The 53,313-nt window shown below is 33.4% G+C and overlaps 1 protein-coding gene across 2 annotated transcripts; it reads left to right on the top strand.

Moving 5' to 3' along the window:
* The first annotated feature begins 2,102 nt into the window (after window positions 1–2,102).
* LOC144845966 (telomerase protein component 1-like) lies at window positions 2,103–30,475 on the top strand. 2 transcript variants are annotated; one of them, XM_078703498.1, is made up of 24 exons: window positions 2,103–2,216; window positions 4,844–5,075; window positions 5,319–5,387; window positions 10,101–10,207; window positions 11,201–11,334; window positions 12,697–12,827; window positions 16,391–16,486; window positions 16,911–17,003; window positions 17,343–17,536; window positions 18,101–18,212; window positions 20,828–20,935; window positions 21,478–21,651; window positions 22,035–22,222; window positions 23,558–23,733; window positions 24,014–24,176; window positions 24,449–24,551; window positions 24,888–25,016; window positions 25,746–25,873; window positions 26,530–26,662; window positions 27,070–27,186; window positions 27,778–27,921; window positions 28,601–28,681; window positions 28,968–29,126; window positions 29,254–30,475. In XM_078703498.1, the coding sequence occupies exons 2-24, from the start codon at window positions 4,857–4,859 to the stop codon at window positions 29,422–29,424; spliced, it is 3,129 nt and encodes a 1,042-aa protein (XP_078559624.1). In that variant the 5' UTR covers window positions 2,103–2,216; window positions 4,844–4,856; the 3' UTR covers window positions 29,425–30,475. The 2 variants fall into 2 exon arrangements, with proteins under 2 accessions (XP_078559624.1, XP_078559623.1); XM_078703497.1 differs by having other exon boundaries at window positions 2,127–2,282.
* Window positions 30,476–53,313: the final 22,838 nt, after the last annotated feature.

The raw sequence follows: 53,313 nt of genomic DNA, 5'->3' as shown, positions 1-53,313 counted from the left end.
TTTACCTTTACATTTTTCATTTTAGTTTTGACAGCTCAAAAACATTTTATTAATATTTCTTACTTTAGGTAAGCATTTTTGCATGAGTTTAAGAATTGAAATATCCATCTACTAAACTGCTAAACTAAAACCATGGCAGCCAGTACCACTTATTACGCAAACAAGCCGACACAGTCATACTGATGATTCACTCTTTTGGGCCTTATTGAACGGTGAAGAATTCAGCTAGGTTGGGCAAAGTTCGGTTCCTTAGGATACATATTCCGCGACACATTGACATTACCTATCTCGTTGAAAAGACAGGTCTTCAACCAATGCATCATACCAACCCTTATCTACAGTTCGGAAACATGGACCATTACTAAGCGTCTCGAAAAAAGGCCGAGAGTAACAGAAAGGGCAATAGAAAGAGTACTAATAATTGTCACAAAGAAAGATAAAGTGTCAAATGCAAATCTCAGATTTAAATCAGGAGTTCAGGACATAATAAGCAGCATAAAATCAAAGAAATGGAGGTGGGCAGGACATCTGGCCAGGAGATATGACAGCAGATGGACAGTCAGACTGACAAATTGGACTCCAAGAACCTACAACAGAGGCAGAGGAAGACAAAAGATGAGATGGAGGAATGAACTAACAACACATGGTGGCATTGCATGGCAAAGAGTAGCTAGAGACAGAAGTGAATGGTCAATTGGTGAAGAGGCCTTCGTCCTGCAGTGGAAAGAAATAGATTAAGAAGAAGAAGAACGGTGACTAAAAAAACTAATTGTAAAGTATTCAGGGCCTCATGCATGTCAGCCTTGGCTGATATTTTGAGTCACCCTCTTTAATTTGATAAATTAATTCCAACAACAAAAATAGTTCCTTTAACTGATACATTTTAACTGTTATTTACCATTCGGCATATATATCGTAAATATCAATATTAATAATGAATTATAATAATAATTACATGATTAACTACAGTATCTTATCTACTAAGACCTTATCTATCAACCTTTTTTGACCGCGACCCCTTGATCCTATTTTGGGAATTTTCGCGACCCAACATTGCGTATATCTTACAGAAACCCCCCTCCTCCCAATCGGCATGTTCCTAATTTACTGACATGTATTTGTGTTCTTGAAATTGAGATCGAATCCACAGAAAAAAAACACTGGCTAAACCAAAATATAAGTGACCCAGTACTATTGTCATAGTGTCCTCTCCCTACATCTGGTAATGTCTTGAAAACGACCTCAATGCTGTGGCAGAGACATTGTGTCGTTTCCACGGCATCACCAGATGCATTGACTTGCTTGTGTGGTGGAAAGGGGGACGTATATGTGAACACAGTATAGCTTTAACCCTATTCCACCACAACCAGCATAGGGTTCGTGTTGTTAACACGGCGCTGATCAGTCGACTGAGCTAACCGGTCATCTTGGGTATAAACAGGTTAATACCAGCTTAGACGGTCATGAATATATTTATGACGTAACGATGAATTACGTAATATGAAGTACGTATAAATAGACTATGTCAGCTGCTCATGTGGCGTAAACGGGTAATGCTCTGTTCGAATACTCTAAGCGCTAGCTTGGGTTCGAAACTCTGCGGATTTTTTTTTTTAATGAACTAAATATTGTTTTTATTTTATTTTGAAAGATATTATAATTGAGACAGTTAAGTTAATTTAGGAAATAGGTAAGCTATCTTTGCGATTTCTACAGTCATATTAATACATAGTCATGATGCATACATAATCATTATCGTTATGGATCTCTATTAGTATTAATGGGGCCATAGGCATTTTGCCACCCGTAGCCTGTTGCCAGCACAGAAAGGTTGCGGAACGGCGTACTAAGTAACCAACTTCACGCCGGTCTAATGGTAGGTATAATTTAATGTTGTAATACTGTATGATACAAGGAAAGAGTAAAATTCAGTTTTTCTTCCCTTGATTATATATTTGTACACACTGTACAACAGAGATGTATTAAAGTTTTTCCATCACATTCTTTTTAGAGGGCGCACTTCAATTTCTAACAAGAAAACAAACACTGCCTGTATGTGTTTTATGGATGATATGTGGGTATGTCTGTGGTGGTCGTGTGCGGGAAATCCGTGTATAAATCATGATGATCCATCAATTAATTTTGGTAGCCTAGGCCTAGACTTCAGAGGCCTATTTATTTGGTGGTTTTGTTTACGATTTCTCCACTAAGATCAGGTTCGCTTCTAGCTTAATAGCCTAGTCGTACGTATCACAATCCAGTTAAGCCTAGGCTAGGCCTATGTAAGTATTAATCTATATATTTGTGTGCCTCTCTAGGCTAGGCCTAGCTAGCTAGGCCTACCTACTAGGCCTAGTCACTAGGCTTATCCTACTACTACTAGAGGCGCCTAGGCCTATTATAGACTAGGCTAGGTCTGGCCTATACTAGGCCGGATGCTAGTCAAGTCGCCCCATCGCAAAGTCGCCCCATACAAAGTCGCCCCTTACACAGTCGCCCCATCGCAAAGTCGCCCCAAAACAAAGTCGCCCCGACACAGTCGCCCCATCGCAAAGTCGCCCCATCGCAAAGTCGCCCCAACGCAAAGTCGCCCCATCGCAAAGTCGCCCCATCACAAAGTCGCCCTATCGCAAAGTCGCCCCAAAACGTTAAAAAATAGTTTACAAGTGCGTAAAATGTCGCAATGATACACAAAATAACACGGAACGTGTATGCATAAAAGGGGAAGTCCCGCCATGTAGTCTCAGGTTACACGATCGTCACGCACCCCCATCATCAGAGAGGAAACCCCGACTAATCACTCCGCGGTCGCACTAACGTGCTAGCTTACCAGAGGGAAACCCCCGTAATTACTCCGCCGTTGTCGCACTACAACGCATCATCTGAAGATGGGGAAACCCCGCCGGAGTTTTACGATATCAGTCGCGTTCGAAATCGGTCGCGTTTAATTTTGGTCGCGATAAAATGATGTTATACGATCTAGATTATTTTTACTTTGGTCGATGAATATTTATTATTATTAGGCCTATATTAATAATTGATTTTTGTTTTTATTTTACAGGTCAGTATGATGAGAAAGATGTGTGCCTTAAAAAATGACAATTTGTAAACATAGTTTAAGATTATAGTATTATCCAGCATAATGTAATGTCATTTAACAGTACACTACATAATTATTTAAATGTGAAATATTTTATAGGAAACGTAGGCTGCGTCTGTGTCTTTTATTTTATATGCAACAAATTACGTAAAACAATTTATTTATAAACATTCAGTTTACTATTATATACATAGTATTACAATGAACATTGATTGTAAGCCTGGAAAGGCAATCCCATTATCCCATTATATCCATTATAAAATTGCATCATATCACCACTATATGTCGTAAATGATGACGTGCGTGTGTGTATTCGTCGTACGTCCGTGTACGTATTACTCCGTGCCTCTGTCTTGTTTAATTTAAAATTAAATAAACACCCGATATGAGGATATTTATTAGGCATGATAATTAGAATGTTCTATAACCAAAAGGGTTGAAAAGAATTTCTTCAGTAAAATGATCATTGTGCTGTTGAATAAAAGGCGACTCGCCATCTGAAACATTCTCTGAAACCAATCGGAGCTGCGCCTTCTGGTATCTGTTTCCTCACAGCTGCTACGTCTTTCTGCTGACCGTCGGGGACTCCCCTTTTTAAAAAACACGCACACGATACTGTACGATGGTTTTTCCATTGTCAATATGTAGCGTTTTAAATTTTACTAAAATACCTGCATGTAAAACAATCATATCGGCGATGAAATTTTTTTTTTTTTCTTCATTTTGAAAAGTCATAAAATTAAGACACATAACTTGTCAATAAATGCAAAATGATTAAGTAGCCTATAACACTCATTGTCTTACAACACTGTTATTGTTTTAACTACTGTAAATCTATACGAAGGCCTACTACACATTTATACATTTATTATATTATCCTAAAAAATGAGCTGGTATCCACGCGTAGGTTGAAGAAAGATTCGTAATTGTGGCTCTGGTAACTAATTTTAAAATCATATTAAATTAACATTTTCGAAACTATAAATCAGGGATAATCTTTTTAGAACTTTCAAACAAGGGAGTATTTTTTTAATGATTTTTAAAAGCACATCACTCCATTAAAACCTGTAAAATAAAAATTAAAACACAAATTATGTATATAATAGGATAAACATTATAATGTATGCGACATTTAGCGCGACCAAAGTAACAACGCAATCGATATCAAACGCAACCGATATGATTAAAACAGCATACTACTAGCGGCGGCGCTTCATAATCATACAGAAATAAAACCGTGGGCGACTTTGCGATGGGGCGACTTTGCGTTGGGGCGACTTTGCGTTGGGGCGACTTTGTAATGGGGCAACTTTGCGATGGGGCGACTGTGCCGGGGCGACTTTGTTTTGGGGCGACTTTGCGATGGGGCGACTTTGTATTGGGCGACTTTGTATGAGGCGACTTTGCGATGGGGCGACTTGACTGGATCCCGTATAGGCCTACCTAGGGGCTAGGCCTAGACCTGCCTATAGGCCTAGTAGGTACAATACTAATTCGCTTTTGTGTCCCCTGCCAGCTCACTCAGTTGGTTCTTTTGTTGTTGTGTATTTCGTGTTCTTCATGTATTTTATATTTGGCAATAAAAGAATAAGAATAAGAATAAACTCCTGTGGTGTGGAGTGTGTGGGACAGGACGGATTTATTATTCTCACAATTGCCCATTTTCCCCTCCCGTCCTTTCAAACAGATCTGTGTCATTGGTGTCAATTGCCATTAACGTAACACACCGTATTGAATTTTCAGATAATAAACAATAATGGGTTGCGGTGCATCCAACTCGATGGCAGTGCCGTCCGGGCCGTCTGATTATCGTTATGCCGTTCAGCAAACATGGGATACGGTTACAAAGACATGTGATAGAAAGAGTAAATGTAAGAAACTTGTCATAAAACGATCAGGATGGAAAACTATACGAGTATTTGTCTCCTCTACTTTCAAAGATTTCCATGCAGAAAGAGAAATTTTGGTTAAAGAAGTAAGATTTGTATTTTTTTTCCATACATAGATAGATAATTTGATGATTGTATCAATGTTTATAAAGCTCTGTCTACACTATCAAACTGATTTGACAAAAAAAGTGTGATGTGCCCAAATATGATAGTGATATGACATCATCATGTCCATATATGGGCACATCACATTTTTTTGTCACATAAAGTGTGATAGTGTAGACAAGGCTTTAATCTGAATTTCTATTCTTGGTCCAATAATTTTATAGGTCTTCCCAGATCTACGTCAGTGGTGTGAGAAGCGTCGTTTACATTTGGTTGAATGTGACCTTAGATGGGTAAGAAATATTAAGTTTTTAAAATGTTTTTTGTATCATAGTATTTATTGCAACCTCTTTTCATATATTTGATAATTTCTTTAATAATAACATACTCTAGCATCCACTTTAAGATATATTGTCTCTCTGAAAAAACCATATTTTTTTGTTGAATAGTTATTCACTTTGACCAAAAATATAATAATAATAATAATAGTATTAAATTAGTAACCTGAAAAAAAAGACAATCAAACAATGGATTTTTGTTTAAATTTAACCGTTTATTTTTGTATTTTGATAAGTAAAATCCCTTTGTAAAGACATTCAGTTGATATGTCAACTCAAAATATCATTGACAATGTATATTGCGTGATATAGTGTTGCTTAGCAATGTAAGGCTTCAATTGAAGGCTTAAATATTTAACAGTAACTAGGAATTCTTTCACAATGTGTTTACCTGTTTAGTTCATGGTTGCTACGAAGGATTGTGGGTACAGAAATTTTGTAAAGATTTTGTGCGCTGAACCATAACATTCTTTAACACTGAACAAACCTTCAATCAATACTGTAGAGAAGCTGCCTTGGTTGAACTGAATATAAATTGAGTTTTATATCATTCAACCTTTATAAAGATTATCAATAAGGTCAATGCCACATTTGATACAAAATTTGTTTTTTTTTAACAATACTATTATAATGTATTAATATTTCTCTTTTTAATTTTGATTACTCTTTGTCTTTTATTATGTTTGTTGTGATTTTTCCAATTACTGTACCAATCAGTGCAAGTAAAAAAATAAAAAAAATAAATAAACTAGATTTAATTCGTCACTATGACGAATTATAGGTTATATGCATTTGATTAAAATAAAGATAATTGATTTGTAAAAGATATATTGATTGATTGATTTTCTCAGAATCTTTAATTATTTATAATATATGCTAAGATCTTGCTAAGGCAAATACAATAGCCGGTATCGCAATCCGATCAAAGATCCCTCTGCGTATAATGTCATAAACCATATTTGTTACATAATAATAAAGACATAAGTTTCTTTTTATCTAAATTTCATTATAAATCATGTGTATAATCTATACACTAAGAAATAAAATTGAACAAACAATACAAATAATAAAAAAAAATCTTATTTCGTTTCGTTACCCAAGGTGAGGCTCGATCTCGGTACCTTGAATGCTATAGACACGAGCACAGACCACCGAGCCATACACAACTTACTAAAACATGTAGAAAGATTCCTCCGTGTATTTACTATTCAGTAGCCACTTTGGTGCAGATAGATTATTACATACCGCAATGAATTATAATTTATTACTATGATGACATCTTTAAAAATTTAAAAAAATGGTGCACTGTCAAACTATATACTTTTAACTTTAATATATGAACTTCTTAAGAAAGAAAGTTAATGTTAAGTTTGTTATTTCGGCCTAAGAAAATGTCAAAATTTGTTTGATTGTCGAAATTAATTTTTTTTAATTCAATATGCAATTAATGATGACTTAATCAACTTTTGTTCTCTTAATTTGATAATAAATCATACATATGATACATACACTTCAAGAAAATGAAATAAAAAATAGGTGTTCCCCAGCATTCTGACGATATATATTAATTTAAAAATTTAGCATATTTTCACTATTTTGTTAACTTATACGTGCGTAGCCTGTCACTTTTGATGTGCTTGTATAACGCAATTTCGAGTTGAAAAGTGAATCAAATATGATGATATTATTAAAGAAAGGTTGTAAAACAGAAATCGGGAAAAAATAGTGCGCATTAACGTTTAACGCGCAGTGCGCGTGCAAAATTCTGCGCACTCGTGGCAATTTTTTAAACGCTTGAAATTGCCTGAAACGTACTCTAATTTCATCGAAAATAAATTTTGACAATTTTAAAACTTTTAAGCGCGCGTACGCATGTGTTATATGCGCTACGCACGTAATTATATTGCCATATGATGAAATATGACCTGAAATTTATGAGTACCAAATTTTGTTTAAAAGTGATTCATGCTTGTGAAGATATGATTACAAACGTGATTTCATTAAATCGCGCGTAGACCGCGTAATTTATGATTGCGCACCGTGAAAACATGACCACATCGATTCCTGGCCATAAGGAATATACTCTGAAAAATTGACTTAGCTAGATGAAACTGATGCCAAGATAATTCACGGACAAAATAGTGCTAAGGAAAGAATAAATAAATAAATAAATAAATAAATAAATAAATAAATAAATAAATAAAGATCCTGACAGAATCAAGAGGTTATATGCATATCATGCATATAACCTAATAAATAAATAGTATTTATATTTGAAATAAAATAATTCTCATTTACAAGCTGTTTACAGGTCAAGTATGTAAATGAGAAAATCTAGAATACAATATTATTAGCAACAAAAATTACATCCGCTGTAACAATAACATAACATTAAGCCAAGTTTGTGGATAGGCTTTCCCTGAGGACTATGTTTGGTTTGCTTGTATTGAGTCTTCAATCTTACATTTTCTCTCTAGTCTAAGGCTCTGTTTACATTGTCATAACTAGTTTGACAAAAAAAGTGTAATGTGCCCAAATATGGTAGTGATATGCTTAAATATGGTATTGATATGACATCATGTCTATATAATGGGCACATCACATTTTTTTGTCACATCAAATTTGATGTAGACAGAGCTTAAGTTCAGTGCAAGTTAACTTAAGCTCTGTCAAACTTGATGTGACAAAAAAAATGTTTTCAGGTAATTGAACTGACATTTTCTCTCTATCAATTTACATTATTTCCGGACATTTATCTTAAACTTAATATTATTTTTGAATTCTTCAATGTTTTTAGAAATACTATTAAGAAATTCATATTCATTTATTTTCCAGAAAAACATTACACATAAAAAACAAGTATACACGGTGGGTAACGATAAAAAAAAAAACCCAGGACAACATTCTGGCGGATTGTCAAAAAGCAATAAAAATATCGCTGTAAATGGACTAATAATGTATTACAGCAAATCGCCAGTAAAAATATCCATATTAGAGAAAATCTAAATCACAGCAAATCATGTTAAAAACTATAAAATCATTACAGCAAATCACAAAAATTTAAAAATTTAAATCATTAAAGAAAATAATAAAATATTCAAAATCAGAATTTATTATGACATTATTAATATCAGTATAAAAATGTTGCTTCGGCAGAAAAATGAACATTTTTTTCTTTCTATTCTTATTTTAATAATTACACCATAATTCATAAGATAAAAAAAACAAAAAGTACCACAAGGCAAATTTATTTCCATTGAGACCATGTAAGATTGTGATTAAAACATAATGTTGTAACTGTTAATGTAATAAATCATTTTCAGAATAAGTAATGAATGTCACTAAGGAATTATATCAGAAATGTTGCATTTTACAGTTTTATTTTTACATTCTGTGACCTCCTGCAACATGCAATAATAATGCAACGCTGGTTACAAACAGGCAATACAGCTACATATTTCAATACAGTAGAACATATTAAGGGGACACTGGTTGGAATATTCTTTCGCAAAATTCTGAAAATACATTTTGAAAACATATATTTCTAGTCTATTGATTTATTTTTTATTACGTTATTTGATTTTAATATTATATCATTTTGATTCTGATATTTCTAATTTAATGTTATTGTTAATTGTTTGTTTATTTATAAAGATAGTCCCTGAATATCAGTTAACCCACTGATCTAAATTAATTTGGTTTGTCCTGGTTCAACTGATCTAGATTTTGAAACGACTATTAAAACAATCAAAATAATTATTATTAATAAATATTATTATGTTAAATGTTATAGCATATTTAACCAAATTAGGACTTGCATAACTATTTAATTCATCTTTTTATTGGTCTAATTTATATATATAAAAAAAAATTAAAACATACCACAAATTAAATAATTGAAAACTAGCCACAATGAAGCATAACACAATTAGGGGATATCTATATTATTGGCACACCAATATACAGAGACAGCTTTGATACCCAACAAAATGTTACATAACTGAGGCGTTAATTTCTCTTTACCTTAGTTCCCACTAGAGACGCAACACAAGGACGTAACGCAACATAAGTTAGTTGACCAATGACAAGCGACGGATTATTCAAACTGACGCTTGTCATTGGTCAACACGCTTGCGTTGCGTTTACGTCCTTGTGTTACGTCCTAGTGGGAACCAAGCATTAGAATCTTTAACCAGGATTGAAACGAAATTAATGTTGTTTCATTTTAAGCGCTATTTTTAGAAATATTCAACAATATATATTTTATTTATGTTAAGTAAATTTACTTCCTAGTATAATCACAATACCAATTACTGATTTAATGTTTGTTAATTTAAACATCCAAAAATAGTAACTTTAAATTAAATTGTTTACCTTTTTAGCTGAAGCTATACTGTACTTTAGTCCCATTAGCAACACACCTGTGTTTAACATTAGTTATTTTAAAGTTTTTCTGTTCTATTATGTTAGTGATTTCACCCCAAGGGTAATCATAGAGCATAAAGGAATTCAAATAGTAAGGATAAAACAGAATGTTACATATGCCACATTAATTTCTGTCCTTTCAATTTATTGTGCGATGTCAAAGCCCTTAAGTTAATAACTAAGCATTATAGTATAATTATTGTATCGTTATACTAACTATCCAATGAAATTTAAATTTCTTAGGGCGTACCAAAGGACACGACATCAGAAGAAACCTTAAGGACATGCTTAGGAGAAATTGATCGATGCTACCAAGATAATGTCTATCCTTATTTCCTAAACCTTACAAGGTATGATAGAAATAATCCATGTACTTGACAGATGTCATGAACTTGCACGATTGTGTTGAATACATTAAGAACTCTTTATCTCAATGTATAGTTATTTATTTATTTTATTTTAATAATTTAGCCAAATTAAAAAACAGCACATTGATTTTGAGTGTGCTATTCTAAGGAGTGGTAAAAGAGGCCTTAAGACATACCACATCAACACTCAAAGCATACAAAGGCATAAACATTAAAACATGAAGTTTACATCAATGTTAAGTACATTATATTAGGGATATTATATCAATAAAAGGTCATAGATTGACACTTATAATGATAATGTAACCCAACCTTGCCATGTGATTGATTTGGTTGATGTCATGTCCATTGATTGTTTTTTTAAATGTCAGTTTTTTTGTTTTATTGTAGCATTGCCAACTCTCTCCTCATTTTTTTGCACAGCCTAGCCTTGACATATATAAGATATAAAGCTCTGTCTACACTATCAAACTAGTTTGACAAAAAAAGTGTGATGTGCACATATATGGTAGTGTATGCCCAAATATGGTCAGTGATATGACATCATGTCCATAATGGGCACATCACATTTTTTTGTCACATAAAGTTTAATAGTGTAGACAGAGCTTAAGGGGAAACCAAGTTGATTAGAACAATTAATCTTTCAATGAATGAAAATATTCTGCCCATTAGAATGCAAACCATTTAATCCATTGTTTTACAATATAGTGTAAACAGCTACTGCAGCTACACTATTATCCAGCCTATTATCTAGCCAGACGGAGAAAGGACATCTAATAAAATCCATAGCATGATGATGTTGACCTATTCAAACAAGTTTCTCTAAGCCGTAAAGATTAGATTATATTTACACAAACCGTGGACAACCAGTCATTCAACCCCAACAGCAATATACAGACATAGTTTCTACTCTTTTTATACATATGAATTTGTGTGCTATTGTGTTACTAACGTTCATCGTGACCTTTCTTGTAGTGAACGGTGTGGTTGGATTCCTACACACAATGATGTATCAGACTCACTAGTGAAAGAGTACAAATGGATTGAAGGCCTCTCGGTTACTGAAATGGAAATTCTACATGGAGCATACAGAATTGACAATCCAAATTGTAAGACATTTTCCAGTAAAACAAACTCACCCCCCAAACAAATTTCCCCTCTAACGCCCTTTTTTTTTTGCATTCAAAGGAACAAAACAGAGAGCATACAAAATTCGCAGAATGCATAAAAGCTTCGTTTTTATAGTCTTCTATTCTTTATTCTTGCAAGGCACCAATTACAGGTTGATACATAACACAAAGATAACATTTATATAATAATGTCTTTCAAAAATTGTGAATGGCTACTGTTGAAAATATCTAAAAATTTAATTAATACGAGACTTGAATTATACAAAGAAAACATTTTTACAAAAATTAACACGGGAAAATTTAAGGGGTTTACAATGAGGATTACGAACAGAAACATTTGATCTTTAGCTAGTTGAAAACTGTGTATGGATAAACCCAATTAAGTCTGGTTATGTCCAATGTGGTCCTATTTAATCTAATTTAATCCGTCATTCTACAAAGAAATACATGAATATTGTAGCAGTACTATTTGTCATTCTTAATCTATATCATACATTCATCAAAGGAAACACATGTACCAAAATAAAGAATGAACTTCCTGAGCTGTTAAAAGTTTCAAATAAACATTCACATGCTTTCTTCTTCTAAGAAAACATAAATATATCAGCACTATTTGTCAGTCTCAATCCAAATAATGCTTACTGTACGATTTATTAAGGAAAAACATTCAATAAGAACATGATTAAATACGATGATATTGTTTAAATGTGCCCCATAAATTTGGCTTAACATGTAATCCAATAGACAAATTAGTAGATTACTTAAAACATTTTAAGTACATGTTGACATTCAATGTTAATCTATTTCAAACCACAATGTATACTGTGCAGTCTGACATCAATTAAGGCGAATCTGTTCAAATCTTTAGTTTTAAGCATGGAAGAGTGAAATTACGCTCTTCCCTGGTTTTAAGCCCTTGTAATGTATGTAGTCTTGCCATCATGATTGTAGTTAAGTATCTTTATACAGTAGTACCCAGTAGCAATATTTCACTTAAGTCAATAAATATTAAAGTATTTCACTTAAGTGGTAATGGTATTTACTTAAGTGGTAATGGTATTCACTTAACGGTATTCACTTAAGTGGTAATGGTATTCACTTAAGTGGTAATTGTATTTACTTAAGGGGTAATTGTATTCACTTAAGGGATAATGGTATTCACTTAAGTGGTAATTGTATTCACTTAAGTGGTAATTGTATTCACTTAAGGGTGGTTTACAATTTCTGTTAACATTTTGTGAATGAATGAATATACCTCTTCTAAAGGTTTAAATCACTTAGTCACCTTGGATATCTGGTCAATTAAATAAATGTTTAATAAAAATATTTTGCTTTATTCAGCTTTATTTTTGGTTCGCAATTCGTCATTTCTGAAGACAATACCAGAAGAGTATGTCGGTGACTTTATGGATCCAAACCCAATAGCGCCTCATAAGTTGGATGTACTTAAACAAATGCTTAAAACAAGATTGGTAAGTTTTGATTGATTTAAAAACGAGTTAAAACACCCATTCAATTCGGTGTTAGAAGAACATTTAACCAGTTTTTAGCTGCAACACGAAATAATGGTTATTTGATTGACAGCTGCTGACCCAGAGTCAACTACACTTCAGTAACGTTTGAATTAACCGCCAGGATAAATTGCATTTTGCGTAATTCTAATAATTTTTATCAACGACCACCCACTGATTTAAATGGTTAGTTTTGAGCAAAAATTGAGCAGAAATGCAGTCAATATAAAAATTACATATTTGAAATAATCGGTTTTTTCGGCACTATGCGGAAACAGAAACAGAAACATTGATTCATTTTCAGACATTAATTACTTAACTTTCAGACTAATTGATCGATTTTCAACAGAATATTTTCAGACTCATTGATTGATTTATTTATTTTCAAACTGATTTCCAGACTGAATTATTTCAGAATGACTGATTGAATTCAGACTGCTTGATTGATTTTCAAACAGATTGATTGATCGATTGATTTAAATATAGAATGATTGATTGAGTGGGTTTATAGTACCTATCATTAGTCAGATTTCACAGAATTATTTTCAGAATACTTTTAATATTTAATCTCAAAACAAGATCAATCCTTAGTCATCAGTAAATACTACAATTTCAAAGGATAGACAAAAATATCTCAGTATCTTTATTTTAAATTTAAACAAATAAATCAAGGCAAATCAAAATCCATAATAGCCAAAAAGCTGATTTGGATGCTTTTACATCAATTTAACATTTGATATTGCAATATATTTTAATTTATTTTGATATATATATTTATATACATTTTTAATGATACCCACAGCATTGTCATTTTTTTCAGTAATTTGCCTTATGCATTTTTAATGTTTATACAAATTATATTCTAAATTTTTTTTATCCAATCAGTGCAATAAGAGACCTACTAGATAGTGATTATCTGGGCTCGCACTGGCCGATCGCCAAGTCGCCATGGGCGAAAACGTTTCCAGATTGGCGAAAAATAAAACGGCTACTTTAGCCATTTTGGCTATGACAGGAACTAAAAGGTCCATTTGTCGATCTTCAAACATTTATTTTGTTCGTTATCATGTTGTTTACTTCAAGCTCCATTTTCGTCAACTTGTTTCGTTGTACCAGGCGTCTCTTTGTTTTTTCAATATGATGGAGATAGCAGCGGTAGACTGCTGCACAGAGAAACAGACGTTACACGACACATGGATGATGGAGTCTACCCAAACTATCACGTGTTGCGCTGCACAAACGATCGACGACTCGACAGCCGACGGTCGGCTATTTACCGGGATTGTCTATTTTTCGATAAGGGTGTTCTTTTCAGATTAAAAAAAACATAGTATCTTCAATGAATGATCTTATCGAAATCAATATTCATGCGTTATGCATTTTAGGCTCCAATAATGTAGTTTCATATTTTACCCTTAATAAAGTTTCCTCGTGCGTGCAGTGCGTCAGTAGAGTAAACAAAACAACATTCGGGAAATGGTAGAGTCTAACGGGGATTTAGCTAAACACACACGTGCATTTATTGCGGACTATATAAACAGCAAGGCCGGCCGCCGGCGCGGCTTCTGTGTTGTTGGGTAATAAATAATCGAGCCGGGATGGTATAAATTTCTCCCCCGACAGAAACGCCTTTTCCCTGTGCTTTGGCCTATATTATCTGCACGTTCAACAACGATACGAGTGTTCGTTTGCTAGAAATATATTTAGCATATAGGCCTACGACGTACCGTGCGCTACTGCACTTTCGCACCTCTTGAGCATACCCAATTTAAAAACATTCACCCGCTGCGCAGCGGTGGGTGACCGTGAAAGTCTTAGGATTTTCGCGTGTTACGGAAGCCACCAGCCAAGCGTAAAAAACAAAAATAACATAGCGTTCAGGGGATTTCAGAAAACTGTAAAATGTTTCTTCTTAAATTGATAACTGTATGAATGCTGTATGATTAAAAACAATTTGAACAATTGTTTTGATCATATAAAATACAACAATTATTTTTTTAAATCAAATCACAGTGATGGCTCTCTTTCCCCAAATGCCTTACAAAATGTTCAGGGAACAGTGTATAGACCTATTGACATAGATAAATTAACTAAAACGTTTTTACCATTATATTTCAACAATTTTTAATTTTGGCTAATGACCGATTCATTTGGCTAAATAAAAAAATTGGACTTTAGCCATTTTGGCTATAGATAAACTGATTTGACTAAAAAAAATATTTTGACTTTCGCCAAATGGCTAAACAAAATGAAATGTTAGTGCTACCCCAGATTATTATTATTATTTATTCAGGCAAAAGATACATTTTACAAAATATAATACAAATCAACAAATTAAACAAACACGACGCAAGAAGAAAATACAAAATCATAGTCAGTAGCTGCCAGGAAAGCACAAAAGCAGCCTTGATTGAGATTGAGTTTGCTTTTTAGGAATCCTGCCTCTGCCTGGTTTTGTGTGATGTTTTTCTTGTTATTTGTCCACCTTTTTCATATTGTATTTTTATGGAGACAAAAATGAATGAAAAATAAAATGAAACATACTTTTGATAAACATTTTTGACAAAATTGCCAACCAGGTGTTATTTAAAAAAAAATATTGATTACTACAGTAGTACTACAGTGTACATTTTGTTGTTGAAAATTGTTAGGTTACATGCTAGATTTCTGGCTTTGTCTGACACACTTATAATCACTTTGTTTTGCTGAAAAAATTAATTGGTCACGAAAATACAATGTTTAGTTAGTCTGCTTGATTGATTAGGTAGTCTTAGCGTATAAATTGATATGCTAATTCAATTTTAAACTTGTTAATTCTTTCAAATTGTAAATTAATCAATTTTACAGTTATTAATGAGAAGCTGTTATAGTTGATTAAATCATTGATTTTTTGGCTTGTATAAAATAATAGTTGTTATTGTGAATAATCCCTGTTCAACTGTAAGTTACATGAAGATTAATAATAAAAGAAGAAAAGAACGTCTGTAAGTTACATGAAGATTAATAAAAGTACAAGGCAAGGGGTTTTAATGGAATTAGGAACAAACAGTGACCAACTTGCCAGGAAAAACTATTTTATAATTGATCATGCTTATAAACTAAGTCTCATTTTTGGCTTAGGACACTAGGCACACCTAGACACTAAGTCAGGATTGAACCCTGGACCTCGAGATTGCATGGAAGGCAATCATGTTAACCGCCAAGCTACAGCTCCACTAAGATGTTTGTTCATTCATGCAATAAACACAATTGAGCACTCAGAAATTGGGAAAAATACTAATACCATAGAGGGTGTGCTATTTATTCATTCATTAAAATCATCAATATATAAATCAGAAATCATAAAGGCATGACCTGTGACCTATATGCATATTTGAATGTGGATTGGCTGCAGTGTTAAATCATACATGAAAAATGTCCCATTAATAGGGGTTTCCCCTGTAAGCCTCTTAATGAGACTATTTTTAGTTTCAAGTTGGTGCTATCAACTTAAATCAAATAAATTTTGTATTTTAACATTTTAGAAAGATCGTGTTAAGTGGTATGATTGTGAATATGCAGGTATTGATGAAGATGGCAAAGTTGAACTTACTGGTCTGCAGGAAGGCTTCTGTAAAAATGTAAGTAAGCAGGGTGTATTTCTTTTAATATCATTCAGGTGTATTGCTAGCTGCCTTTATTAACTTTAGGCCTCTGTGGCCTCATTTACCAATCACACTTAAGTGAGATATTTCCCTTAATTATTAAGTATTTCACTTAACTCAATGAATATTTAAGTATTTCCCTTAAATTGTATTCACTTCGATAGGAGATTTTTTTTAATTTTAAGTAATTGATTGGTTGATGTTACTTTATTAACAATAATAATATTTTAAACTATATTACTACTTTAACATATCTAATTTATGCTTCCAATTTGATTGGTTGATTTTGTATCATGTGCCATGCATTAGTTTCAACAATTGTAGGTACTTTTGTACAGTTTTTGTGAAATTGTTGTGCCTGAGTATTACGATACAAACTTGTTATCTTTTTTTTCTCAAGGTGTTTGAATTTTTTAAGAATCGTATCGAAGAGCAGTATCCATTGTCAGAGGGAACACTTGATCCATATCAACAAGCTAAAGAAGCGCATGAGGTGATACTGCTTTTAATGTGTTTATTATTTTGTTAAATTTAAATTAAATCATGCATTTCTATAAAAAAACCCATTTTTTGTGATAAAAACAGTTGTGATAAGGTTGTTAATAAATACAGTAGTGCCAAGTTGTCTCCTTAACCTCTAGGATCATAGGGCGTAGCAGATGAGATACAGTTCACACTCATCATGATACAATACACAGGTTCTACTGTATACATATTTATAGCTTAGCATATTTTTTGCCATTTTTTTTTTACAAAAAGATTAGAAGAAACTTGGCAACATCTCATGAATAAATTTGAAAAAAAATTTTAAAAAATATTTTCTCATTTGTAGTCTTTCCTCAAAAGCAGAGGAGCCCTAGTTCTTGGCAGAACAACAATTCTTGAAAAAGTTGAGAAATATGTAACAGACATTGGTGTCAACAACTCTTTAGTTATACTTGGGGGTGCTGGAACTGGAAAGTCATCGCTCCTTGCCAAAACGGCAGACGTCAGTCAACAGATGGCCATGAGCAAACAAATTCCAGGGTATGTTTAAATATCTTTTAGTGTATTGTACTGTGGCATGGTTAACATTTTTATTATCACGCTCAGGTTCCTTGGTTCTAGTCATGGCTATGTTTCAAAACTATGTATCTGTATTCATCAAACTAAAGCTCTGTCTACATTATCAAACTTGATGTGACAAACAAATATGATGTGCCCGTATATGGGCATATCACTACCATATTTGGGTATATCACTACCATATTTGGGCACATCAAGATATTTTGTCATACTAGTTTGATAGCGTAGACAGAGATTAAGAGAAACACTTACCCTAAACATTTAGTGAATACAACTTAAAGATGTATTGACATGCAAAGATAAAAATAAAGATGGATAAAATCAAACTTTAAAAAAGCTGTTTATTGACTTTTAAAGTCAAATAACTAGTATTAAGCAAACAAAATAAGTTACTTATTGAATACCCCACAGGGGTAGTTATTGAAATATGAAAGCCTGTTAAAGAGAGTTTAGAAATCATAATAAATCAAAACTCCTATACAACATTCTCATTTTAGTTGTGTTTTCTTTTTTTCTTGTGCACAGGGGTGGCAGCACTGGTTGGCATATATTCTTTCATTTTGTTGGTGCCGTTCCTGGTTCCACTGATCTAGAGAAGGCTTTGAAACGACTATTGAAGGAGTTAGGATCAGTTAATGTAGGTCTACAAAATAAATCATAGCTATAAAACATACTATTCAATTACAGTACTTAATTGAATACCATGCTACAACTTGCCTTGGTGATCGAAGCACATCAATGCTGACAATATATATATATCACCCACAGCATTGTCATTTTTTCAGTAATTTGCCTTTGGATTTATATATACAAATATATTCAACATATCTTGTTATTATGTAGTAACTAAACTCTATTTAAACAAAGTGCCAATTTCATTTATATGCATATACATTTCCCTTGATATTTCTTCTTATGCTTAAATAATTAAATTAAATAATTAGTTTAATTTCAACACCTAAATATATTTTTGTACATTTAAAGTTTGCTTTGATAACAATAAAGTCGCAGAACACTTCAATAGATTCTTCACTAGCGTGTCAAATGATCTGGCTAGTAAACTTCCTAACGGCAGTGCACGTTATAATACAGAATTAGTTAAATTCAAACAATTTTATGAAAGAAAGGGAGTGTCCAAAATTAATATGAACCTAATCCCCGTTACAGAGGAATTCGTTCTAAAGGAGCTACAAAGCCTAAATATAGCTAAAAGTACTGGTTTAGACAACATTCCTGCACGATTCTTGTGCGATGGTGCAATTGCCATTAAAGGTCCTATCGCACACATTATAAATTTATCAATTCAAAACGAAACCGTGCCTGATGACCTCAAAATTGCACGGGTACATCCGGTTTTTAAAAAAAACAACAAGTCTGTGGTAAGCAACTATAGACCAATTAGTATTTTAAGTGTAATGTCCAAGGTACTCGAACGAGCTATATATGTTCAAATTGATGAATACCTCAGAGAAAATGAAATTTTATATGACTTCCAATCAGGGTTTAGGAGTAGATATTCAACGGATTCGTGCTTAGTTCATATAACGGACTATATTCGCACAGAAATGTCAAATGGCAACTATACTGGTATGGTAGCGCTAGACCTCCAAAAAGCGTTTGACACAGTTGACCATGGCATTTTGATCCGTAAACTGGAAGCAATGGGTATAGGATCGACTCAATGGTTCAAATCGTATCTGTATAACAGACAACAGTTAGTATGTGTAAACAATGTTAACTCTAGCTTACTCCCTATAACATGTGGTGTCCCACAAGTATATTAGGCCCACTTTTGTTCCTATGTTACATCAATGATATGCCGACTAGTGTTAACTGTAAACTTATTTTATATGCCGATGATAGTATCCTGATGGTTTCTGGAAAGGACCCGACCTTATTGGCCAAAAAACTAAGCACTGAATTGAAATCTTGTAACGAGTGGCTAATTGATAATAAGCTATCAATTCACTTAGGAAAAACAGAAGCGATACTATTTGGTTCCAAATTTAAATTAAAGGAGGCCACTGATTTCTCAATTCACTGCAATGGTGTGCCAATAAAAGAATCCTCTTCCATAAACTACCTTGGTATACCATTAGATAAATCCTTGTCGGGCGAAAAAATCGTTAATGCAGTCGTTAAAAAGATTACGGCAAGACAACGATTTCTTTACCGACAAGCTTCTTTTTTAAATGAAAATGCAAGAAAAATGTTAAGCTATGCACTTATTCAATGTAATTTCGATTATGCATGTTCATCATGGTATTCTGCCACTACAAAGAAATGTAAAAATAAGTTACAAGTCATGCAAAACAATATGGTTAGATATATTTTAAGTGAAGGACCAAGAACCCATATTGGACAGAAAGAGTTGAATAAACTAGGATTATTAAATGTCGAAGACAGAGTAACTCAAATGAAGTTAAATACAGTACATAAGATTTTAAATAATTCCGCTCCCTCGTATTTAAATGAATATTTTGATAAGGTGTGTGACCAACATAGCCATGGTACACGACAAAGTGAATTCAACTTCATTCCGCCAAAAGCATCTAAAGCTATCGATGGAACTTTTTATGCTACAGCCATTAATGACTGGAATAAATTACCAAACGACATAAAAAACACCATGAGTGTTGGGATATTTAGAAAACTTGTTAAAGAATACTTAACGAACAAAAGAGAAAACCGGTAAATAAGGATAAAATAATTTAAAATCACAATACAATACTACAGGACCCCAACGGAAATAAACCTAGGTAATTGTTTTTTTGGGCTATCCTGGTCGAAATCAACTTAACTGTTTTATTCTCATGTTCATAACTTTATTCTGCTGCTCTCTTTTTAACTGAACGCTTTTTAATATTCTTTTGTCTTTTTATAACTTTTTTTTATGACTTTTTTAAACTATGGTACTGAACGATATTCTGTTTTAATGCTGTATTTTATGCCATTTTTAAACCATTTTTAAGCCATTTTTTAACCATCATTTTAGACTTTTGCATTGTTTTTAGATTGTTTATAACATTTTTTCCTTCTTTTTAATTGTCTCAAGTTTTAACTTTTTGTATTGTAACATTGTTATGTAATCATGTATTGTATGTTGATTTTGACCGAATAAATGAATGAATGAATGAATATGCTCTCTCCCACACACTGTGTTGTCATTTATAAAAAACATGTTGACTGCACAGTTACTAAAGTCGTTATCATGAACCATTTAAATGACCATTTATTTTATTCATTTTCCAGGAAGCTACAATGCCTAAGAATCTAGAGACAACTTGTCAGATGACTTGTAGTGTTCTCTCCAATACCAAGACACCTCCAGTACTTGTCATTATTGATGCACTTAATCAAGTAAGCCTAGTATTCAATCATTCCAAGCTACTGTACATTAATCTGGACATTTTGTCAGTGTCTATAGCAATTTAAATCATGTCAGTCAAATGTAAAGGTCTTATAGCTTAGTGTGACAGTGACAAAGAGAACTTAATAAATGCTTACAATTATTATTTATGAAATATGACATGGATAAATTTGTGAGATAGCTGTAAAGAACACTTATTTATGAAATACCACATGGTTAAATTCATGCCATCTGATTGGCTAAGTGAGAGAGCTGTAGAGACGCTTATTATTCTTTATTAAATACCACATGGTAAAAGTAAAAATTAACGCCATCTGATTGGCTAAATGAGACAGCTGTAGAGAACGCTTATTATTCTTTATTAAATACCACATGGTTAAAGTAACGCCATCTGATTGGCTAAGTGAGACAGCTGTAGAGATGACATCACAATTTTATTGTCGCATAAAGTTTAATAGTGTAGACAGAGCTTTATAATATTTTAAAAGTAGAATACATACAAATTTATTAATTTACTTTTATTTTTATCTAGTTTGACGATGACAAATCAGGAACGATTTTGAGCTGGTTACCACGCAAATTAGCCCCTCAAGTGCGAGTCATCATCTCAATGATCAATGATACACCACCACACAAGATGCTGCTTGAAAGGTCAAGTAAACCAGAAGAAATTATTGTCACACCGCTTGATATGGATGCTAGAAAGGTATGTCTCATTGATGTATATATTATTGTACTGTCTCATGGTCATTGGTTAAAATCGTGGTGTTGTCTGAGTATAAAATTTCTAGTAGCTAAAGCACTGCCTACACTATCAAACTTTATGCGACAAAAAATGTGATGTGCCCATATAATGGACATGATGATATTATTACTACCATATTTGAGCATATCACTACCATATTTGGGCACATCACACTTTTTTTGTCAAACTAGTTTGATAATGTAGACAGAGCTTTAAGACTAAGGTAATAATCTTGAATTTAAAATGTACTGGGTAATACAGTAGTTAAAGTTAGTTTTGTCGCAAAGATTGATTGTGTAGACAGAGCTTAAGTCAACTAACCACTATTTCTTCTTATATTGTAGGAAATTGTAACAGAAATGCTAGGCAAGTACAACAAACGTTTGGATGAAAAACAGATCAGCAGTTTGCTGTCCAAAGAGTCTTCCCAGAATCCTCTTTGGCTCGCTGTGGCGTGTGAGGAATTGAGAGTGTTTGGATTCTTTGAGCGTGTCACAGATAAAATCAACAAGATGAAAGATGGCTTGTTGGAGTAAGCATTGTTTTTATTTTAGTATACTTGAATATAAAGACCTGTGATATCTGATTGTAATACATAAATTGTAGTAAAAGTCATATACCTTTTTACAAACAAAATGACCCAATTATATCAATTTTGCATTTGCTCTGTTACATCTGGTCTAATGCGTGTGCTCTGTTGCATGTGTTATATTGTGCTCTATTGCATGTGCTCTGTTGCATGTGCTCTGTTGCAAGTGCTCTATTGTGCTCTATTGCGTTTGCACTGTTGCATGTGTTCTATATATATTTGCTCTATTGCAAGTGCTCTATTACATTTGCTCTATTGCAGGTGCTCCTTTGTGTGAGCTCTGTTGCATGTGTTCTATTTCATGTGTTTTATTATATGCTCTGTTGCATGTGCTCTATTAATTTTTTTCAATTGTTTGTGCGCTGTTGTATGTGCTCTGTTGCATCTGTTCTGTTGCATCTGCTCTATTGTGCCCTATTGCTTGTGCTCTATTGCATGTGTTCTATTGTTTGTGTTCTATTGCATGTGTTCTATTGCTTGTGCTCTATTGCATGTGTTCTATTGCATTTGTTCTCTTGCATGTGTTCCATTGCTTGTGCTCTATTGCATGTGTTCCGTTGCTTGTGCTCTATTGCATGTGTTCTATTGTTTGTGCTCTATTGCATGTGTTCTATTTGTGTTCTATTGCATGTGTTCTATTGCATTTGTTCTCTTGCATGTGTTCCATTGCTTGTGCTCTATTGCATGTGTTCCATTGCTTGTGCTCTATTGCATGTGTTCTATTGTTTGTGCTCTATTGCATCTGTTCTATTGTTTGTGTTCTATTGCATGTGTTCTATTGCTTGTGCTCTATTGCATGTGTTCTATTGCATTTGTTCTCTTGCATGTGTTCCATTGCTGGTGCTCTATTGCATGTGTTTTATTGCTTGTGCTCTATTGCATGTGTTCTATTGCATGTGTTCTCTTGCATGTGTTCCATTGCTTGTGCTCTATTGCATGTGTTCGATTGCTTGTGTTCTATTGCATGTGTTCTATTGCTTGTGCTCTATTGCATGTGTTCTATTGCTTGTGCCCTATTGCATGTGTTCTATTGCATGTGTTCTCTTGCATTTGTTCTCTTCTTGTTCTCTTTTACTTGTGCTCTGTTATATATGTATTATGTGCGCTAACCCTGTTATACTGTATGTGTATTACATGTGTTCTATTACATGTGCCCTATATTGTATCTATGTGTACTATTGTGTTGAATTTCTCTATTGCATTTGCTATATATCTGTACTGATAACTTATAATTAAAAATATAATTTAAGACAATTTTTATTCATTTATGTTTACTAGTTTGTTAGAGCAAGTATTTGAACGTTTTGAGGAAGAGAATGGTGGCCAACTGTTGGTGGCAACACTGTGCTTACTAGAGACATCAGCAACTGGATTGCTAGAAACAGAATTATTACAAATTTTGGGAGATGAGGATAACTTAAAACCTGAAGTTGAGGAAGAAAGTGAAAGTAAAGGTTCGTTAACTATTTTGTATTGTTTCATTAATTAAGATAAGATTAAGTTTAAATTTACGTTCTATTGAAATAAATAAATTAAGTCTTGTTCTATTGCATGTGCTCTATTGCATGTGCTCTATTGCATGTGCTCTATTGCATGTGCTCTATTGCATGTGCTCTATTGCATGTGCTCTATTGCATGTACTCTATTTCTTGTGTTCTATTGTATGTGTATTGCTTGTGCTCTATTGACTGTTCTCCCCTCCCCATATGTAAATTTCTTTGATTGATTTTGTAGATGGTGGACGTGAAAAAAAGACTAAAGACATCGGTCCCCTTCCTGCTGCCAAGTGGGCTGTTGTGTTCAGAGCGTTGAAACCATTTCTACGTCCATTTGGAGATAGTGGCGAAGGTCGTCTTGATTTCTACCACAGGGCGCTAAGCAAAGCAGTCCGCAAGAAGTAAGTTAAACATTTTTAAATCACTGTAGTTGTGTTTACTCTTGTGTGTAATTTATTATTTACACAGAGATATAAAACATTAAGTGATTTGCATGTTTTCTAATATCATCACAATCTATATTGTCTAGTGATATATATATATATATATATAGACTGTGCTTACTTCTTATCAACTTGTAGCATAAAAACTACAACTTTGAGAAGACATTCTTTCTTTATTTTGTTTTGTAAACAAATGGTGTACCATAAACCATACCATCATTCTTTACTAGATACTTTGAAGGTCACACATCAGGAGCTGTTGACCAGTTATGGTGGCATAGCAAGCTAGCCGATTTCTTTGAACAATCCGATAATATTGATCGCAAAGTAGAGGTAAGTGAAAATGTGTATCTTACCAATATTACCTCCTACTTTCATAACAAAAAAAGGAGTAAAACAAATTTAAATAAGATGTAAGGGACCTCCAGGAAGCCCCGAGGGGCTTGTGATAGGAGGCCCACAAAAAAATGTAAGATAATAAATAAATTAATAGCCTGTATAGACGATTAGACCATGACAGGATCAACAGGGGACCCGCATTGTTAAGGAATACCATTGCCAAAATTAGAAATGGCTAAATCATATACTAAATATATTATATTTATTATTAATTATTATATTATTTTTATTAAAGTAAAATAAATGATTTGACTAAAACTACTTTTAAAGGAATTGCCTATTCATTTGCTAAAAATTAACCAAGCTGAAAATCTGAAGGACTTTTTGATGGACTGGAAAATATTTGACAAGTTGTACAATGAGGAATACAGTACCTTGCTTCTAAGATACTGGCGAGAGGTAAGCTCAGTCAATTTAATTTCTGTTTAAAACTCACTTGCAGTGCTTTTATGTTCAGTACAGTCAACTCTCCCAATACCGGACTCTCTGAAAACTGGAAACTCTCCCAAAACCAGACTTTTTTCAAAAGGTCCCAAATTTATGTTTACCATTAAAAATACATTTTGAATACCAGGTTTTCTGGAAAACCAGACATATTAGGCCAGCCCAAGAAATGTGTGGTATTGGGAGAGTGGACTGTATGTGTACAGTATTTATTTCAAAATCCACTGACATATGTACTGTATATTGTATTGTGGGTCATTGCTTGAATCTACAGTATCAACTAAAATTGTGTTGTAGATGCTTGTTGCAATGTCCCTGCATGCACACAATGATTTACCTAGTTCTTAAGCTCGGTCGATGTGCCCAAATATGGATATGATGATGTCATATTACTACCATATTTGGGTATATCACTACCATATTTGGGCACTTTTTTTGTCAAACTAGTTTGATAGTGTAGACAGAGCGTTAGGTTCTGGGTCGTCGCAAATCAAAAACTCTCTATTATGGGATGTTTTTTTGTTTTGTGGTAAACACACATAGATAAGAAATTTTGTAGCGCTTAATGAGATGACTCTAATATATGACACACTGTATGTTTAAGCGCCTTGAGTACTTGTAGATTTGTGCGCTTTATAAATCTTATTATCTTATGTTAACTCTACTTTCTGTCACTGTGTAAAGGGTTGTGGTAAAACATGGCAAACACAGATGGAGACCCGTTACCAAAGTCAACTAAATCAGATTGAGAACAGTGATGATCCTGATTTACAGCTGCTAGCCAGACGATATGAGCAGGTCGCCAGAGTAGTGTAAGTCTTCTTTGTTTTCTCACATAAAGACATTATACTGAACTGTTTAGTTATTTACTTTCCAATATGGACAATTAGGAAGCCCAGCTGCATAAATGTGACCAATCCATGTATGTGTGACTATACTCAAATGAGGTTTTGCACAGTATAGGAAGATGATGATGATGGTTACTATACAACTAAAAAATAACGGCAACAAAAAATCCTTCTAATTTTATAAGTTGGTAGGAACAACCTGCTAAATCGTAGTAGTAACTAACAGTATAGTAAAAGAATTGGTAACCTACCACGTAAATCAGTAGGGTTGGCTTGTTGGCTCAATTTAGTCTTCTTTAGTAGCCAAATTAGTATAGGATTTTTGGATAAAACTTCGTCATAATTGCTTACAGTACTTACTTACTCATACATACCGGAACTTATATGAGATTCCTCCATAACTTCCTATCTGCCATTGTAACAGCCAGTTCATCTCTCTGCATACCAGTATCCGTCTCTAGTACATCAGTGTATGTGAGTGCTGGTCTTGTTTTGCAAGCCCATGTTTTGGCTGCCACATCAGTACAAACCTAAAAGCATGTCTCTACAACTATTAACAATGTTTATTTTATTTTGCTTATGATTGTAGGTTAAATATTATTTTTTCAATGTCTTTTCAGTAACCAGTCTGGTGAAAATATGAAATCGCTTGCTTTACTGGAGAAGGCGATGAAGATTGAGCAAGAGGACTTAAGCAGTCGTCCAGAGCGGATGGTAGAACTCTACCATCTTGCAGCAACTATATATGATGATGTAAGTACCTCATCAGAGAAATTCATTTATTCTTTTGAATCATGCGTACTGTATTTTATGTTTGTATTTTTTTTTTGGATAAACCATGAAAATAGATTTTTAAAATTTTTTTGCTACATTCTGGCTACTAGCGTCGGTAGTTTTTTTCACACAAGTGATGTGTTGATTGTTTCAGTCTTCCTGTCTCGGTGCTGTCTAGCGCCAATACTTGTTCTTATGTCGTTTGCTGATGTCCCACCTTGGATGTGTCCTGGATGCAACTGAGTTTGTGTCCTCCCTGGTCTCTGTTCATGTTGTTTTCTGTTGTTCTATTCCAGATAGATACTTTTATTTTTCTTGGTAGGTGATGTACTCCTCTTTTAGTGTCTTTAAAGTTACTCTATTTTATTAATTACCTTTTTATATAGAAACTCAAGTTGTATGAATACATTGATCCCAGTCAAATGCGAGAATTAAAACCTCTTATAGATTTTGGAAGGAAATCTATCGCAATAAGAGAAACACTAGAGGGTGAGGCGCATAAGGTAAGCAATGTTTTTTGTTTATTTTTTGTTAACATTTAACAGAAAGCATATGACAGTCCCACGATTTGAACTTGGGGACCCAATTGCCATATTCACCAATATAGATATTTCACACAAGTATTTCTCTTATGAAGTTAAGAAATATTTAAGAATTTCCCTAATGTTAAGAGTATTTCCCTTTTAGCCTAAGTATGAATGTTGAACCCAGTGAATGCACCTATTTGAGATATCTCCTTAATACTTCTGTTAGTATAATAAATATTTAAGGATTTCCCGTAAGTGTTATTCAATAAAATAAAAGAATTTTAAAATGTTATTTACAAAATATTTCTCTTAAATAATAAGTATAATAACTTTTTAAGAATTTTCCTGAAGTGCTTCATTTAAATAAGAGGATTTTTAATTTTCCTTTATACTAAGTGGAAAAGATAAGTTATGTATTTCTCGTAATACTAAGCATTTCACTTAAGTCAATAAATAAGAATTTCCCTTATATACTGTTGTATTCATTTAGATAAAAGCATTTTAAAACTATGGTGAATACTGGAAAGTTTCAAGCTATTATTTTCACTTTGTTATTTTTGTCTTTAGTATAAACTTGGAAAGACCCTTGTACAGATGGCGTTTAACCTAGAGAGTTGGCTTGAGTGTGGTGGAGATAACAGCATGTCTGGTGAAGAAGCTGTAGAGGAAGGCCAGGCTTGTATTGACAGGGCTATACAGATATTCAAGGATGTATGTATTGTATTCAATATCTAGTTCCATCTCAATTACTGTAAATGGCCAACTCAGACAGCGTCGAAAATTAAACATGTAAACATAACGACCTAAAAACTACGCCTGACGCTATTTCAAGATGACTCGTCTTGTCTGGATTCAACAGCACCGACGAGTCAAGACGTTTTATGTCGGGCCTCGTACGATGCTGTCTGAGTTGGCCTTAGTATAAAGCCTCGATCGCACTGGACTTAATTTGGTCAACTTAACCTGGTCCAATCCGAACACACGCTACAAATTAACCAATAGTTATTTTACCGTCCACTGCCTGCTGCCCAGTAAAACTTACCATGGTCTCGGTAAAACTAACCATGCGGCTAAAAAGTCCAATCCGAACGTGCGACTTGTGTTTGCACATGTGAGGCAATCAATTTTGGTAAAATTACAGTAAAACTAATGCATGAAAATATCCAAGTGCAAACAATGGTCAAGTCTTCCGATGACATTGGGTAAAGCTACCATGGTTAAATCTATAATTTTTCCAGTGTGAACAAGGCTTAAGCTAGAGACTCGCTCTGTTCATATAATATATCTTGTTGAATGAAAGATGGGCAGTTTCGGTACTGTATGTATGTTTACAGATGATGTAATTGTATAAAAAATGTTATAATAGAAAATGTTGATTTATCTTGAATAGCTTGGAGATGATGGACATTTGGCTGATGCCATCATGACAGCAGGAATTTTATTAGAAAGAGCTAGTGACGAACAGTTACAGGTATGTCAAATTGACAAATAATAACGTTTGAGGTAGGGTGATGTTTATCTCCTTGAGCTCGAATTGACAGTAATTCTAGTCATCAGAACAAGAGAAGGCCATGTACACATTTAGCTTGTGTGTACTTAACAACCTAGAGTTGGTGGTTACTCAGGCGTTCAGGTTTTTTCAACCTGTCAGTGGACAGGGAGATGATTGTCGTTTTGTGGCAGCTGAAAGATATGGAGGGACCATTAGAGCAGATTAAAGTTATCTATGTTATAACATTATTATATTTTTTATATAGAAATACATGGAAGCTCTAGAACTTTGCCTACAAGCTTATGGCGAGAACAGTGTGCTGACATCTAGGCTTTACCTCAACATAGGCATTCTACATGAGGATAATAGGAGATACTATGATGCATATGATTGGTTTATAAAGTGGCAGAAAGTCAGTGAAGAAGTATGTACAATTGAGTCACTTCCTATACTTTTCTTTATTCAGAATTGTTTAGCTTAACAGCATTAAACATGATGATGCGTTGGTATAAGAGCAATATATTAATTATAAATAAAACAATTTTTCGCAGGTTTTTGGTTATCATCATCCACGCACTCAACGTTGCCGTAATTGCTTGGCTGAAAGTCGTTATAGGTCTGTGAAACAAAATCTTGAGCGTCGCAACCAGGTCAATGCACAAAACCAACAAATTAATGAGGCAAATGAGGATGATGAAAACAGTGATAGTGAAGATGAATAATTACACTCTAAAAATCAGGAAAGTCTAGTTTTAAATCAAAGTCAAATTACAACAGTAGAGCCCTTATTAAGGAGACACCTTCAAATATTATTTATTTATTTATTTCGGTATAAAAAAACATATATATACAAAAAGTAGCAGAAGCTGAAAGTATTGCATTTACATAAAAGCTGTATAAAAAGTACACAAAAACATCAAAACATTAACATAGAAAAATATCAATACAATAAGTAATAACAATTTATACAAAAAACATTCAAACATGAAATAGACATACAAAAACAAAGGGAAAATCAACCACAGCAACAATATTTCCACTGATTTGTTTCATAGGAAAGTGTTCCCTTAATAGTGATTTCCCCTGGCTGTAGTTCTAAAACATATATTGCCGCTAATTTGTTTTACGGGACATTGTTCCCTCCTTAATAGGGGTTCTCTCAGTGTTCCAAAGGAGTGGTCCTACTGTAAAATAATACTAGCATGCATAAATAAACTGCCAGCCATCCTCTAGTTTCCCTGTGTTTTTAACAAGCTCAACGTCAGACCTAGAACCACCAATGTACATACAGTAGTAGAAACAGAGAAGTGTAATCTCTCTTGTGTGGTAAACTTTATTTTGTGTTTAATAGTGAAAAGGTATTTTGATAATCATATAAAGATTCAAATTTAGTAGTACTGATTATAAAAACTAGATTGTCATAAGTTTATGAACTTAATGCTTTGCGAAGCCATACTAAACTACTTTTTGCAGACGAAACAAAAATAAACCTCTATTTTCGTAAAAAGTATTTGCAACAAAAAATTAAGTTTAATTAATATTTAGAGAATATTTACATTTATCAGTAAGTTGATATGTATATTAAATATTATGACTATATTAATATTAGGAATATTAAATAGAAATTATTTAATTTTTGTTAATCAATACATGGTATGGTTTTGCTTTTAGGATTTATTCTATTATGCATCCAATAGTATTATAAATTTATTTCTTTAACCTTTACTTATGATACTTAATATACTGTGCAATTTAAAACTTGATAGATGTATAGTAATGTAATATAATAGATTTTATTTTGTTGTACTGCCGTACCTACCATACTTGGTTTGGTGAAACATTTTCTATTGTCTTTCATATGTTTATGTGAAAAGAGCGCCACGTATCGACATTAGCACGAGAGCTCCGTTTGATCTGAGGTTTATCCACAATTGGTTGAATATAAAAACAAGTGCTATAGTTACTACAAAACAAACAACATCTATGCACAACTGTTGTATTAAATCATTGCAACTATACTTTATACTCAATTCCATCCATTAAGTCTTGATTCACACTACACAAATCAGTCTTACAAAATGTAACATATGGTTACCTTGTTACAAACCTGCGTTTTTGTATGAAAAATCCTGGAACAAGGAATCAATGTACATGCACATCTTTTTAACTTCTGTTTACACTGTGTTTACATTACTTAGTGACAATTACTAGTGTGTGAAAGCATAGTAATTCAGTAAGATTATCCTATGAGATATCCATGTAATAATTTGTGTTGTACTAATAACAGTTCTACAGTATATTTCCAAAACTGTCTTTACCACTTTGTATCAAATATGCTGCAGCAATAATGGTTATAGTCAGGGAGTTTACAACACCCTGGTTATAGTCAACATATGGTCACTCTGCTGTAAGAGATAGGGTGTTAAGCTCTGTCTACACTATCAAAATAGGTATTCCCAAATGGTAGTGATAAATAAATCTAACCATATACGGACACAAGTTTGATAGTGTAGACAGAGCTTTAGACTACTAAACGGTTGGCCAACTAATGATCTGTAACACCCAGTCTACACTATCAAGACTAGTTTGGCAAAAAAGGTCTGATGTGCCCAAATATAGTAGTAATATAATGTCATCTAACCGGGCACATTAAGTTTGATACTGCCTAGAAATAGGATGTTTAATAATAAAAATTCAGGCTTATACTGTATAGCATATTATGCAAAGCCTCAGTGTATGTTCCTTTTTAGATTATGCTATCTATCTACAATATACTCAGGGTATTTTGTAAATACAGTACTACAGTACATGATTTACATTGACCTGAATGATCAGTCTGTTTTAGAATTCCATAAAGCTGATTTCTTGGTTTTTTCTATTTATTCAATTTAATTCTTTTATAATATCTGTAAATATATTTCTGTAAATGTTGTTCTTTTTCATATAATTTAAATGTTAATTAAATATTTCCGTTTTGTAACTGTATTCCACTTGTAATTTGTACAAGGAGTAAATAACTTTTCATAACTGTTCTTGTAACCTATCTTGTGGAATTAATAAAGTAACTGTATACAAACCTAATCCGTGTCCTTTTTAAATATGTATATGCTATAGCCTGACAATTTAAATAAACTAGGTACCGCAATAGGGCACTTACCATTATTAACAGTCTTGGGCATGGTGTGCCCTTAATGTGAATTATTTATATGTTGTCTATTTGCTACCATATTATATATTTTATTCTTCATATCAACCAGTAAACAACATGGCAGACTAAGTTGCCAATAAGGGGCACTGCTCTACAACCAGCAAAGCTACTCCTTGCAACCACCAGGGAAGAGTGAAATTTCACTCTTCCATGATTTTTACATTACTTTTTACAAATTAATATTAAACTGATGATAATGAGTTTGATAGTATTTGTTTGCCTGTATTTAGAGGCAACAGGCAAACACACAACAATCATTAATAATAATCAGACCCCTAGTTCTTCTCAATGTAAGCTTGTTGATAATCTCATAACATTTTTGTCAAGTACAAAAACAATCCTGGCTAAAAAGATTCTGAGATAAAACAATTTCTGATCAACTCCTAATGAACAATTCCTTTCTTTCATAAAAAAAAATTCTGACAAAAAATTGTTTTACTTATAAAATTGTCAAACATTGAGTATGTTATCTACATCAAAATGATTAAACACATAATTTACTCACTTTTAATTCCCTTGCTTCACATTTCTATTTTTTACTCAAAATGGGTTTTGTTCTTACAATGAAGAAATTAAATTTCTTTAAACAAAAGTCATGAGGATGTTTCTTGACGTAGCCGTAGTGGCAAGGCCTTGCACTCTATTTACTTCTCAGTGTGCATTGGCTTACCTTCTAATTCCCCAAAAATATTTAGGCTATAACGATTTCCCATAAAAAAATTGTTTTTAGTGTTCAAACCAGGCAAAGTTTCCATGATTTTCTAATATTTTACTTTGCTGTTGACTAGCTAGATTTCTAGTTTATAAAAAATCACTCAGTAACTTTTATTTTTCCAAATTAATTTGTCGTAAAAAAGGTTTCCTTTTCTTCTTTCTTCTTTTTGGTCACTATATTAGTCAAAATTGATTTTATTGGTTATCCGCACTTGGCGGATAACCCCTTGTTATTGTCAGGATCTTTTTTTTCTTTTTTTTTTTTTTTTTTTTTTTTTTTTCTATATTCTTCTTTCTTTCCACGAATTTTGTTCGCAGCGTATCTCAAATTCTGGCTAACATAAGATTGTATAACTTTGTCATAAGATTGACCTGCAGCTGTAGATGTGCAAGAAACTTTTTTTTATGAATTTTGAGTCGCGCAGCGTAAGTTACGCGCGATTTTATGAATTTCAATGATTGATCATAGATTAAAAACCAAAAGTCATTTTGTATTGAAACTTGGTGAAAATTTAAGTCATATCAAGCGCAAACTTTCTATGGATTAAAAATGGCAGGTTGCGCAAAAAGTTACGCGCGCACGCGCGTTTAAAATTTCAAATTGCGAAAAATCCATTTCTAATCAACTTTCTACGCGTTTCATGTCATTTTGAGCATTTCAAAATTTCCCACGCGTGCGCAATATTTTTACGCGCGCGTGCGCACGTAGGGCAAAAACATGTTTTTTTTGCTTGATTTTTGTTTTTTCAGCCTTTTCTAGTAATTTTACCAACTTTCAAACAATTTCGACTTAAAATCACGTCATACGAGCACGTAGAATTGAACAATTTGCGCGCGTTTTTGATAAACAATTTCAAAAATTTGTCAAAATTATACCTTTTTTTAAACAGTCATAGATTCTAAACTACATGGTCAATTTTATTTTTTTTTACATATTCTGAAATTAGATGAGTTGTAGATAAAGAATCGTGCATCCATTTGGCTAACCGGACATTGTGACGTCATCGTATGGCCACTCGAATATAAAATATTGGATTTTTGTCTCTTTCTTCATAGCTCGTCACATTTAATAGAGCGCATCTCCACTTATCCGTATTCCAGTTTCCTCCATTTTTTTTATATGTCTAGGTCAATCAATTATCTTTCGCATGATTTACCATTGTTAAAATTGTTTTGACGTCATCGTGTGCAAAAGCGTCAATAACTTTGGTCACTTATTTTCACCTATTCTGCACTGTATGTAGTACGTATACAGTATATAGTGTATACTGTATATGCTTAGACGTGACAAAAAATAGAGAGCACAGTAACATTTTTTCAAGGGCATAATCGTTTTTCTGTGCGCAATATTCTAACGTATGACGTGCACGTGGCTTTTGCGCTGCGGATAACCTAACTCGTCCGTAGTGACGAGTTCAAATCTAGTTTGAAATTATATTTGGTTATCCGCACTTGGCGGATAACCCCTTGTTATTGTCAGGATCTTTTTGGTTATCCGCACTTGGCGGATAACCCCTTGTTATTGTCAGGATCTTTTTTGGTTATCCGCACTTGGCGGATAACCCCTTGTTATTGTCAGGATCTTTTTTTTTTTTTTTTTTTTTTTTTTTTTTTCTATATTCTTCTTTCTTTCCACGAATTTTGTTCGCAGCGTATCTCAAATTCTGGCTAACATAAGATTGTATAACTTTGTCATAAGATTGACCTGCAGCTGTAGATGTGCAAGAAACTTTTTTTTAAGAATTTTGAGTCGCGCAGCGTAAGTTACGCGCGATTTTATGAATTTCAATGATTGATCATAGATTAAAAACCAAAAGTCATTTTGTATTGAAACTTGGTGAAAATTTAAGTCATATCAAGCGCAAACTTTCTATGGATTAAAAATGGCAGGTTGCGCAGAAAGTTACGCGCGCATGCACGTTTAAAATTTCAAATTGCGAAAAATCCATTTCTAATCAACTTTCTACGCGTTTCATGACATTTTGAGCATTTCAAAAATTCCCACTCATGCGCAATGTTTTTACGCGCGCGTGCGCACGTAGGGCAAAAACATGTTTTTTTTGCTTGATTTTTGTTTTTTCAGCCTTTTCTAGTAATTTTACCAACTTTCAAACAATTTCGACTTAAAATCACGTCATACGAGCACGTAGAATTGAACAATTTGCGCGCGTTTTTGATAAACAATTTCAAAAATTTGTCAAAATTTTACCTTTTTTTAAACAGTCATAGATTCTAAACTACATGGTCAATTTTATTTTTTTTTACATATTCTGAAAGTAGATGAGTTGTAGATATATAATCATGCATCCATTTGGCTAACCGGACATTGTGACGTCATCGTATGGCCACTCCAATATCACATATAGGATTTTTGTCTCTTTCGTCATAGCTCATCACATTTAATAGAGCGCATCTCTACTTATCCATATTCCATTTTCCTCAATTTTGTAATATTGTCTAGGTCAATCAATTATATTTTGCATGATTAACCATTTTTAAAATTGTGATGACGTCATCATGTTCAAAAGCGTCAATAACTTTGGTCACTTATTTTCACCTATTCTGCACTGTATGTAGTACGTATACAGTATATAGTGTATACCGTATAATTATACTTAGACGTGAAGCAAAATAGAGGGCGCACTAACACTTTTTCAATGGCATAATCGTTTTTCTGTGCGCAATATTCTAACTTATGTCGTGCGCGTGGCTTTTGCGCTGCGGATAACCTAACTCGTCCGTAGTGACGAGTTCAAATCTAGTTTTTTTTTTTTTTTTCTCTTTTTTTTGGTTATCCGCAACTTAGTTGCAGGATAACCCATGTGATTGTAAATATCTTTTTTTTTCATCATCTTTGTTCTTCTTTCTTTCCCGGAATTTTGTTGCACGCATATCTCTCACCCTTGTCAACATAAGATTGTATAACTTTGTCATAAGATTGATCTGTAGCTGTAGATGTGCAGGAAACTTCGTTATATGACGTTAGAGTCGCGTAGCGTAAGTTACGCGCGATTTTATGAATTTCAATGTTTGGTCATAGATTATAAACCAAAAGTCATTTTGTATTGACACTTGGTGAAAATTTAAGTCATATCAAGGGCAAACTTTCTATGGATTAAAAATGACATGTTTCACAAGAAGTTACGCGCGCACGCGCATTTAAAATTTAAAAATGCGCAAAATTAATTTCTAATCAACTTTCTACGCTGATCATGACATTTTAAACATGTCAAAAATTCCCACGCGCGCGAAAAAAATTACGCGTAAGGTGCGCACGGAGCATGAAAATCATGTGTTTTTTTCTTGAATTATGATTTTACAGCCTTTCTTAGTCATTTTAAAAAAGATTTACATCATTTCAAATTAAAATGACGTCATACGAACACGTTGATTTAGACCATTTGCGCGCGTTTTAGTTGCAAAAGTGACAACAAATTGTCAAAATTAAGCCTATTTTTAATCTATTATAGCTCCTCAGGATCATCCACGACCCCCAATTTTTTTAATTTAATATGTAAGCAGATATGTTGTAGATATGAATTCATGCAGAACCTTTACCACTCGGATGTTATGACGTCATCGTATGGCCACACGAATGTAAAATATAGGATTTTTTACTCTTTCGTTATTGCTCATCAAATTCAACAAAGCGCTTCTAGGTTATACGTATTCCATTTCCCCCGAAATTTTAATATTGTCTACGTTAATCAACTATCTTTCGCATGAATTAAAAATATTTTAATTTTTATGACGTCATCATGTCTAAAAACGTAAATAACGTGGGTCACTTATTTTCATCTTTACAGTAAATTTCAATCTGTTATAGCTCGTCAGAATAAAAAGTGATAATCATGATTAAAACGTTTTCTGGAAGCTATTGGATTGTAGATACGAATTGATGTGAATATTTTGCCAATCAGATGTTGTGACGTCATCATATGGCCAGTTGAATTCAAAAAGTCATATTTTCATCTCTTGCGTAAAAGTTCATTGCGTTTAAACGAGAGCGCATCTCACTTTTACGTGCCCAAAATTCTTCAAATTTGTTTTAATGTAAATTTTTAGATAATTATCTTCTAAAATTGTTATCTTTATATGTCAATTTGATGACGTCATCGTGTTAAAAATTGGATTTAAAAGATGGGTCTCGTAATTTTGTCTATGCTACACTGTATATGACATATACAGTTTATTCTGTAAAATACTGTAATATGGTGTATGCTACATAATAGGTACAATTCAGCACTGTAAACATATTTATTTCATGTCATAGGATGGCATAATAATTGTCGAGGTTCATATAGTTAAGTATGTGCATATTGCGTTTGTGCAGATAACCCGAACTCGTCAAAGTGACGAGTTCAAATCTAGTTTCTATTTTCTTCTTTCTTTCCACGATTTTTGTTCGCAGCGTATCGCTAATTCTAGCCAACATAAGATTCTATAACTTTGTCATAAGATTGCCCTGTAGCTGTAGATGTGCAAGAAACTTTTTTTTTCGAATTTCGTGTCGCGCAGCGTAAGTTACGCGCGATTTTTTGAATTTCAATGATTGATCATAGAATAAAAACTAAAAGTCATTTTGTATTGAAACTTGGTGAAAATTTAAGTCATATTATGCGCAAACTTTCTATGGATTAAAAATGGCATGTTTCACAAAAAGTTACGCGCGCACGCGCGTTTAAAATTTCAAATTGCGAAAAATCCATTTCTAATCAATTTTCTACGCGTTTCATGTCATTTTGAGTATTTAAAAAATTCCCACGCGTGCGCAATATTTTTACGCGCGCGTGCGCATGTAGGGCAAAAACATGTTTTTTTTGCTTGATTTTTGTTTTTTCAGCCTTTTCTAATAATTTTACCAACTTTGAAAACAATTTCGACTTAAAATCACGTCATACGAGCACGTAGAATTGAACAATTTGCGCGCGTTTTTGATAAACAATTTCAAAAATTTGTCAAAATTATACCTTTTTTTAAACAGTCATAGATTCTAAACTACATGGTCAATTTTATTTTTTTTTACATATTCTGAAAGTAGATGAGTTATAGATATAGAATCATGCATACATTTGGCTAACCGGACATTGTGACGTCATCGTATGGCCACTCCAATATCAAATATAGGATTTTTTTCTCTTTCGTCATAGCTCATCACATTTAATAGAGCGCATCTCTACTTATCTATATTCCATTTTCCTCAATTTTGTAATATTGTCTAGGTCAATCAATTATCTTTTACATGATTTACCATTTTTAAAATTGTGATGACGTCATCACTTGCAAAAGCGTCAATAACTTTGGTCACTTATTTTCACCTATTCTGCACTGTATGTAGTACGTATACAGTATATAGTGTACTGTATATACTTAGACGTGACACAAAATAGAGGGCGCACTAACACTTTTTCAATGGCATAATCGTTTTTCTGTGCGCAATATTCTAACTTATGTCGTGCGCGTGGCTTTTGCGCTGCGGATAACCTAACTCGTCCGTAGTGACGAGTTCAAATCTAGTTGGTTATCCGCACTTGGCGGATAACCCCTTGTTATTGTCAGGATCTTTTTTTTCTTTTTTTTTTTTTTTTTTTTTTTCTATATTCTTCTTTCTTTCCACGAATTTTGTTCGCAGCGTATCTCAAATTCTGGCTAACATAAGATTGTATAACTTTGTCATAAGATTGACCTGCAGCTGTAGATGTGCAAGAAACTTTTTTTAAAGAATTTTGAGTCGCGCAGCGTATGTTACGCGCGATTTTATGAATTTCAATGATTGATCATAGATTAAAAACCAAAAGTCATTTTGTATTGAAACTTGGTGAAAATTTAAGTCATATCAAGCGCAAACTTTCTGTGGATTAAAAATGGCAGATTGCGGAGAAAGTTACGCGCGCACGCGCGTTTAAAATTTCAAATTGCGAAAAATCCATTTCTAATCAATTTTCTACGCGTTTCATGTCATTTTGAGCATTTCAAAAATTCCCACGCGTGCGCAATATTTTTACGCGCTCGTGCGCACGTAGGGCAAAAACATGTTTTTTTTGCTTGATTTTTGTTTTGTCAGCCTTTTCTAGTAATTTTACCAACTTTCAAACAATTTCGACTTAAAATCACGTCATACGAGCACGTAGAATTGAACAATTTGCGCGCGTTTTTGATAAACAATTTCAAAAATTTGTCAAAATTATACCTTTTTTTAAACAGTCATAGATTCTAAACTACATGGTCAATTTTATTTTTTTTTACATATTCTAAAAGTAGATGAGTTGTAGATATAGAATCATGCATCCATTTGGCTAACCGGACATTGTGACGTCATCGTATGGCCACTCCAATATCAAATATAGGATTTTTGTCTCTTTCGTCATAGCTCATCACATTTAATAGAGCGCATCTCTACTTATCCATATTCCATTTTCCTCAATTTTGTTATATTGTCTAGGTCAATCAATTATCTTTTACTTGATTTACCATTTTTAAAATTGTGATGACGTCATCATGTTCAAAAGCGTCAATAACTTTGGTCACTTATTTTCACCTATTCTGCACTGTATGTAGTACGTATACAGTATATAGTGTATACCGTATATACTTAGACGTGAAGCAAAATAGAGGGCACACTAACACTTTTTCAATGGCATAATCGTGTTTCTGCGCGCAATATTCTAACTTATGTCGTGCGCGTGGCTTTTGCGCTGCGGATAACCTAACTCGTCCGTAGTGACGAGTTCAAATCTAGTTTTTCTTTTTTTTTGGTTATCCGCACTTGGCGGATAACCCCTTGTTATTGTCAGGATCTTTTTTTTCTTTTTTTTTTTTGGTTATCCGCACTTGGCGGATAACCCCTTGTTATTGTCAGGATCTTTTTTTTTTTCTTTTTTTTTTCTTTCTATGTTCTTCTTTCTTTCCACGAATTTTTGTTCGCAGCGTATCTCTAATTCTGGCCAACACATGATTGTATAACTTTGTCATAAGATTGCCCTGTAGCTGTAGATGTGCAAGAAACTTTTTTTTATGATTTTCGAGTCGCGCAGCGAAAGTTACGCGCGATTTTATGAATTTCAATGATTGATCATAGATTAAAAACCAAAAGTCATTTTCTATTGAAAATTGGTGAAAATTTAAGTTATATCATGCGCAAACTTTCTATGGATTAAAAATGGCATGTTATACATAAAGTTACGGGCGCACGCGCGTTCAAAATTTTAAAATGCGCAAAATTCATTTCTAATCAAATTTCTACGCGTTTCATGTCATTTTGAGCATTTCAAAATTTCCCACGCGTGCGCAGTTTTTGTACGCGCGCGTGCGCACGTAGCGCAAAAACATCTATTTTTTGCTTGATTTTTGTTTTTTCAGCCTTTTCTAGTAAATTTATCAATTTTCAATCAATTTCGACTTAAAATCACGTCACACGAGCACGTAGAATTGGATAATTTGCGCGTGTTTTTGATGAAAAAAAAAAAAATTAAAAAATTAGACCTTTTTTTAAACAGTCATAAATTCTAAACTACGTGGTGAACTTTTTTAAAATTACATATTCTGGAAGTAGATGAGTTGTATTTCTCGAATCATGCATCGATATGGCTAACCGGACATTGTGACGTCATCGTTTGGCCACTCGAATATGAAATATAGGATTTTTGTCTCTTTCGTCATAGCTCATCACATTTAATAGAGCGCATCTCCACTTATCCGTATTCCATTTCTCCCCATTTTTTTATATTGTCTAATTCAATCAATTACCTTTCGCATGATTTACGATTTTAAAAATTTGGGATGACGTCATCATGTTCAAAAGCGTCAATAACTTTGGTCACTTATTTTCACCTATTCTGCACTGTATGTAGTACGTATACAGTATATAGTGTATACCGTATATACTTTGACGTGACGAAAAATAGAGAGCGGACTAACATTTTTTCAATGGCATAATCGTTTTTCTGCGCGCAATATTCTAACGTATGACGTGCACGTGGCTTTTGCGCTGCGGATAACCTAACTCGTCCGTAGTGACGAGTTCAAATCTAGTTTTTTGTTTTTTTTTTTTCTATATTCTTCTTTCTTTCCACGAATTTTGTTCGCAGCGTATCTCAAATTCTGGCTAACATAAGATTGTATAACTTTGTCATAAGATTGACCTGCAGCTGTAGATGTGCAAGAAACTTTTTTTTAAGAATTTTGAGTCGCGCAGCGTAAGTTACGCGCGATTTTATGAATTTCAATGATTGATCATAGATTAAAAACCAAAAGTCATTTTGTATTGAAACTTGGTGAAAATTTAAGTCATATCAAGCGCAAACTTTCTATGGATTAAAAATGGCAGGTTGCGCAGAAAGTTACGCGCGCACGCGCGTTTAAAATTTCAAATTGCGAAAAATCCATTTCTAATCAACTTTCTACGCGTTTCATGTCATTTTGAGCATTTCAAAAATTCCCACGCGTGCGCAATATTTTTACGCGCGCGTGCGCACGTAGGGCAAAAACATGTTTTTTTTTATTGATTTTTGTTTTTTCAGCCTTTTCTAGTAATTTTACCAACTTTCAAACAATTTCGACTTAAAATCACGTCATACGAGCACGTAGAATTGAACAATTTGCGCGCGTTTTTGATAAAAAATTTCAAAAATTTGTCAAAATTATAACTTTTTTTAAACAGTCATAGATTCTAAACTACATGGTCAATTTTATTTTTTTTTACATATTCTGAAAGTAGATGAGTTGTAGATATAGAATCATGCATCCATTTGGCTAACCGGACATTGTGACGTCATCGTATGGCCACTCCAATATCAAATATAGGATTTTTGTCTCTTTCGTCATAGCTCATCACATTTAATAGAGCGCATCTCTACTTATCCATATTCCATTTTCCTCAATTTTGTAATATTGTCTAGGTCAATCAATTATCTTTTACATGATTTACCATTTTTAAAATTGTGATGACGTCATCATGTTCAAAAGCGTCAATAACTTTGGTCACTTATTTTCACCTATTCTGCACTGTATGTAGTACGTATACATTATATAGTGTATACCGTATATACTTAGACGTGAAGCAAAATAGAGGGCACACTAACACTTTTTCAATGGCATAATCGTGTTTCTGTGCGCAATATTCTAACTTATGTCGTGCGCGTGGCTTTTGCGCTGCGGATAACCTAACTCGTCCGTAGTGACGAGTTCAAATCTATTTTTTTTTTTTGGTTATCCGCAACTTAGTTGCAGGATAACCCATGTGATTGTAAATATCTTTTTTTTCATCTTCATCATCTTTGTTGGTTATCCGCCTCAAGCGGATAAGCCCTTGGAATTGTAGTGTTACTTTTTTTAGTTATCCGCATTCAGCGGATAACTCCTTGGAACTGTCCTGTTTCATCTTTTTTTTTTTTTTTTTAGTTATCCGCATTCAGCGGATAACTCCTTGGAACTGTCCTGTTTCATCTTTTTTTTTTTTTAGTTATCCGCATTCAGCGGATAACTCCTTGGAACTGTCCTGTTTCATCTTTTTTTTTTTCTGTATTATTCTTTCTTTCTGTCATTTTTGTGCAGAGCGTATCTCTAAAACTTGTAAAGTTAACATTTCATAACTTTGTTAACATGTGGGCATTCACGTGAAGTTGTGCTTTTTTATTTTTGAATGACGTCAGAGTTGCGCAACATGACTTACGCGCGTTTTAACGAATTTCGCGTATTTAACATAAATCGAAAACCATATAACATTTGAATTTAAAACTTAGTAAAAGTTTAATTTATATCTTGCGCTAACTAACTGTGAAAAAAAATGGCATGTTTCACACAAAGTTACGCGCGCACGCGCGTTTAAATTTTCAAAATGCGAAAAATCAATTTCTAATCAACTTTCTACGCGTTTCATGTCATTTTAAGCATGTAAAAAATTCCCACGCGCGCGCATATTTTTACGCGCGCGGTGCGCACGTAGCGTTGAAAACAATTTTTTTCGCGTGATTTATGTTTTTTTAGCCTTTTCTAGTAATTTTACCAACTTTTAAACATTTTTTACTTAAAATTACGTCATACGGGCACGTTGAATTGGATAACTTACGTGCGTTTTTGATGAAAAAGTTCAAAAATTTGTCAAAATTTGTCAAAATTATACCTTTTTTTAAACAGTCGTAATTTCTAAACTAGACGGTCAACTTTTTGTGGATAACATATTCTTGAAGTTGATGAGTTGTAGATATCGGATCATGTATTAATATGGTTAATCGGACATTGTGACGTCATCGTATGGCCACGCGAATATAAAATTTAGGATTTTTGTATCTTTCGTCATAGCTCATCACATTTAATAGAGCGCATCTCTACTTATCCGTTTTCCATTTTCACCCCGATTTTGATAGTGTCTAGGTCAATCAACTATCTTTCGCATGAGTTAAAAATATTTTAATTTTTATTACGTCATTATGTCTAAAAACGTCAATAACGTGGGTCACTTATTTTCATCTTTACAGTAAATTTCAATCTGTTATAGCTCGTCAGAATAAAAAGTGATAATCATGATTAAAACGTTTCCTGGAAGCTATTGGATTGTAGATACGAATTCATGTGAACATTTTTCCAATCCGACGTTGTGACGTCATTACATGGCCAGTTTAATAAAAAAAGTCGTATTTTCATATTTTGCGTCATAGTTCATCACATTTAAAAGAGCGCGCATCTATATTTTACGTATCCAAATTTCTTCTTCACGTTAACATGTTGTTGCTGAGATAATATCCTTCCGAAATTGCTATCTTAGTTTTTCATTTTGATACCGTCGCCATGTTAAAAATTGGAATAAATAGCGGGTCCCGTAATTTCACCTATTCTACACTGTATGTAATATATGTATAAAGATTTTACTGGTTATACTGACTGTAACGGAATGGTATAGCCCAAATCATTTATTTCCTACCTATTTCTATAATGTAGCAGGCCAAATAAGACTAGGTTCTGATTGGCTATTTTACTATTCGTGTAAAAACTACTCACTAATTTTTGGTAAACAACTTATCCAGGGACCTAGTAGGTCTCTGGCACTCTTCGTTTTGATATAAGGTAATAAATGCCATGATCTTTTTCTGTGTGCAATATTCCAACGTATGACGTGCGCGTGGCGCTTGTCGTGCGGATAACTAACTCGTCAAAGTGACGAGTTACATGTCTAGTTCTGTATTATTCTTTCTTTCTGTCATTTTTGTGCAGAGCGTATCTCTAAAACTTGTAAAGGTAACATTTTATAACTTTGTCAACATGTGGGCATTCACGTGAAGTTGTGCTTTTTTATTTTTGAATGACGTCAGAGTTGCGCAACATGACTTACGCGCGTTTTAACGAATTTCGCGTATTTAACATAAATCGAAAACCATATAACATTTTAAATTGAAACTTACTAAAAGTTTAATTTATATCTTGCGCTAACTGACTGTGAAAAAAAAATGACATGTTTCACACAAAGTTACGCGTGCACGCGCGTTTAAAATTTCAAAATGCGAAAAATCAATTTCTAATCAACTTTCTACGCGTTTCATGTCATTTTAAGCATGTAAAAAATTCCCACGCGCGCGCATATTTTTACGCGTGCGGTGCGCACGTAGCGTTGAAAAGAATTTTTTTTCGCGTGATTTATGTTTTTTCAGCCTTTTCTAGTAATTTTACCAGCTTTTAAACATTTTTGACTTAAAATTACGTCATACGGGCACGTTGAATTGGATAACTTACGTGCGTTTTTTATAAAAAAGTTCAAAAATTTGTCAAAATTTGTCAAAATTATACCTTTTTTTAAACAGTCGTAGTTTCTAAACTAAACGGTAAAAGTTATTTTTATTACGTATTCTGGAAGTTGATGAGTTGTAGATATTGGATCATGCATTAATATGGCTAACCGGACATTGTGACGTCATCGTGTGGCCACGCGAATATAAAATATAGGATTTTTGTATCTTTCGTCTTAGCGTATCACATTTAATTGAGCGCATCTTCACTTATCCGTTTTCCATTTTCACCCCGATTTTGATATTTTGTAGGTAAATGAACTATCTTTCGTATGAGTTAAAAATACTTTAATTTTATGACGTCATCATGTTGAAAAAATTTAAATAACGTGGGTCACTTATTTTCTTCTTTAAAGTAACTTTCAATCTGTTATAGCTCGTCAGAATAAAAAGCTATAATCATGATTAAAACATTTTCTGGAAGCTATTGGATTGTAGATACGAATTCATGTGAACATTTTTCCAATCCGACGTTGTGACGTCATTATATGGCCAGTTGAATAAAAAAAGTCGTATTTTCATCTTTTGCGTCATAGTTCATCACATTTAAAAGAGCGCGCATCTACATTTTACGTATTCAAATTTCTTCTACACGTTAACATGTTGTTGCTGAGATAATGTACTTCCGAAATTGCTATATTAGTGTTTCATTTTGATACCGTCGCCATGTTAAAAATAAGAATAAACGGGGGGTCACGTAATTTCACCTATTCTACACTGTATGTAACATGTATACAGATTATACCGTTTGCACTGTATATACTATATGACACAAAATTGACAGAATTCAGCACTAACAGCATATGATATTCTTCAGTTCAGGTCATAATGCCATAATCTTTTTCCGTGTGCAAAATTCCAACGTATGACGTGCGCGTGGCGTTTGTCGTGCGGATAACTAACTCGTCAAAGTGACGAGTTCAAATCTAGTTTCTGTATTATTCTTTCTTTCTGTCATTTTTGTGCAGAGCGTATCTCTAAAACTTGTAAAGTTAACATTTCATAACTTTGTTAACATGTGGGCATTCACGTGAAGTTGTGCTTTTTTATTTTTGAATGACGTCAGAGTTGCGCAACATGACTTACGCGCGTTTTAACGAATTTCGCGTATTTAACATAAATCGAAAACCATATAACATTTGAATTTAAAACTTAGTAAAAGTTTAATTTATATCTTGCGCTAACTGACTGTGAAAAAAAAATGGCATGTTTCACACAAAGTTACGCGCGCACGCGCGTTTAAAATTTCAAAATGCGAAAAATCAATTTCTAATCAACTTTCTACGCGTTTCATGTCATTTTAAGCATGTAAAAAATTCCCACGCGCGCGCATATTTTTACGCGCGCGGTGCGCACGTAGCATTGAAAACAATTTTTTTCGCGTGATTTATGTTTTTTTAGCCTTTTCTAGTAATTTTACCAACTTTTAAACATTTTTTACTTAAAATTACGTCATACGGGCACGTTGAATTGGATAACTTACGTGCGTTTTTGATGAAAAAGTTCAAAAATTTGTCAAAATTTGTCAAAATTATACCTTTTTTTAAACAGTCGTAGTTTCTAAACTAAACGGTAAAAGTTATTTTTATTACGTATTCTGGAAGTTGATGAGTTGTAGATATTGGATCATGCATTAATATGGCTAACCGGACATTGTGACGTCATCGTGTGGCCACGCGAATATAAAATATAGGATTTTTGTATCTTTCGTCTTAGCGTATCACATTTAATTGAGCGAATCTTCACTTATCCGTTTTCCAATTTCACCCCGATTTTGATATTTTGTAGGTAAATGAACTATCTTTCGTATGAGTTAAAAATATTTTAATTCTATGACGTCATCATGTTGAAAAAATTTAAATAACGTGGGTCACTTATTTTCTTCTTTAAAGTAACTTTCAATCTGTTATAGCTCGTCAGAATAAAAAGCTATAATCATGATTAAAACGTTTTCTGGAAGCTATTGGATTGTAGATACGAATTCATGTGAACATTTTTCCAATCCGATGTTGTGACGTCATTATATGGCCAGTTGAATAAAAAAAGTCGTATTTTCATCTTTTGCGTCATAGTTCATCACATTTAAAAGAGCGCGCATCTACATTTTACGTATTCAAATTTCTTCTACACGTTAACATGTTGTTGCTGAGATAATGTACTTCCGAAATTGCTATCTTAGTGTTTCATTTTGATACCGTCGCCATGTTAAAAATAAGAATAAACGGGGGGTCCCGTAATTTCACCTATTCTACACTGTATGTAACATGTATACAGATTATACCGTTTGCACTGTATATACTATATGACGCAAAATTGACAGAATTCGGCACTAACAGCATATGATATTCTTCAGTTCAGCTCATAATGCCATAATCTTTTTCCGTGTGCAAAATTCCAACGTATGACGTGCGCGTGGCGTTTGTCGTGCGGATAACTAACTCGTCAAAGTGACGAGTTCAAGTCTAGTTGGTTATCCGCCTCAAGCGGATAACCTTTGTTATTGTAGTGTTACTTTTTTTTTTTTATTGGTTATCCGCCACAAGCGGATAACCTTTGTTATTGTACGTGTTTCTTTTTTTTTTTATTATTCTTCTTTCTTTCTCAGATTTTGTGCACGCGTTTTCTCTTCAACGTGTTAACATAACATGTTGTAACTTGGTCAACATTTAGACATTTAACTGAAGATGTTCAGCCAAGCTTTTGGACGCTGTCAGATCCGCGTAGCGTAAGTCACGCGCGATTTTCTGAAAATCTTAAATCGGTCATAACTTCGAAACCGATAAATATTTTTTAACGAAATTTTCAGCCACGTTTTCTTCACATCAATGGCTAACTTTTGGAATGTTTAACAAATTTTTGGAGACTAGAAAGTTTTCGCGTAAATTGCGTTTGAAATATTTTACTCTTCTTATTTTGTGCACGCTGTTTCTCTTCAACGTGTAAACATAATATGTTGTAACTTGTTCAGCATTTAGACATTTTACTGAAGTTGTCCAGCCAAGCTTTTTGACGATGTCAGAGCCGCGTAGCGTAAGTTACGCGTGATTTTCTGAAAATCTTAAATTGGTTATAACTTCGAAACAAACGAATATTTTTTAACGTCATTTTCAGCCACGTTTGCTTCACATCAATAGTTAACTTTTTTAACGCTACCGCAATTTGTAACGTTAGAAAGTGCGCGCGTAAATGGCGTTTGAAATTTTAAAATGCTCCAAATCAATTTCTGATTAAATTAGAGCACGATTCAGGTCATTTTAAGCGTTTAAAAAATTGCCACTGTTGCGCACATTTTTACGCGCGCACGGCGCAGGGAACACGTATGAGCATTTCTTTTACACGATTTGTGTTTTTAAATCTTCGGTTAACAATTTTACGTTATTTTATTCACTTTTCAACTTGAAATGGCGTTCTACGAGCACGTTAAACATGACAGGTTGCGCACGAAAACGTCAACAAATTGTGAAAATGTTCCAAAATATGTCTACTTTTAAAAATGAAACAGTTCATCAGAATGCAAGGTTACCCCATTTTTTTATTTTATTTTCTTGCAGAGTATGAATCATAGGTCTAATTTATAATAGTCTTGAATGTTAAAAAGTGTTTGATGGCTACATTATTTGCATATTAAATGTAATTTTTGAAATATTTATCATCAAACAAACATAAACATATTCAAAGAGTAAAACAATAAACATAACGTTTATCTTTTTTCTTTACATGTTAATATATTAAACTTGAAAGTATGCACTTTCATAATATGTCACTGTTTAAAATGTGTGAAGATTTCATCATAGTAAACATTATGATTTAAGTTCGATATGTAATAATCAACTTGCATCGAGGGGGTTCACGACATACCGAATGAACGAGGATTCTTTCTTCGGATTTTCTTCACCAGGTGCTGATATGGCTCGATGTGTAGTGCAACCGACTTTGGTATCACAGGTACCGGGTTCGAATCCCATCACGGGAAAACAATCAAAAAAGGATTTATTTGGTTATTACACTTAAAGGGCAGTTTTAATTTTGAATAGGCTACTTTTTTGGAAAAGTCATAACTGAGAAGTACTTCAATACGCAAGATACGTTTTGTTGCGGGCGGATAACCAAACTCGTCCTCAAGTGACGAGTTTAAGATCTAGTTATTCTTCTTTCTTTCTCAGATTTTGTGCACGCGTTTTCTCTTCAACGTGTTAACATAACATGTTGTAACTTGGTCAACATTTAGACATTTAACTGAAGATGTTCTGCCAAGCTTTTGGACGCTGTCAGATCCGCGTAGCGTAAGTCACGCGCGATTATCTGAAAATCTTAAATCGGTCATAACTTCGAAACCGATAAATATTTTTTAACGAAATTTTCTGCCACGTTTTCTTCACATCAATGGCTAACTTTTGGAATGTTTAACAAATTTTTGGAGATTAGAAAGTTTTCGCGTAAATTGCGTTTGAAATATTTTACTCTTCTTATTTTGTGCACGCTGTTTCTCTTCAACGTGTAAACATAATATGTTGTAACTTGTTCAGCATTTAGACATTTTACTGAAGTTGTCCAGCCAAGCTTTTTGACGATGTCAGAGCCGCGTAGCGTAAGTTACGCGTGATTTTCTGAAAATCTTAAATTGGTTATAACTTCGAAACAAATGAATATTTTTAAACTTCATTTTCAGTCACGTTTGCTTCACATCAATAGTTAACTTTTTTAACGCTACCGCAATTTGTAACATTAGAAAGTGCGCGCGTAAATGGCGTTTGAAATTTTAAAATGCTTCAAATCAATTTCTGATTAAATTAGAGCACGATTCAGGTCATTTTAAGCGTTTAAAAAATTGCCACTGGTGCGCACATTTTTACGCGCGCACGGCGCAGGGAACACATATGAACATTTCTTTTACACGATTTGTGTTTTTAAATCTTCGGTTAACAATTTTACGTTATTTTATTCACTTTTCAACTTGAAATGGCGTTCTACGAGCACGTTAAACATGACAGGTTGCGCACGAAAACGTCAACAAATTGTGAAAATGTTGCAAAATATGTCTACTTTTAAAAATGAAACAGTTCATCAGAATGCAAGGTTACCCCCATTTTTTATTTTATTTTCTTGCAGTGTATTAATCATAGGTCTAATTTATTATAGTCTTGAATGTTAAAAAGTGTTTGATAGCTACATTGTTTGCATATTAAATGTAATTTTTGAAATAATTATCAACAAACAAACATAAACATATTCAAAGAGTAAAACAATAAACATAACGTTTATCTTTTTTCTTTACATGTTAATACATAAAACTTGAAAGTATGCACTTTCATAATATGTCAGTGTTTAAAATTTGTGAAGATTTCATCATAGTAAAAATTATGATTTAAGTTCGATATGTAATAATCAACTTGCATCGAGGGGGTTCACGACATACCGAATGAACGAGGACTCTTTCTTCGGATTTTCTTCAGCAGGTGCTCATATGGCTCGATGTGTAGTGCAACCGACTTTGGTATTAGAGGTACCGGGATCGAATCCCATCACGGGAAAGCAATTAATTAAAAGTATTTATTAGGTTATTACACTGAAAGGGAAGTTTTAATTTTGAATAGGCTACTTTTTTGGAAAAGTCATAACTGAGAAGTACTTTAATACGCAAGATACGTTTTGTTGCGGGCGGATAACCAAACTCGTCCTCAAGTGACGAGTTTAGATCTAGTTTTATTATTCTTCTTTCTTTCTCAGATTTTGTGCACGCTGTTTCTCTGCAACGTGTTAACATAACATTTTGTAACTTTCTAAACATTTAGACATTTAACTGAAGTTGTACTGCGAAGCTTTTGGACGCTGTCAGAGCCACGTAGCGTAAGTTACGCGCGAATTTCTGAAATTCTTAAATTGATCATAACTTTGAAACAAATAAATATTTTTTAACGAAATTTTCAGCCACGGTTGCTTCACATCAATTGTAAACTGTTTTATCGCTACCGAATTTTGTAACATTAGAAAGTGCGCGCGTAAACGGCGTTTGAAATTTTAAAATGCTTCAAATCATTTTCTGATTAAATTAGCGCACGTTTCAGGTCATTTTAAGCGTTTAAAAATTTCCCACCAGATGCGCACATTTTCACGCGCGCACGGCGCAGGGAACGCGTATGAGCCTTTATTTTGGATAGACTGTGTTTTTCAAACTTCAGTTAACAATTTTGCGTTATTTTATTCACTATTCAACTGGAAATGGCGTTACACGAGCACGTTAAACATGACTGGTTGCGCACGTAAAATGTCTAATAATTGTGAAAATGTTGCAAAATATGTCTACTTTTAAAAACGATACAGTTCATCAGAATGCAAGGTTACCCCCATTTTTTATTTTATTTTCTTACAGTGTATGAATCATAGGTCTGATTTATTATAGTCTTGAATGCTAAAACGTGTTTGATGGCTACATTATGTGCATATTAAATATAATTTTTGAAATTTTGATCATCAAACAAACACTAACATTTTCAAAGAGCAAAACAATAAACATAACGTTTATCTTTTTACTTCACATTTAAATATATAAAACTTGAAAGTATGAACTTTCATAATATGTTACTGTTTAAAATGTGTGAAGATTTCATTATAGTAAAAATTATGATTTAGTTTGATAGGTAATAATCAACTTGCATCGAGGGGTTCACGACATACCGAATGAACGAGTAATTGTTCTTCGGACTTTCTTCAGCAGGTGCTCATATGGCTCGATGTGTATTGCAACCGACTTTGGTATCAGAGGTACCGGGATCGAATCCCGTCACGGGAAAATAATTAAATAAAAGGATTTATTTGCTTATTACACTGAAAGGGAGTTTTATTTTCGAATAGGCTACTTTTTGGAAAAGTCATGATTGAAAAGTACTTGAATGCGCAAGATACGTTTGTTGCGGGCGGATAACCAAACTCGTCCTCAAGTGACGAGTTAAGATCTAGTTGGTTATCCGCAACTAGTAAGTTGCGGATAACCCTTGTTATTGTAAATAACTTTTTTCTTCATCTTTATTCTTCTTTCTTTCCCGGATTTTTGTGCGTCGCATATCTCTCATCCTTGTCAACATAAGATTGTATAACTTTGTCATAAGATTGGCCTGTAGCTGTAGATGTGCAAGAAACTTTGTTATATGACTTTAGAGTCACGCAGCGTAAGTTACGCGCGATTTTATGAATTTCAATGATTGGTCATAGATTATAAACCAAAAGTCATTTTATATTGACACTTGGTGAAAATTTAAGTTAAATTAAGGGCAAACTTTCTATGGATTAAAAGTGACATGTTTCACAAGAAGTTACGCGCGCACGCGCATTTAAAAATTAAAAATGCGCAAAATTAATTTTTAATCAACTTTCTACGCTGATCATGACATTTTAAGCATGTCAAAAATTCCCACGCGCGCGAAAAAAATTACGCGTAAGGTGCGCATGGAGCATGAAAATCATGTGTTTTTCTCTTGAATTATAATTTTACAGTCTTTCCTAGTTATTTTAAAAAAGATTGACATCATTTCAAATTAAAATGACGTCATACGAACACGTTGATTTACACCATTTGCGTGCGTTTTAGTTGCAAAAGTGACAACATATTGTCAAAATTAAGCCTATTTTTAATCTATTATAGCTCCTCAGGATCATCCATGACCCCCAATTTTTTTAATTTAATATGTAAGCAGATATGTTGTAGATATGAATTCATGCCGAACCTTTACCACTCGAATGTTATGACGTCATCGTATGGCCACACGAATGTAAAATATAGGATTTTTTACTCTTTCGTTATTGCTCATCACATTCAACAAACCGCATCTCGCTTATACGTATTCCATTTCCCCCGAAATTGTAATATTGTCTACGTCAATCAACTATCTTTCGCATGAATTAAAAATATTTTAATTTTTATGACGTCATCATGTCTAAAAACGTAAATAACTTGGGTCACTTATTTTCATCTTTACAGTAAATATCAATCTGTTATAGCTCGTCAGAATAAAAAGTGATAATCATAATTAAAAGGTTTTCTGGAAGCTATTGGATTGTAGATACGAATTCATGTGAACATTTTTCAAATCAGATGTTGTGATGTCATCATATAGCCAGTTGAATAAAAAAAGTCGTATTTTCATCTCTTGCGTAAAAGTTCATTGCGTTTAAACGAGAGCGCATCTCACTTTCACGTGCCCAAAATTCTTCAAATTTGTATTAATGTAATTATTTAGATAATTATCTTTTAAATAGTTATCTTTATAAGTCAATTTGATGACGTCATCGTGTTAATAATTGGCTTTAAAAGATGGGTCTCGTAATTTCGTCTATGCTACCACTGTGTATAACATACAGTGTATTCTGTAAATACTGTAATATGCTGTATGCTACAAAATAGGTACAATTCAGCACTGTAAACATATTTAATTCATGTCATAGGATGGCATAATAATTTTCGGCGTTCATATATTTTAAACGTATGTGCATGTTGCGTTTGCGCGGATAACCCGAACTCGTCAAAGTGACGAGTTCAAATCTAGTTGGTTATCCGCACTTGGCGGATAACCCCTTGTTATTGTCAGGATCTTTTTTTTTTTCTTTTTTTTTTTTTTCTATGTTCTTCTTTCTTTCCACGAATTTTGTTCGCAGCGTATCTCTAATTCTAGCTAACATAAGATTGTATAACTTTGTCATAAGATTGACCTGTAGCTGTAGATGTGCAAGAAACTTTTTTTTATGAATTTTGAGTCGCGCAGCGTAAGTTACGCGCGATTTTATGAATTTGAATGATTGATCATAGATTAAAAACCAAAAGTCATTTTTTATTGAAACTTGGTGAAAATTTAAGTCATACCAAGCGCAAACTTTCTATGGATTAAAAATAGCAGGTTGCGCAGAAAGTTACGCGCGCA

Source organism: Antedon bifida, chromosome 6 (assembly GCF_963402885.1).
Source record: "Antedon bifida chromosome 6, ecAntBifi1.1, whole genome shotgun sequence".
In the NCBI taxonomy this organism is placed as follows: Eukaryota; Metazoa; Echinodermata; class Crinoidea; order Comatulida; family Antedonidae; genus Antedon; species Antedon bifida.
The sequence above is the reverse complement of the archived record's forward strand: the minus strand, read 5'-3'. Positions and strand labels throughout refer to the sequence as shown.

Bases quoted from the DNA above. Each gene is read 5' to 3' on its own strand.
- LOC144845966 (XM_078703498.1), top strand. From the start codon at position 4,857: ATGGGTTGCGGTGCATCCAACTCGATGGCAGTGCCGTCCGGGCCGTCT. The intron at 24,552-24,887 runs GTAAGTGAAAAT...CTACTTTTAAAG, and splicing joins ATATTGATCGCAAAGTAGAG to GAATTGCCTATTCATTTGCT. The intron at 26,663-27,069 runs GTAAGTACCTCA...CTTTTTATATAG, and splicing joins CAGCAACTATATATGATGAT to AAACTCAAGTTGTATGAATA.